This window comes from Lissotriton vulgaris, chromosome 6, assembly GCF_964263255.1.
Source record: "Lissotriton vulgaris chromosome 6, aLisVul1.2, whole genome shotgun sequence".
Classification (NCBI taxonomy): domain Eukaryota; kingdom Metazoa; phylum Chordata; class Amphibia; order Caudata; family Salamandridae; genus Lissotriton; species Lissotriton vulgaris.
The window spans coordinates 538,100,966-538,173,054 of record NC_141694.1 but is presented as its reverse complement, the minus strand read 5'-3'; positions in this window follow the sequence as shown (position 1 = coordinate 538,173,054).

The window sequence follows — 72,089 nt, the reverse complement described above, 5'->3', positions numbered from 1 at the left end:
ACCATCTTGAAGATGGCCGACCGGCCGTAGATATTAAGAGGCATGCGCGTCCATGTCTTGACGTCCAATTGGACCCGATCCCACACCGGCAGGATGTTCCGGTCCCACGCCACTGCAGGCGAGGCAGAGAGGAAGACACCCAGGTACTTCACACCCTCCACAGCCATCTGAAGGGATGCAGCCCAAGGGCAGGCCACCGCGGCACCCCCCAGCACCCACATGGTTGACTTGCGCGGGTTAAGGAAGAGCCCCGATGCCCGACCAAACTCCCGCATCAATTCCAGGACACGAGGACCCGTACGCTGCAGGTCAGTCATGAAAAATAGCACATCATCCGCATATAAAGCTATGCGGTCTGAGTGATCCGCACCCCAGACGAAGCCACGGTAGAGCTCATCGCGGCGCACCCTGGCGGCCAGCGGCTCCATGGCCAGCGCGAAAAGGTAAGGGGAGAGCGGACACCCCTGACGCGTGCCCCTGGACACCGGAAAACGAGCCGACGCCGTTCCCGAGATACGCACCGAGGCCGTGATCTCAGTGTAGAGCAGCCTGACATAGGAGAGGAAGATCGGGCCGAGGTTCAGCAGCGGCAACAGAGCAAAAAGAAAGGTCCAGCTGACCGAATCGAAGGCACTATCGATATCAGCCAGCAGGAGCGCCGCCGGGTCCTCCGAAGACTCAATCGCTTGTATCGCGGCCTGCGCCCGTCGTATATTGTGTCTCGTTGCCCTGCGCGGCATAAAACCCGCCTGATCTGGGTGGACAAGGGCTGAAATGTGTGGAAGTAAGCGGTTCGCCAGCGCCTTGGCCAGGAGCTTGGCCTCGAAGTTAATGAGGGATATGGGGCGATAAGAGTCATGGCGATCAGGGGGCCTACCTGGCTTCAAAAACACCACTATTTCGGCATGACGCCAGTCCGGTGGGAGGCGGCCAGGCTCTCGTGCCTGTTCCAGGCCCCGCAAGTAGTGCGGCCCGAGCTGCAGATGGAACTTCTTATAAAATTCGCTGGGGAATCCGCTCGGCCCCGGCGCCTTGCCCACATTTAGCTGACCCAGTGCGTCACCCAGCTCCTCAGCCGACAGGGGAAGGTCCAGGGCATCGCGCACCTCATCAGATACAGCAGATGGGGGAACCGATGCAATATAATCCGCGATAATGACGGGGGAGAGAGTCTCCCGGGAGGCATACTGGTGCCCATAATAGCGCGCAAAACTCGTTGCAAGAGTTGCCGGGTCCGTGATCGCCACTCCTGCACCATCAACAAGGCCCGGCAGTGTAAGAGGCTGTAGGTTCTGTTGGCACAGCCTATGGAGCATAGTGCAAGACTTGTCGCCCCACTGGTAAACCCGACTACGGGTGGCCAACCACGCCTGACGAGCCTCGTCCAATAGGACCGAGGAATAAGACTGTTGCGCCTGCAGGAGTAGCCGCAGTGCCATATCATCGGGTGCCTCGCTGTGTCGAGCCTCGAGCTCCTCCACCCGCTCTGCGGCCGCAGCAATGCTTCCCAGCCGAGTCCGGCGAGCAGACGCACACCAAGCAATATCTATGCCCCGCAGGGTGGGTTTCATAGCCTCCCAGACGGTCACCGCATCCATCCCTCCGGTAAGGTTGTCTTGCCAATAATGGGCGATCGCGCTACGCAGATGCTGGGAATAATCAGGGCGCTGCAGATGCCACTCGGACATTCGCCATCTGAAAGGGGAGCGTGCTTTGCACAAGTCAATTTGTACTGCCACCGGGGAATGATCAGAGAGCCCGCGAGGCCGAATCGCTGCCCCCTTCACTCTGTTAAGGAAAGCCCTCGGGACAAACACACAATCCAAGCGCGAAAGGGAGCCATGGACAGCCGATACATAGGTGTACTCTCGCCGCTCCGCATGCAGATGTCTCCACACATCCACCCAGCCCAGACCATCAACCATAGCCCCCAACCGTGTAGGGGAGGATACAAGTGCCACTCCAGGCCTCCTGTGCCGGTCCAAAGCCACATCCATCACATCATTCCAGTCCCCGCCAATCACAGCCATGGAGCGGGGGAACTCAGCCCATAAGGCAAACAAACGTTCAGCTAAGGCCCATTGCAAGGGGGGGGGGGCATACACACAGCCAAACACAACCGGCTCCACACCGACCTTCCCTTGCACAAAGACAAAACGTCCCTGGGGGTCAAGCCACTGACGCTCATGTACATATGCCAACCGTCTATGAATAAGAATGGCCGCTCCCCTGGAGCCCCTAGTAAATCCGGCATGGAACACTTGATGAAAGCCAAAGCGCTGCAAACTCAGGGCTTTCGTACCTAGCATGTGCGTCTCTTGAAGAAGGAGCACATCTGCCAAGTCCCTCTTAGCCCAGCGAAGCACCGCTCCCCGTTTAATCTTGTCCAATAGTCCTCGTACATTCCAGCTAAGAACACGCATGGAAGCGCCATTGGGCGCTGAGTGTGGAACATCAACCATTATCACAATGCTCCCAGCCCCACACTCCCCGACCCCCGGCCCACGCCCCAGACCCCACAGTTGCAAAATACACAGAGACCACGTGCACCCCCGAAACCAGAACCCCAAACCCCACAAACCCCGAAGCCCCGAACCCTACTACCCCTCCAACCCCGACCCAACCCACAAACAACCAAACACCCCAGTTCCCCCCACCCCCACCCCCATACCTCAATGAACAATGAAGTATCTGTTGCGGTATACGGTACTTCAGGCCCAAAACACAGCGCCCAAAGCCAGCCATACCAATGGATCCCAACTAGTCCCCCCCCGAACTAATCAGACACACTCCCAGAACCACCCCCCAGTCCCAACAGGAGGAGGCAGCCCATAGTACGTGCCCCGAACCCCAACAAACATACAGTAGAGTCATAAGCAAAGCACCACAAGAAAGTATCAGACCATGAAGGCCCCGGCATTCGCCAAAGAAGAAGTCAATACTGCACCAGCCAATGTATGTCCCACCGACCACAGCTCAGCCTCTGCAAGATATAGTCACATATAAAAGGCAACCAGCAGACAGTCCCCGTGAAGGGTGATCAGGAGCCTCTATCAGATTGATCCGTATCAGGCTGTGTGTCCCCCAAAAGGGGGTCTCGGGACAGGGACCTCCGCCGGGAGCGGGACTTGCGATGACGTTTCCCTTTGCCTGATGGGTTGCTCCTGTCCTGAGACGAGCCACGCGACGATCCAGAGTGCAGCCCCGGTTGGACGTGAGGTCGGATTCTGACTGCCTCATCGGTCCAGTTGAAGACGTCCTCCGGTGTATCGAAGAAGAGGGTCTTGGAGTTGAAGATCACCCGGAGGTGGGCCGGGTAGAGCAGCGAGTATTGAATTTTCAGGCCACGCAGCTTGGCCTTGGCAGCCAGGAAGGAGTGCCTCTGTTGGTGGACCAGTTTGGTATAGTCCGGGAATATCATAATTTTATGATTGTCATAGAGCAGGGTGTCCTTTAGCCGCGCTTCCCGGAGAATGACGTCCCTGTCGTGGAAGTTGAGGAGCCTGGCGATGATCGGGCGAGGCCGTTCCCCGGCCGGCGGCTTCTGTGTCAGGGCGCGGTGGGCACGCTCCACTACGAAGCATCGCGACAGGGAGTCCGGTGGTAGCCAGCTCTCCAGCCACCGGGACAGAAAAGCGTCCATGGGCCCATTCTCGCAGTCCTCCGGAAAGCCAACGAAGCGCAGGTTGTTCCGCCTCGCCCGCCCCTCGGCATCCTCCACACGAAGCGCCAGGCCCCGTTGGGTCTGTTCCATGTCGGCAATCTTCTTCTTAAGGGCACCAACATCCCCCTCCACTGCCGTGACCCTGGTCTCAGTTTCAGTAATGCGGGCGACTGCATTGCGAAGATCTTGACGCAGCAGCATCACGTCGGCACCCACCGCGCCAATCTTCGCATCCAGCATGTCGCGGGACTGTGTAATGGCTGTCATCAACGCCGCGTTGTCTGGTCCAGCAGGTTGGCCCCCACCAGCCGCCCCCGCTCCTCCACCATGGCCAGTGAACTTGTCAATGGGTCCTGTCTTAGTGGCGGCCGAGCCCCTCGTCATGGCGGCCGCTCAGATGGCAGAGCAGTGACACGCACCTGTATCAGGGCCGCTTCTCGCGACAGTCCACCAACTAGGCCCCGGCCGAGGCGTCCTGAACACACCAAGCCGCCCGGGAGTCCCTCGCCACCGGCCCACAGATCGGGTGCACCCCAGGCAATGCAGCCTCGCCAAGGTGTATGAAATCGTCTTCGCGCCCACTGGCACTCTTGGCACGGTGCAGATATGAGCCCCTCTAGTTCAGGCCACAAGTTCTCCAGCCACCGCCCCAGGTACCACAGGAGCAGGATAAGGCAATTATCCGGGCCAGGCGCCTGTTTGACCCCTCAGTTCCCGGGGGCCCCGCTGTGTCCACTCACCAGGGCAATGGATCCGGGCCAGTGACTCCGGGCGGGGACCACCAAACCAGAGGTCCCGGCTTCACCAAGGCCAGGTAGGCCGCAGATCTTCTGACACCCCCTCCAGTCGCAGGCCCCACCGCAAATATGATGAGGAAAGGCAGGGGATCCCACGGTAGGTCGTCAGGAGCAGGCAGCCCCGGATCGTGGCCAGCACAGGCACTGGCCGCCCCAGTCCAAGCCACCTCTGTCCGCGAGGGCGGAGGGCACAGTGCCCGCCAACAGCAGGGCACAGCGGTCAGCTGTAGTTAAGGGTGCCGCGCCAGCCGGCAGCGGAAGGCGCCGTGTCCCCCAGAAGCGGAGGGCGCCACAGCCAGCAAGAGCGGAGGGTCACAGGATCGGCTAGTATAGCCTCAGGCGGGGCCGCCAAACTCGAGGCCCTCCGCCGCCGTCGGCCCCGACCGGACACTGGGCTGCGAAAATCGAGGTCCCGGCTGCGCCCGGGCCACCAGGCCGCGCCTGCCGCTCCGGTCCCTTCGCCGCGTCCACACCTCCTGCAGGTCCAGCCAGGCCCCGGAAGGATAGTCACCAGCCAATAGTCCAATGTCTGCAGAGACCCCCTCGGGCACAGCTCTTCGCAACAGCCCCCACAGCACTATGCAACAAGAATGGAGGATGCAGCTCCCACCGGCAGTGGAGCGCCGCCGCCAGTCCCAGTGGAGGGTAATGCGCCTGTCAGCGGTGGGGGGCGCCGCGCCCCCGGAAGGCGGAGGGCGCCGCAGACAGCAGCAGCAGAGTGTCCGAGGACCAGCGTGGATGACCTCGGGCGGGGGCCGCCAAACTCGAGGCCCCGGCTCCGGCAAGGCCAGGTAGGCCGCAGCTCCTCCGAGGCCCCCCACCGGCCCAGGCCCCCACCGCCGGCAAGACAATAATGGGTAGGGCACTCCGCAGCGGGCCGCCGACAGCAGGCAGCCCCGGGACGCGGCCAAGGAGCGACCGCGCCGGCTCCGGGTCAAGTCCTCCGGTCGGGGATGCCAAAACTGAGGCCCCGGCTCGTCCGGCGGGCACCAGGCCGCCCGCTGCACTCACTCGCCCCACAGCCGCAGATGGTCTCGGCGCGTTGTCTCCGGCACCGGACGATTCCCGGTGTCCTCCGCCACGACCACCCTGGACGCGGTACACTTTTCGGGGTTCAGGGTCCAGGATAATTCCAGGATAATCGTCGGGCCGGCGGGAGCTCTTAGGCAGCCACGTCCGCCATGATCGCCCGCTAAGCCACGCCCCCGTGCTTGTGCTTTCTTGGCTGTAAATGTAGCCCATGTGCAGGAAAAATTGTTTAATTGTTTGCCTTTCTGTGCTGTGATATAATTTGCTATTTTGGTACTTCTGCCTGAAAATAGTTTAATAATCTAGATTAAAAAAAATGTAATTATTGAACTTTTGCTTTGCAAGTGTAAATAAAATATTACAGCAACTGTTTTAGGTTTTATACTTACATATGTGTTGTTGATTATAATCTTCAGTTATCCGTTAAAGGTCTTACAATGTGTTATTTTAAATGCATTTTTTATGATTAATTCTATTTATTAATGTACATTTTTATATTACATTAATTGTAGTAAGTACTGTTTGTTTGATACTTATTTGATGTTTTGTGATGTAGTTTAATTTTTGAATGTGTTTATAGTGTATTTTGTAGTTATTAAATGTGAATAATATAGTTAGACGATTTATTAATTCATGTGGAGTTTAGTTTTATTTGTTATTTATAGTAAACTATACTTATATTATTTCATATTATATGGCTTTATTTTTGTCATATTAGTGTAATCTATATGATATGTTTCCATATTTTTGATACTTGGTATATTTATCTAAAGGTGATATTTTTGTTTCAGATATTTGTGGTTTCCATATTAGTAGAAGTAGATATTTTTTAGTGCAATATTTTGGTCATTGATTTTTGTGTTAATTGAGTATAGGATGGCAATATTTTTGTAAACAATATTTTTGTAGCAAAATGTTTCTGTGAATCAATATTGCTTTCAACTGCATGATGTCATTAATCTGGTAAAAGCTGAATAGCATTGAAAAGGTTGTTCTGGTGCAGAAAGTAAGGTTTGGTTATATCTAAAGCACATAAGAAGGAGAAAAGTTTATAAATGGGTAGAGGATGTGGCCTAACGGCTAGAGCAGTCGTCTTCAAAGCTGGGGGACTAGGTTTGAGTCTTGGTGGGGCGCTTCACATTCTGTGATTCTGGGCAACTCACTTAATCTCCCTGTGCATAACAAAAAGAATGTGTCCGTCTGTAATGCAACTGGTGGTCATGTAAAGCGCTCTGAAACCTTTGGGACAAGTTCGCCCTATGAAAAAAATGTTTTTTAAAAAAAGTGTGGGGTGTTGAGGTATGTTTGTCAAAATGTGGATTACAGATTAAGACTAAATGTCAAAACGGAAAAATATCAAAAGCCCTGTCCATAATAATGAAATCTTCACTACAGGCCGGTGCAGGGTATAAGGCAAGTGGCTCACTCACATATAAAACAGCTGAAGATGTATTTTCATAGATACGACAGTTAAACTGGGAGCTATACGATTTTCACATTATTCTTTGAGCTGATTAAAGGGAAAAGATTAACCCAGACAGATAAGAAGGAAATAAAGGAAAATATAGAAGGACCTAAGTGTAAGGTGAAGAATAGATGTATAGACTTGGCCCTGGTGCTGGCCAAAAGAAGAATTGCGGTGACGTGGAAGCTAAACATAGGGCTTCAGATTAACACCTGGATGCTAGAGGTATCTAAGTGGGCCGGATCCGAGGGTAGAGGCCTCTAGGGAAGAGTTAAGGGGTCTACACCAACACCCAATTGCAGACTTTTGGAATGACACCCGTTTCGCTTGAGAACTACCTGAGCCACTCCAATAGCGCAGATGACGACAGTGAGTCCTCCACGGACTGAGCTGTTGCAAATATTGGAGCTAAGATGAGATGCCTCACTGTAGACGTGTGAGGTGAAGATAATTACCCTACTGCCGTCCCCATGTGCTATGGTAGGGAATGTATAACTACATCGACAATCCAGCAGGTCGGACCTGTCCTGACATGAAAATACTCCATAATCCTCCCTGCCTTTAAACCCCCTTTACTATAAGTCCTAGGTCTCCCAACCTGTGTTAGTTGAGTTTCTCTAGTTCAAGCTTATTTGGTTGTATACCTGTGATGCTTTTGTAGACAGGTCCTTTAAATGGCAATATAGCATTTCCCACCTGATCGAAATGACCCCAGAGTGTCAGGGACACTACCTCTATTTTGGTCCCTAATAATGTGGGATATGCAATATCTTTTGGGTTAAGTGGGTAGGAATCACTGGCCTTTGAATGTGGCTCCTTGTATCTTTCAGGGATGAGGAAATCCTATAGCCCTACGCCCGGGACATATTGTTTTGGGTCAAAGGCAACAAGTTTTCATGTGTATTTTGTCCTTGGGACAAGTAGGCCCACACCCCTACAGCACAAATCCTTTGGCTGCCAGTTTAGAGTACTGCATTATGGATCAGGGAGAGACATTGCCTCCAGTTAATATAATATTTGTGTCCATGTGTTAATACAGTTCAAACTTGTATGTATGGTTCATTAATGCAAAGCCTTTATTAGTAGGGTGAGCGCTCTAAGTTTATGTTGTAAGCTCAGACTGCAGTACTGAGAGTGGTTCCAGTATAAAAGTGTATACGTTTTCAATGTTTAGCAATATGAGGCTATGTATAATGCTCCCAGAATGCTCTCTTAGATGCAAATATTTGTAGAAGCTTCAAAGCTTGTTTGATGATTCTTTGCTTTCGAAATAAAAACATTTCGCTAAACTACTGTAATATTTTAGGTAACATTTCTTTGCAGCATCATTTAGTAAAATGTGTTGATGTATGCTAGTATTTCTGAAAAATATTCATAATGCAAAATCAGTGTAACCAGTTTTTAAAAAAAAACTGTTTTATTGATTTCAGTCATAACATCGGCATGAATCACATAATACACATAGCTATATGACATGAGTTTGATACAATACTTTTCCCATAATTCCACAGTAGTACCCTTATGAAATTGGCTTAAAGTACTTAAAGCATTGGACAGTCTCCTCAGCTGTATTCCCCTATTCATCCCCGGGTTCATCATCCGAACTGTCTTCATCAGGCTCTGGCACTGGCTCACAGATATCCCCTCTATAGGTGTTCCATGCCGCCCATATCTTAGTCCATTTCTGGGGGCACCTCCGGGTGACATAGACTGTTCTCTCAGTCGATATGAGGTCCATGTCTGTGCACCAGGACGTCGGTGACGGTGAGTCTACAGTCCCCCACTTTTGCGCTATATTCCTTTTTGCCATCATGAGGCCCAATGTGACCCATATTTGCCCATGTCTCGTAAGGTCGTTGGGTTCCCATATGTTCAGGATGCACCTACGCTGCTCCGGCAGAAGTGACACTCCCATTGCCTGCGATATCGTACGTAGTACCTGTCTCCAATAATCAGCTATCAGTGAGCAGTCCCATATCGTGTGGAAGAATGATCCCTCTTCCCCACACCCTCTAAGACAATAGGGGTGTTGCGCCCTACCCATTTTGAATAGCGTGTTTCTAGTGTGGTATGCGTGATGGTATATCTTGAGTTGTATGAGTCTGAACCGTGAGGGTATGCCTATCTCCTTGGGTGAGACCGAGGCCTCCTGCTGTTCTGTGTCATCCATGCCGCCCACATCAGCAGCCCATTTTTCTCTCAGTGCACCCGTTGGGTCTGGTAAATTATTGATTAATTTGCGATAGGTGAAGGATGTAGCGCTCTTCGGCATGTAATCTGTAAGTAACCGACCTTCTAGCGGGGAGGATTCAGGGACTTCAGAGGCCAGTAGTAATGTCGCTAGCAGGGCGTGCCGTATTTGTGCATATCGAAAAGCCGGAGCAAGATCGTATTGCTGCCGGAGTCGCTCAAACAGCAGTACATTCCCCTTGTCCCACAAGTCTCCCACCGTGGAAATGCCAATATTATCCCACTGACCAAAGCCCTTGCTCTTTCTCAAATGCCCTAATTGCTTTGTGTCCCAGAGAGGGGTTAGTCGCGTAATCCCATCTTTCCATCCCAGCCGCGCCTGTGCTGTGTGCCACATCATTGCAGTGTGTTTTGTTGGGCCCTTAAGTTTCATGGCTTGCCCTCTATTGTACAAGGCCCCAAGCATGCTTCCCTCGCCCAACTGCGCACTATCCGCCCTGTATGTCGGGTCATTTTGTGAGGCATGTAGCCATTGATTAACGACCTTGAGCTGCGCTACCCAGTAGTACATTTGTATGTTGGGGAGCGCTATGCCTCCATCGTAACACCTGCGGTTCAGTTTCGCTTGGGCAATGCGAGCTGGCTTGTTGCCCCATAACAGTGTAGATACCTGCGCTGCTATTTGTTTAAAGTATTTTAACAGTGTAACCAGTTTTAATAAGATTATGGGAAACATAAAAATAAACAAGCATTGTTAACGCCAGTAGGTCTGAAATTGTTGGTCAGCCTTTTGGTTTTGTCAATGTGTGACTTGTTTTGCCTTGGTTTTTGTACAACCTTATTTGTGTGGGTGCTGTCGGGCCCTCACCATTATAACAAATATTGACAAAAGCAAAAATAGTTTTTGGTCTAAAAAAAGGACACATTGCCACAGTAGTTTCTGGTACTGAACAAAACAACTGTGTCAATATGCTTCTTGTGAAAGAATAGAATGCTGTCACTCGCAGTGAAGCTAGTCTATAGACGGAGAGAGAGAGACAAAACACAAAAGGTCATGGTTTACACCAGACCTAATTAGGGGCCCAATTATTAAATAAAGACTCAAAAGTGCACCCATGTCCTTGCATTAAGTGCAGGTATACGGTTTTCATGAGTTCACAATACTTTACAGAAGTAGGCCAAGGAATAGTACTCCTAGAAAATATTTGTGAACTGCATTTTAGCATGAGCAAATCTGCAGGTGTAGATTTGCTCATGCAAAAATGTGAGTGTTTGGTAGTTCACTTTCCCTCCACCACTTTTTTCCCAACCCTGGAAGAAGTTTTTTGTCTGCCATTGCCAGGAGTACATTTCCAACCTTTCTCAGTTTGGTACTCTAAGTTTAGGAAAGAATTGGTGAAAACCCTTACAACATGCAAGTTAGTAGGTTTGCACAGACTCAAAGGGGCATTCCAACCCTGGAAATGTTGCTTACCCTTACCTTCAGCTCCAGTATGTAGACCTGCAGAAACGCGGGTACATAAGAGAACTGCTAGTATTCAAACCCTACTATGGTATGAGCCCTGGCATATTCAGAGAGGATATTTCAGAGTACTTATATAATGAGATTGCTGCCATAATTTGTCGCTGCATTACATTGCACAAAACAGTGGATTTTGTTATAGGACAATTAGATTTATGAGGCAACCTGCCCCATGGGCAAGTATATATTTTAAATAAATTCCACACCCCTGATTTTCATACCGACAAACCTCTCCAAATCTCATTTCTATTAACATACATTAGTCCAGCACTCCATTCGAGTAAATGTTTACGAACAAAATATATCAGAAATTATGATCCAGTCAGCAGATCTTTATGTAAATATTCTTTATTCAAATTTCTTCTTAGGAATCACACGACCGTAGCCAACGCGTTTCGTCCAAAAGGACTACCTCAGGGTTACAAATAAGTATACAAAATATACATTATATTTACAAAACTATATACAAACAAAAAATGTAAAAACGTCATAAACCTGAATAAGCACAGAACATAAAGAATGAAAATGTAGTTTTTCGACTCTATGCAATGTTCACAGTCACCATGTCTATAATATTCTACGCAAAAATTGGCATCTCTTAACACAGCAAAATTGCTGGAGGGTACCATCTCTGAAAAACCTAAAATTGTATATAAGAGGGGCAAGTCTTTAAAAAATATGCTCTGCTCCAAATATGTAAGAGATCAGAAAAAGACCACAATGACATGGTTGCCTGACAAACCCAATGGGTTTTTTGTCTGTGGGTCTTGTAATATGTGCCATTTGGCACTACATAAGAAATCTAAATTCAAACACAACACAGAAAGATAATTTACAATTAATTTATAAATTGTAATACCGTCTTTACTTTGTACATTATTGGATGAAGGATGAAAAATACCCCGTTTCTACCCATATTCATGAAAAACATCCGGAGGAACCAAAAATATGGTTCTATGGTATTGAACAGGTGAAACCTTAGGAGAGGGGTGGTGACCGAGTCAAAGTGTTAAGACAGGCAGAGGCGAGTTGGGTTTGTCATCTTCGAACATGAAATGTTTCATTTTCTGTGAGGATTGTTTCCCTCCCCTTCCATTATAGTGATGTATTTCTGTTTTAGGCTTTATAAATTGTACTATTGATTGTTTGAAATATTTTGAAAGACTTTGACAAATTCACGAAGCGAAATGTTGTTGGGCCACTCTATCTTTAAGATATGTTACATGAAATGAATTATTTATTGCTGCATTAAAAAATGTTAGTTGAAAATCTTTATAAAAAAAAGGGGGCAAAATTACCTATGAATACATGTATATTCATATAATCGATGTAGTCCCCCTGTGCATTTTAAGTACGCTGTGAGAATTAAAACATTGTAGATACCATTGCAATATAACATCATAGGCACAAGGGCCAACAAATATACAATCTCTAAAGGACTGATTAAGCCATATCTACTATGAACTCTAATTAATAAGAACTTAGATTTGCTGAAAATAATTTTTTGATTCACAAATATCAAGCCCATTGAAAGATGCCCCCCACAGCTTTATGTAGGAATAAGCGGATATTCTTCAGGTTTCTAATACGCAGGATTTCCAATCTAAAATGATATTAGTTATAAATAACATGCACCTAAGCTATATATCACTGAGATCGTAATGACCAGTGCAGGAGTGTTAATTGCAAATGACTTTTGGTAAAATATAAAAAATGAAAAATAGTTTGTACCGAAACAATATTTTGCTACGGTTGCAATTCTCTAGGTATACCGGTTTGTTAAAATTATTATAAAAGCAGCACTTAGCTGTGTTGTAATGAGAAATTTCCTAGTTACCACAAAGGAAAGTTTCAATTCTATTAAGGAGGCGGAGGCGAGGATTTTGCTAGTCCTTTCTCCATTTTATTGGACAGCAAGTTAGTAGTAAAGAAAAAACAATACACCATGGACTACCCAAACCAACATGGCAGCGGTAGTCCTGGTAACATAACAACCAATCAGAGTCCAACAGTTCGTATATATGGAGTCCCAGCTGTTAGTCCTTCCTCTTTCTTGGGAGCTGCCGCAGGAAAGAGGTCATCCAACCACTAGTCCGTTTTTTGATCGGAGCCTAGGGAAGAGAAACAATAATAATAATATCTTGTCCAGAACAATGTCGAAGAATTCAAGAACATTGCAATGGAGTAAACAGAACGAATTGCAAAGAGAACTTAATCAGCATTGCACAGCTTATCAATGAGAACATTAAAACACAGAAAAGAGATACTTCCCTTAGACGAAGTAAAATCCTCATAGTCCAGTCACGGGAGGGGAGGCTCGATAAAGCCTGGGTGGGAAAATCCTCGCCTCCGCCTCCTTAATAGAATTGAAACTTTCCTTTGTGGTAACTAGGAAATTTCTCATTCTATGTCAGGAAGCGGAGGCGAGGATTTTGCTTGTTCAAAGCCTACTCACCACCAACGAAGCAGCCTCATGGATTGGCTTAAAGTAGAACTTTTTGAAAGTCGAATCTGAGGACCAATCCGCTGCATTCATGATATCTTCCAGGCGTCCACCTACCTGAATAGCCTTGGAAGCCATTGCACCTCTAGTGGAATGAGCCCCAAAGTCAGTGACGCTAATTCCAGCTTCAGACATTATCCACCTGACCCATCTGGCAATGGTGGGAGAGGAAACTGCCTTGAAAGGCTTCTTAACCGCAATAAGTAATTGTCTCTCGCCCGGAGGGCGGAGCTCAAGAGTAACATCCTCATATGTCTTAAGGCAACGAACAACACAGAGCTTTGGCGAATCTGGGAAAGCCGGGTAAGTTACTGACCTGGTATTACATTTAGTTCTTCTTGAAACAGTAAATGTAACCCCTTCTGGGGTAAAAACCCTGGCTGATATATCCAGTGCACGAACATCTGAAGCACGTTTACATGAAATCAGGCAGAGGAGAATCGCTAATTTGGCCGAAAGCTCCTTGCGGGAAAGGTACTGATTATCCTGCCAGGACTTTAGAAAATTCAAGACCACATTAACATCCCACAAACCTGAATAACGAGGTTCTGGGGGGCGCGAAAGGCGAATACCTTTAAGGAGTTTACAAACCCAAGGGTGCTCACCAACCGGAGAGCCATCAACGAGGGCATGTCCAGCAGAAATTGCCGACCTGAAAGAATTAATGGTGCTATACGCCAATTTCTTTTTGAAAAGATCAGCGAGGAAGTTAATCACGTCGGTGACAGAGGAGCCCATGGGATCCAGGTGTTTTCCCACACACCAACGAACCCATCTGTTCCATGCTGATCTATAACGTTTAGTGGTGTTAGGAGCCCAGGCTCCTCGAATGAGGAGCTCAGCGTCTCTCGAAAGCGAGTCACAAGACCAACGTCCCCTGAAATCCTCCATGCCATGAGACGTAGATGGCCCTGGAGAACCAGCGGATGCGGGTGACCCAATGGATCCGTTAGAATGTGGTCGAACGACGGAAGCCGAAGAGGCTTGTCCCAGGATAGTTCCAAAAGAGAAGGGAACCAGCATTGAGCTCTCCAGATTGGCGTGATTAGAATCAGAGAAGCTCTCTGCCTGCGGACTTGAGCCGCCACCCTTTGAATGAAAAGGAAGGGGGGAAACGCATAAGCTGGAAACAGGGACCAGTCCTGTAGGAAGGCATCCACTGCTTCCGCCCCCGGATCCGGTTTCCAGCTGTAGAAGCGGGGTAGATGGGCGTTCCACCTGGACGCAAATAAGTCCATCACTGGAAGACCCCAAAGGTCCGAAATTCTCTGAAATACTGAAGGATCCAGTCTCCAGTCGCTGGCATCCCGGAAATTCCTGGATTGCCAATCCGCTACAGTGTTCAGATCGCCTGGGAGATACTCCGCCGTGACAGAGATCTGGCGAAGAAGGCAATAGTTCCAAAAGTCTTTCGCAAGGTCCGCTAGGACCTTGGAGTGCGTGCCTCCCAACCGATTGATGTACCTGACCGCAGTCGTGTTGTCCATCCGAAGAAGAACACAACACGAAACCTTGGTCGAGGTGAAGGAGCGGATCGCGAATGAGCCCGCAATGAGCTCCAGGCAGTTGATATGGAGGTGTAGTTCCTCCTCCGTCCATCTGCCGCCCACCGAGAGAGAGCCGCAACGGGCGCCCCAACCCTGGCGACTGGCATCTGACTCGATCACCAGATCCGGACGGGAACCGAAAATCGCCTTCCCGTTCCAGGCATCCATGTGATCTAACCACCAAAGAAGCTCCGATCGGGCTTCCAGATTCAAGGAAATCAGTTCCCAGTAAGTTAGACCCTTGCGGAGGTGAAATGCCTTCAGTCTCTGAAGAGCCCTGTAATGAAGAGGGCCTGGAAAAATGGCCTGGATCGATGAAGACAGTAAGCCCACAATCCTGGCCAGTTGGCGGAGGGATACTCGATCCCGCCGAAGAACCTTGCGAATCTCCTTCTTGATCTTGGAGATCTTTTCGGAAGGAAGGTGAAGAGTCGCATCCGTAGTTATGATCAGAAAGCCAAGGAAAGTCATTTCCTGACGGGGAAAGAGATCCGACTTCTGGGCATTGATGATGAATCCCAGAGACTGAAGAAGGGTTATAGTAACCTGAAGATGGTGAAGAAGGAGGTCTTTGGACTGACACATTGAAAGAATGTCGTCCAGGTAAACAATCAGACGAATCCCCAGGGTACGGAGATGCTCTACCACTGGGCGCAGGAGTTTGGTAAAGCACCAAGGTGCTGAGGAAAGACCAAAGGGAAGCGTACGAAATTCGTAAACCTGATTCCTCCACAGAAACTGGAGGAATCGACGATGAGGAGGAAAGATTGGAACCGAAAGATAAGCATCTTTCAGGTCCAAGCGAACCAACCAATCGTTCTGTAACAGAAGGTCTCTCAGAAGATGGATGCCCTCCATCTTGAAGTGTCTGTAAATTAGCCACTCGTTGAAGGAGCGGAGGTTGATTACTGGTCTGAACCCTTTGCCTTTCTTTTCCACCAGGAAGATGTTGCTGAGGAAACCGTTTGGGTGAAGCGCCGAGGGGATAATGGCGCCTTTTTGTAACATCGCCCGAACCTCTAAATCTACAAGTTCTTGGTCTGTGACAGAAAACACTAGAGGACGAGGACGAGAAAGTTGAACAGGGGAACCGTAAAATTCGATGTGAAACCCCTGAACCGTCTCTAGCACCCAAGGATCTGAAGTTATTGATGCCCAGGCCTGGGGAAACAACGCTAACCTTCCCCCCATTTGAACCAGAGAGATGATTCGAAATCTTACCATTAAATCCTCTGGAGTTGGACTGGAATCCACCACGTCCTTTGCCTTGGCCTCTGCCTCCTCTGGAGGGGTAAAAGGTACCCTGTCGTCCATCATTCCAGCCGTTATTTCTTTTGTACTGGCCTCTATTGGGGCCTTGCTGGACTTGACGGCCGGAAGAGCGACCCCTGCCTCTGCCGGCCCCGCCAAAAACCTTTTTGGGAAAAATCTTTTCATCGAAGCCTGAGCCTTGTCCAGAGCCGAAAAGGTTGCCACAAACTTCCCCAACTCCTTCACAAAGGGGTCACCAAACAAAGCACACTGTGCAGTTGGGCCTGCCTCAGAAGACGACAACTCCCCTAGTTTCGGGTCAATCTTAAGCAGCAAGGAACGTCGCCGTTCCGCAGAAAGCGCGCAATTGGCATTGCCAAGAAGGCACATTGCCCGTTGCGACCAACCAGCAACGTCATCAACAGACATCGGTAAGCCCGACTCCTTAGAACGTTGGGCCGTCTCAATAATTTTAGTGAGAGGGCCCACAACATCTAAGAGTTTATCTTGACAGGCTTTCCATGACCTATCTATACCCTTTTTAGGGTCCTTGATATATTTGGCGAAGAAGGTACACAACTTGGGATCAATTTCAGGGGTGCATGCCACTCTAAAGGGAAGGGAAGGGCGAGGGCACTCAGAACGCAGACGGAGTCGAACATCCTGAGGTAAAGGCTGTCGAAGCTTAGCTGCGACATAATCAGCTGTAGACTGCTCAGGAAACCACTCCGATGACCTAGGTCTTACAATAGTAGATGGGTCAAACATATTAGGAGGCGCAAGATCACCCTCCGTAAGACTAGGAGCGCTGGGCTTAGGGCGCCAAGACCTGCTCACATCAGAAAAATCCTCTGAGGAAGCGTCCTCATCCTCATCTACGTATTCGTCCTCCTCATCATCTCCCTCAATGGGGAACCCTTCTTCCGGGTCAAGGTCCTGGGTGGCAAAACCACCAGTCTCTCCGGGTGAGTCGTCCCCCCGGTAGGGTGCGCTTCTAAGCGTGCGCGCACTCTTACGGAACACTTCAGATAGTTTACTGAAGCCCTCCAGGTGCCCCGCGTCACGCTTCCTGGCCGTACGTGGTAGAGCACACGGAACACCACTGGGCCCTGCCCCACTGTCCCCAAAAACACCAGTATCATTCTTAAAAACATGGGCTGACAGTCTGTTTACACTGTCCTGCAGAGGTGCCAGAGCTTGGGCTATCGCCGAAGAGAGAAGCCTGTCAACCTCTGCAGGAGGGTGCAAAGGGGTCAGTTGTGGCTGATCATTAGGAGCCACCACCTCAACAGTTGAAGGACCGGACTGCATATTAGCAGAAAAACTGGTACCCATACACAAACACCCCAACTATATACAAGGGGAAAACCCTTCACACAGGTACCAGACAGGCCAACACAAGTGAAAACCTGAAACACCAAAGTTCTGACTGAGATTAAAATAAAATTTAATAAATTCCAGTCAGAAATACTTCTTGCCGTCGAAAACGGCGTCAGTGTGAGGGAAGAGGCCAAAAAATGAAAGAAGCGCAGTGCCTCAGCGCGTTTCTACTCAAGCGCGAAGAGCGCTGAGGAGAACAGCTGATCGGCGTCAGAAGCCGACACCAAGATCGCGCACGCGCGAAGAAGAAACGCTCGGGCTGAAAGCCTACCGCGTTATAAACACAGCCTACAACAAAGGCAAAGTCAATTACTAACAAGCGATATCAAAGTAAAGCTGTCTACAATCACAACAAAAACTGCCACGACAAAGATATGAGAAGCGTGACTTATCTTGCCGAGGCAGCAATGGAGAAAGAGGAAGGACTAACAGCTGGGACTCCATATATACGAACTGTTGGACTCTGATTGGTTGTTATGTTACCAGGACTACCGCTGCCATGTTGGTTTGGGTAGTCCATGGTGTATTGTTTTTTCTTTACTACTAACTTGCTGTCCAATAAAATGGAGAAAGGACTAGCAAAATCCTCGCCTCCGCTTCCTGACATAGAATTGCTTGGGTAGGAAACGGTCGTCTTTGGGTGCTTGTTTGAAATATCAGGTTACTCAAAGATGGCGGCCATGAATCGATAGTTTTGAGGGTATATATTGTGGAAAGTTATATTGATGGTTCACCAATATTAATGCATTAACTAAATAAGATAGCGATATGGGATCCGCGTTCTATAATTTTGATAGAAATTGAGAGCAATGAGACGTTATTTATCGTTTTTCTGGTTATGTGGGATCCACTAAAAGATGGCGGCCATGGATTTTTCACAAATCGGGCATCATCGAATAACGAGATGCAGCTGATAGCCAAAGCGGGGTATTTAAACTCCGATATCCATTGACGTTTGTATCGCCTGATTTTCGGGGACAGCACGCGGCGTGATGCTGCGGTAGCGAATATACTAGTAAGTAGCTGTGTGGGATTGCTGTATGATAATTTAGAGATTGTGGTTACCTCCATCTAAAAAAGCTAATGTTTGAAAGGAGTGAATATGTATGCTATGGGGACAGGGCGCTGATAAATAACATAACACTTATTCCTCGTTAGGGGTCTCTCCTTTTCTCGTTTTTTTGGTTACATAGAAGTAAGCCTTAGAATTTACAAAGAGCAAACTGTTTATCGCTATAGACAATGTATTATATGCCTGATTTCTAAAATGTGTATGATATGGGTTATGCTCCCCTAGGGCAGTGAGCATTATAGTTTGACTTGTGCTTAACTTTTCAAACCGGCACTTGTGTGATATTTGTACGTGGGCTGTCCTTCTAGTATTTCGAACATGACTATAAATACGAGATTATAAATTGGATTCTACTATATTATAGGACACCACTGTTAATAATGATGTGATGTCTTTTTTCATGTTTTTTAAACCTTAGATAGCTTGTGTACTGACATAAGTGTAGAAGAAGGAGCATGTACTTTTAGCGATAAATGAGCATACACACAAAATGAGCATATACACCACCCAATATTTGTAAAAGGGATGTTGGGTGTTATAATGATTTACAAAAAGGGGGTGGTGATGAACAGAGTGTCTGAGTTAAACAGACCACTCTTACCCAGTCCAAAGATCAGGGCTTGATCCATCACCGTTATTTATCTCACTGCCCCATCCCAGCTCAGAACCTGGCTATATGCAAATCAGTCTGTCCCTGGCCCAGTGCATCATGGGAACAGGGCAGACTAAACTACCAAGCCAATTCTTCACCAGAAAGGAGACAAGCTACCGGGGACCGGTTTCTGGCATTTCAGCCTTCTTCGGCCCGGCTTGCTTGAATCCTGATGGAGCAGTGAGAAAGGGACTCATGTCTGAGTATACCCTGCCACACCTATAGTGGCCAAAAACGATTTACAAAAAGGGGGTGGTGATGAACAGAGTGTCTGAGTTAAACAGACCACTCTTACCCAGTCCAAAGATCAGGGCTTGATCCATCACCGTTATTTATCTCACTGCCCCATCCCAGCTCAGAACCTGGCTATATGCAAATCAGTCTGTCCCTGGCCCAGTGCATCATGGGAACAGGGCAGACTAAACTACCAAGCCAATTCTTCACCAGAAAGGAGACAAGCTACCGGGGACCGGTTTCTGGCATTTCAGCCTTCTTCGGCCCGGCTTGCTTGAATCCTGATGGAGCAGTGAGAAAGGGACTCATGTCTGAGTATACCCTGCCACACCTATAGTGGCCAAAAACGATTTACAAAAAGGGGGTGGTTGCTTGTTTCCTTCCCAGTGTAAGAATTGGCTTTTGTAGTTTGGTTTGCCCTGTTCCCATCATGCACTGGGACAGGAACAGACTAATTTGCATACAGCCAGGTTCTGAAACTGGGATGGTGCAGTGAGCTAAAAAACGGTGTTGGATCTAGCCCTGATCTCTTGACTGGGTGAGAGTATTCTGTTTAATTCAGAGACTCTGTCCCTCACCACCCCTTGTTGTAAATATTTTTGTCCACCCTAAGCGTGGAAGGGTATACTCAGATGTGAGTCCCTTGCTCATTGCACCATCAGGATTCAAGCAAGCCGGGCCGAAGACGGCTGAAATGCCAGAAACCGGTCCCCGGTAGCTTGTTTCCTTCCCAGTGTAAGAATTGGCTTTTGTAGTTTGGTTTGCCCTGTTCCCATCATGCACTGGGACAGGAACAGACTAATTTGCATACAGCCAGGTTCTGAAACTGGGATGGTGCAGTGAGCTAAAAAACGGTGTTGGATCTAGCCCTGATCTCTTGACTGGGTGAGAGTATTCTGTTTAATTCAGAGACTCTGTCCCTCACCACCCCTTGTTGTAAATATTTTTGTCCACCCTAAGCGTGGAAGGGTATACTCAGATGTGAGTCCCTTGCTCATTGCACCATCAGGATTCAAGCAAGCCGGGCCGAAGACGGCTGAAATGCCAGAAACCGGTCCCCGGTAGCTTGTTTCCTTCCCAGTGTAAGAATTGGCTTTTGTAGTTTGGTTTGCCCTGTTCCCATCATGCACTGGGACAGGAACAGACTAATTTGCATACAGCCAGGTTCTGAAACTGGGATGGTGCAGTGAGCTAAAAAACGGTGTTGGATCTAGCCCTGATCTCTTGACTGGGTGAGAGTATTCTGTTTAATTCAGAGACTCTGTCCCTCACCACCCCTTGTTGTAAATATTTTTGTCCACCCTAAGCGTGGAAGGGTATACTCAGATGTGAGTCCCTTGCTCATTGCACCATCAGGATTCAAGCAAGCCGGGCCGAAGACGGCTGAAATGCCAGAAACCGGTCCCCGGTAGCTTGTTTCCTTCCCAGTGTAAGAATTGGCTTTTGTAGTTTGGTTTGCCCTGTTCCCATCATGCACTGGGACAGGAACAGACTAATTTGCATACAGCCAGGTTCTGAAACTGGGATGGTGCAGTGAGCTAAAAAACGGTGTTGGATCTAGCCCTGATCTCTTGACTGGGTGAGAGTATTCTGTTTAATTCAGAGACTCTGTCCCTCACCACCCCTTGTTGTAAATATTTTTGTCCACCCTAAGCGTGGAAGGGTATACTCAGATGTGAGTCCCTTGCTCATTGCACCATCAGGATTCAAGCAAGCCGGGCCGAAGACGGCTGAAATGCCAGAAACCGGTCCCCGGTAGCTTGTTTCCTTCCCAGTGTAAGAATTGGCTTTTGTAGTTTGGTTTGCCCTGTTCCCATCATGCACTGGGACAGGAACAGACTAATTTGCATACAGCCAGGTTCTGAAACTGGGATGGTGCAGTGAGCTAAAAAACGGTGTTGGATCTAGCCCTGATCTCTTGACTGGGTGAGAGTATTCTGTTTAATTCAGAGACTCTGTCCCTCACCACCCCTTGTTGTAAATATTTTTGTCCACCCTAAGCGTGGAAGGGTATACTCAGATGTGAGTCCCTTGCTCATTGCACCATCAGGATTCAAGCAAGCCGGGCCGAAGACGGCTGAAATGCCAGAAACCGGTCCCCGGTAGCTTGTTTCCTTCCCAGTGTAAGAATTGGCTTTTGTAGTTTGGTTTGCCCTGTTCCCATCATGCACTGGGACAGGAACAGACTAATTTGCATACAGCCAGGGCCTGAAACTGGGATGGTGCAGTGAGCTAAAAAACGGTGTTGAATCTAGCCCTGATCTCTTGACTGGGTGAGAGTATTCTGTTTAATTCAGAGACTCTGTCCCTCACCACCCCTTGTTGTAAATATAGTTGGGTGTTATAATGGCACTATGAAAATAAATGGGTCAGGTTCAGGCTATCTATGGGGTCGGGTTTCTTGACCTTTGATGACAATATAACAGGAGAAGTAGGCACTATACAGCTCAATAGCTCGTTATATATAGGCTCTCCTGTTTGATCTTTACTTCTGGAGATTAAGATGGGCTGACGCCAGAAATATTTTATTTGGAGCATACACCATATTTTGAATTCCCCGAATACAGGGAGAGGAAGTTTCGGATAAAATTGAGGTACGTGTGAATGTAAAATATACCCACTATATTAAGTTAATATGTTTGTTGTATCCTAACTTTACAGGTCATAAGTGACTGCACTTTAAAAAAAAAAGGTTCGGAGGATCGGTTAGAATAACATCATGAAGAGTGTCTATTAAGCTTAGACTACTTGCTCCCAGAAAGGACAACTGAAAGGACAACTGACGAGGTATGTCAATAATAGAGAAAATGTGATCATATAAAGACTTTGTGATCGGCAGGGACTAGAAACTAATAGTGTATTCTTGTCCTGCTGACAGTTTTTTAGATGGCAACGTAAGAAAGAAAAATGTATACAACGAGAAGAGGTTAAAAGAACAATCAATAATACACAATACTCATCTTTTCGGTAAGCAATTAATGGTATGGCTTAGGATAAACAAAGTAGTGTCTTTTAATTGTCTGGTTAAGTCCCTTGCAGGCTATAAGCTCATTTGTATAGAGTGTAGAACTGATATATTGGTGAATAGAATAAGTAATATCCCTCCTTGGTATCCCTTCTATGACAACAACTTTTGTTCTTGATAATGCTCATTCAGCAGGTGATTTTAATAAATTGTATAAAACAAGAATGTACTGTATATAAGTAATATTCACGGTCAGGAACTGCCAGCAGAGGCTTCACTATTGTATACAGGAACTATATATTGAGATTGTATATAAAATAATGTGTATGTTTTTAATTGTCTGCTTGTCAATAGTTTTGTAAATATAATGTATATTTTGTATGCTTATTTGTAGCCCTGAAGGAGTCCTTTTGGACGAAACGCTTTGGCTACGGTCGTGTGATTCCTAAGATGGCTTTTCATCCAATTTTTATAAAACTTACACTGATCTTTTAGCCCCTCAGCTGCACCGGGTTTACACAAAGGCATTACAGGATGCCTCCTTTACTGAAGCCATGTTGATTACTCTCCCAAAACCAGACGGGGATCCCACGGAACTAGGCTTTTACCGCCCGCTAGCGCTACTTAACGTAGATTAACACATTCTGGCAGCGGTTTTGGCAGGTGGGTTGGCATTACTCACATCACACCTCATTCACGAGGATCAGAATGGGTTTTACCCAGCGCGCAACACCTTCTTTAAGATACGTAGGCTGTCTTGGATCATGAGGTACGCCCCGCGGAATCGGGTTGCCTGGTGCTGAACTTGGAGAGAGCCTTTGATACTGTTGAGTGGCCGTTCCAGTTCGCTGTGCTCCCAAGGTACGGAGTCGGACCTTACTTCTTAAGGCTCGTCAAACTACTATATGTAAATGTAAATGTAGTGCTTTTATATAGCGCAGGAATTACCCCCAAAGGGGTCTCAAGGCGCTGTGCACATACTGCTGTGGAACCCTTCCTGGCTTTCCCTGTGAAGTTAATAATAAATGGTTGGTGGTAATGCACTCTGTTAATCAAGACTACTGGAGTTCTGTTTACACAACAGCTACTTTGTATGGCAAACTGAGTTCTTCACACAATTAAGCGGTACAGCCATGGGTTTTCCAGGGGCGTGCATTTACGCAAATATCTTCATGGCAAAATTTGAACTGGAGTACATCTTAGAAGATATAACATGGCAAACTGGCCTTTTGTACTACAAAAGATACATTGACGATATCTTCCTGGTTTGGAAGAAACCAACAGAAGATCTTAAGCGCAACATACAGAGTCTAAATCTAATCAATCCAAGGATCAAATTCACAAGCCAAATTAGCACCACCACTCTTCCTTTCTTGGATGTGCAAGTAAAAATTGAAGGGAATAAGATGAGTACAGAACTTTACAAGAAACCAACTGATAGAAACACAGCACTTCAGTATGGAAGCTTTCATCCTACTACTTTAAAGAATAACCTCCCAGTGTCTCAGTTCATGAGAATAAAAAGGATAGCATCGGACGATGCTCAATGTGCCAAGAGTCTTGAAAAACAGAAACAATGCTACCTTAACAGAGGGTATCCGGAAAAGCTAATAGACATGCAAATGGAAAGGGTAAAAACAATTTCTAGAACTGAATTACTTCAAAAAAAGACTAAAGAGACGAAAAAGAGAATGGTATTCGTATCAAAGTATTCGACAGCAACCAGAGAAATTAAAAAGACGATACTCAAAAGATGGGACATTTTGCAAATGGAGAGTGATTTTGACCACCTTTACGCACAGAAACCGCTCTTTGCATACTCAAGGTCAGGAAACATAAAAGAATTACTGAGTAGACCAGATGATATGATATTAGAAACATCCAGTCCTAGAGGCACAACTAAGTGCTATAACTGCAAAAACTGTAATAACGTAATCACTGGTAACAAACTATCCCATCCCAAAACAGGAGAACAGATAGGGCTTAGACACTCAGCAAATTGCAATGCGGAACACGTAGTATACTCGATAAAATGCCCATGTGGACTATTGTATGTCGGCAAAACCGACAGGAAGATGAAAATACGTTTAGCAGAGCACAAGAGCAGAATCCGCAACAAAAATACAACTTCGCCCCTCGCCAGACACTGGATCGAGAAAAACCACACAATAGCGCAAGTTCGTTTTCAGATTATTGAGCAAATTCCACAACGCCTAGGGTTGGACAATGCAAAAATTTTACTCAGGAGAGAAATATATTGGATTTGGAAACTACAAACCATAGTCCCTGATGGGCTTAATGATAAATTGGATATGATATGTTTTCTTTAAATTATAGGCCAGTAGCAATAACTGAGGATTCAATGAGGGTTGTCATTAGCATAGTGGCACTCAACATTAGTGAGATTATATGTGTTACATTCATCATAATTCAGATATTATTCATCGATTTGCAATTATAACTTATTTACAGACACTAAAATACAAAAATATGAAATGTATGTAATCATGTTGACATTTATAATGTTTTCCTCTTTTTTTGCTCCTTTTTCTGTCACTGTCTCACTGCGTTGTCATTAGTTTCTTAAACACTGAATTCGTTTTTTCACCTCAGATTATGTATCTAAGTGTGGCTTTTAATACCACAGGACTTTTTGACACTACGCACTCGGCATAAACTAGCCACAAATAACCCCCTTTTAATAGGGCGTCCACACGCTTGTCCTTACTCCATCACGCGATTGGTTTCGCTGTATTATTCATATAAACACAGCATTAAAGGTTCTCTAGCATTATATCAGGTAAAACGTCCCTATAGCGTTATTTCTTTCTTATAAGCCAGACTATCAGGGAGGTATTTTTTCACCAATATAGTTCGGTAAGTTTTGCAATCAGCGCAAACAAGTTACACATAACCCCCTTTCAACATGGCGCCCGCGCGCGTGAAAATCAGTCCGTTTTCGATAACGTGACCGGTCCGCTACACTAACATAAGAGAAGGACCAAAGGTTCCCGAGTATCCAACGAGGGAAGACGCCGGTACAACGCTACTTCTTTACAGTCTCCGGTAAGCGTTATTAACAGGGAGATTCCTTCATTTAGATGAGCGCTGGTTCTAACAGCATAATACTAAACGCGTTACGCGTTTATTTGTTTCTTATAGTGCGGGAGAATGTGGAATACTAGCGAGGCACTGCGAATCTGGATTAAAGCTCGCAGGTAAATCAGTTTCAGCCTATATTCAGTAAGGACGGTAATTCATTACATATAAGACAGGCCATTCATGGTCTTGATTTTCATATTTATTTCCACTAGATTCCTCCAACGCCACAGTTAATACGTCCCTAAATACACAGGTGAGCGTTTGTTGATTTAAATGGTAAACAACCCGTCGTGGTTTATTTGAGATAAACACCGTGATAGCCTCTTTTTTGATCAGATTTTCTTTACAATTACCCACAGATAGTTTTTTCAACTACTGGAAGCCAAGGTAATGATACATAAGTACATTGATCTAATACCGTGCTAGTTGCAAGCTTTCAGTATATACAACCAAGCAATTTGTATATATTTTTTCAGACTCTACAGGAACTTCTTAAAACACGTTTTCTCGTCTCCAACCAGTTAGTTAGGTAAGGTAATTTAACAACAGTCGCCTTCGCACAGAATACTTTTTCAAACGCATCGAAACTAATTTAGGTTTCCTTTTTCTTTCTTCTTTTATAGGCCCCTGACGAAGGGGTGTAAACCCCGAAATGCATTGGGTTGTAAATATAACTGTGTTGTGTAGCAATTGATCAGTGCAAAAAAATATGTGTGAAAAGACAATAATTGTATATGTATTGCAATGAACTGTGCTTTATTCATTTGAACTGAAAATGACTTAAGTTACAAAAAAATTTTTTTGAATTAAAAATACGACAAATGAAAAATTGAAAAATATATCTTTCAGTTAGTGCGCACTTGAGTCCTTGTGATCTCGCGATCCCTGGCTACATACATTGATTTTCCCTGTGAAGTGCCCACTTCTGGGCACCCCCAAGGTGAAGCCAGGCATCCTAGCGCTGTTGGGGCCGTTGTGGAGATTAAGCAAGCTATTGCCCAGAGTTGCAGAGTGGGACCCATGATTAGAATAGGCACTGAGGCGAGAATTATCAGGTCCAGGGAAATTGAGCCCAAGACCCGCCGAGGCGGGAATTGAACCCTGGTCCGGGCCAGACCTCTGCATCAGGGTCTGCCGCTCTAACCATTGAGCCACACTTCTCCATGGAACACAAACGCTGCAAGTCTGAATTGGCACCTTGTTCAAGCAGCCTATAAAGATCTGCCGGGGAACCAGACAGGGGTGCTACCATTCGCCACTAATTTTCTCCCTTGCCATTGAACCACTAGCACTAGCTATAAGGGCCTCTGAGAGAGGAAGGGGTATCCTGATGGGAGTGGACATTCATGCCATATCGCTATATGCCAATGATATCCTACTATATATCAGAGATATCCGATCTGTGCCGCCTATTATCCCTAACACCCTCAACCTCTTTGCGTTGCTATCAGGGCTAAGAGTAAATTGGGGTAAATCATGTTTGTTTCTCTCTGTCCCCTACACAGCGGACCCTCATCTCACCGTCGGTGGCGCCTTAGTGCCATAGCAGCCAATCATGTTCCGCTATCTGAGGATATGGATATACCACGCAGACCTAGACTTAATAGATGTTAACCACACTAGAATGATTTCTGCACTGAAGTTGCAGATAGAATTTTGGAGAAAAAACCCTTAATATCTCAGTGGCGGGGAGAGTGGTGCTCATCAAGATGGTAGTGCTCCCACGCCTTCTGTACCATTTTGCTAACCTACCACTCTATTTACCACCCCCTTTTTCAGCGAGCTGGAGCGCATACTCCATGACCTAATATAGAGCAAAACACGTAGTTGCACTTGCAAAATTGTATCTGCCTTCAAATCAGGAGGGCTTGGCCGTCTGTAACGACCGGATTTTCGGACCAGATAGGATCAGCTCACCAAGACACCACCAACCCGGCCGAAACGTAACCACCTCCCTCCTCAGGACCTACTTACCTCGGTACCTAGATACCTTCCCTGGGGATGGGGAATTAGCAATATACAAGCTTATACTATTAACAACACCCCTGAATTCATAGGGATTACTAGAAACAATCACTTATGGCTACGGAATTCCAAATTCTACATCACACTCATACCTTATAGTCTCGCGGCAACTCAGGCCCAGACTATGGTACCTTCCTCCTCATAGTGAAGGGGGCAGTTCTGATCCCTTACCATTACACACCGACCTCAATCAGTGCTCACGCAAGCCGCAATCCTGCGGGTATACACATCGTTTCCTCCTGATGCTCTCACTACTGCCACAATCGGGTAGCGTTAAACACCGTATCCTCCCGGTGCTCGCCCCGCCGCCACAATCGTGTGACGATAAACTCCGTATCCCTCCGGTGCCCTCACTAACGCCGCTACACAACGGCGATCACTGTCCTATTGATACCTTCAACTTTCTCTCTCTGTTGGGAAGTTTCTCTATATATCTAATATCTACTGGGGATGTCTCATACACAATATTATCCCTTATGTGGCAGATAGGCAGTCCAATCCTCTCACACGAGAATGGTCAAATTACAATATGCAAAGGTTATTCTCTGATTTAGGCGCTCCTTCTTCCCTTTATTTGGTTACCACTTACCCGGACGGGAAACGCATCCGTCCATATAGACGCATCCGGCTAGAAGAAAGGTTAGTCTTATCATGACAAACAACACCTGCACAGTGGTTCACTAAGAACTGGGGTCCCTTTATTACACAATAGCAAATTATAATAACGATATAACACTGCAATATGACATATAGCCTAAAAAGCAAAGGAAAGAATTAAGATATGTATGTGCGCGCTAATAAGAAAGGGTCGACGTCACCTTATGAGTACGAAGTCTGGACTTAGTTGTCATCTGGGTTCCCTTCTCGTCTGTGCCTAGGCTCATCTTAGGATCACCCCTGCAATCACGGACACACGTCTGCACCGCTATGCTCTGTCTCCTCTGCTCCCCTCCAAGTCACTGGAACCTCTCTTGTTCTCTGTTTCGTCTGTTTCACTCTCATCGTTCTGCACTACTCCTCTCTCCTCTCTGTCACGGACTATCTTCATCTTTCAACTTCGATCTTATAATTCAGTTTCTGCCGCTCTAGTATTCGTCCGCTCCACTGACTTCTTCACTCTGCATGCTCTGATCTCAGTATCAAAGCTCACCAACTGCTCCAATTAAAGTAACTTCAATCTTTCTGAGTGATCATCAGCCTTCGGTCTTTTCAGACTTCAAAATGGCGACTGTCTGCTCCAAGTTGATTAACTGCAAGATGCTAACGACTAGCTGCCGTCTACTAACTGACTGAATGACCGCGCCTCCTCTCTATACTTTCGCTAATATAGAACCCTCTGCATGCATGGAAATTTCCAGCCAGTAACCTGCCGCCCACCAAATTCTTGTACCACCCCGTGCCAAGGACACGCTCTCAGCCGGCCGGCCTGATGTTGCGTCTTCGACACAGAGAAAAATACAATCTTTCGATAAGGGCCAGCTCGAGCCGGTTCTCTCCAAGCGAATAACACCTTATAACTAAAACATCACATTTGACCTACAAGCATCTCAAGCAGCCGAGGCAGAAAGAAAGATGGGCCTACAAGGCCCGAAGTAAGCAGAAAGATGAATAACTCTATCAGAATATACTAATAACCTTACAAAAGGACGATATAATACCAATACTAAGGAATCTATCCCCTAACATAAGCTACAGGCCCTAAAATAGAGAAAAGAATAAGGAATTATGTCAAGATCAATGGATCAATCTTGTAAATAGGCCAAATCTAAGGCTCTAATCACTCTATTAGAATGATAGTAGGCTAAAGTCACTATCACTCAAAAATAGAACAAAAACCCGGTCACAACATTTCACTCTTGCCTTTAGGCTACTAATATTCGCTAAATGGAACTAACGACAGATCTGGATCTAGTTCGCCATCTGCAGGTTTGAATTAAGGAAGGAATACACTGAATGCAACAACAAATAGCAACTGAGATACAAACAGCAAGTAGGGTACCCCCTAATATTTGACGTAAAGAATGTAAATCTGGTAACCAACTAAAAAGCCAGTCAAACCAACCCTGGTCTATGTGTTTTCTAACTTCTTTGGTCAAATCGTGGAGTTTGTCAATGTGAACTTGAATCGACCTAGTGTGGTCTGATAGATTGAAACAGCAAAGGCCCTCAAAGTCAGAACAGTCATGACCATGTTTGAGTAAAAGGTAAGCTATAGCAGCTCTATTTTGTAGAATTGCCCTACGCTCACCTTGGGCATCTAATAGCAAGTCCGATAGAACCATGGAAGTGTGATTGATGGATTTAACCATCCAGCAGGCCATTTTTCCAATAGATTTAGCATTATACACTGACAAGGAAGGAACACCTACAATAGAGAAAGCCAAACTAAGATATTCAGATTCAGAAAATAAATGTAGTGAAGAGTCACAATTGTCGTCCAATATTACAGCATCACGGGCTATTCGGGAATTCACATTAGGATGTGAAGAGAACATTAGCAAGCTTAATCTAGTAATAGCACAGGGTCCTCCGGTAATATTTGCAGGAATATAGGGCCAAGATGTATTGCCACAAGAGAAAAGCCATCCAGAAGGTAATAACATTGTACGATAGTGGCTCGGGGTGACTACAAGACTTTTACAGGTCATATTATTCTTGACTGAAGTACAGAATTTGGGTAGTCTTTGAAAACATAAAGCTCTTTCGTGATCTGTAAATATAGTGGCACCTTTCAATTTTAGACGAACACATTCAGTTATGGCACTTGGATCACATGTAAGGAAGAAACATAGATCGCCCTGTGTGATATTATATGTAGTTATCTGGGAATGAATTGGGGGTACTGGGTCAGACAGCACCGTACATAAAGGACAGTACTCATGGGTTGCAAAGTCACCTAGAATAATGTTAGGACGGGCATTTGATATATTGAAAATATGGGCAAGGGTCTCCATGGAAGCTGGAACGGCAACCAAACAGGTCGCTAATATGTCCGTTACCGAACGCATCAGTGTCAAACAGAAATGTGGGGAGTTTCACTCTTCGTGCTAGGGTTGTCCAAAAGCTAGATGATGAATCCCACGCAGCAAAGGAACGATGTCTCCTGGTTAGCGAATCATCCAAAGTCTGGGGGTTCTTTCCTCTCCCGGCGTAGCAGGCCAAAAGGAGTCCAGCGCCGGCACATCCTACAACAGCAGTCCAGAAGATGATCTGAAAAGATAAAATCAAATACAGGCATTATTCATTCTCGTAAGTAACATTTATCAGCTGGGATTGCTTCCCAGCTATCTTTCCCTGGTCTCATGACAAGTACCGTATTATCATGACCGGTTGCAATAATTTCAGCTTGCTCAGGGGAATTTTTAGGCGACTGCACCCATACTCTCGCTCCTGGATTATCGGTGGAGCCAAAACCTTTTTGTCCTCGAACAGTTAATAGAGTTGGGGAGGTGCCTTTCTGAATCTCGCCACTGAAAACAGGCATGATTAGCAACTGAGCAACTCGGTCTGGCTTGTGTATTGGTAAATCAACATCACTGCTATTCAGCAGGAGTACTTTGATCTCTCCCTGATAATCACTGTCAATTACACCTCCAAGCACTTGGATGCCTTTTAAGGCCAGGCCCGATCTCGGGGCAATTAATCCAAAACTTCCTATCAGTATTCTGACACCAATGCCAGTTTCAATGACAGCTCGATCTCTTCCTTTTATAGTAATTTCATTCATGGCATGCAGGTCTAAGCCTGCGGAACCTGGGGTTGCTCTGCATGGAGCTAGGGCTCCAGGGGAAATTTCCCAATACATTACAGTGTTCTCAACTGTATTTGGTCTAGCATCAACAGCTGGAGGAAATAAACGCATTAATGGGGAGTCAGCATTTAAATACTGGCGATTATTGAAAATCAACAGTGCATGAAACAAATGATCTCTCCAATTCTTATATTTGTCATCAGATAATTTACGCAATTGATCTTTTAGCAAACCATTCATTCTCTCCACAAGGCCTGCTGCCTGTGGGTAGTACGGTATGTGAAACACCCATTCAATGTTTTCCACACAAAATTCCTGTACCAGTCTTCCTTTGAAATGGGATGCATTGTCAGATTGTATTTGAAATGGGACACCATAATACAGCATAATTAATTCCAACGTTTTGATGGTATTTACCTGAGTAGCTCGTTTACAGGGAAAGGCCACTAAAAGACCACTAGAAGTGTCTACAATGGTGCATATGTATTGACAATTTTTACTCCTGGGGAGGGGGCCGCTGTAATCAATCTGCCAAATTTGAGCGGGTAATTTACCTCGATATAATTGTCCTCTAACAATTTGGGGTACTTTTCGTTGTCTAGAATGTTGACAGATAGGACAATGCATTATAGTATCTTTAATTAAATTTAGAGGAATATAAATTCCTCGGTCAGCAGCCCACCTGCTAGTGGCTCTTTCTCCAAAATGTCCTGCTTTCTGATGGGCCCATTTCGCCAATCCCGCCAAATCAGAATTCTGCATGTCCACCACTGCCTCAGCAATTTTAGATTTCTCATCTGCAATATTGTGTGAGAATTTGTCAAGGGAGTCTATTGGTGTATGGGCATCCACATGAAAGATGGTAACTGTACTTTGCGGAAGCAATTACCAAATTTCTTGCCATAATTCTTTACCCCAAAGTTCTTTAGAATGTAATTCCCAATTGCGAGCATACCATGTGGGTAACCAGACCGCCAATCCATTAGCAGTGGACCAGGAGTCAGTAAAACTGTGACACGTACCAGGCAGTTCCTGTTTTAAAACTTGGTAAACAGCATACAGTTCAGCAAATTGACTACTTTTTCCTTCACCAGTTGTACTCAGCAATTTTTGTGTGAAAGGATTATAGGACACTGCCTTCCAATGCCTCTTCTCTCCTATGTACCTCGCTGAACCATCCGTAAACCACACATGGTTTCTGTCCTCTGGACAAATCATCAAATGGCTTACCCCACTTAACAGGGGATTCCTGTGCTATAGGTACGGAGCAATCCCTCTCGGTCTCTTTCAATGGCGCCAGCGCCACTTGCTCATGTAACATCGCAACACCTTTCGGTCCCACACTTGCTCTGTCTTGTATGTACCATTTCCACTTAATCACACTCGCCTCTTGAGCATGTCCAATTCGATGAGTTTTCGGCGAACTCAAAACCCATTGCATAATAGGAATTTCAGGTCTCAATCACATCATGTCCCAAGGTCAATTGCTCGGTATCCACCAGAGCCCAATAACATGCAAGTAACTGTTTTTCAAAGGGTGTGTAACGCTCACCAGCATCGGGTAACTTTTTAGTCCAGAAACCTAGCGGTACTTTATTTCTGCCTTGTTTTTGCCACAAACTCCAATTCGCGTAAGGACCTTGCACAGACACATTCAGATCCACATCACCATCACGTACAGGCCACAGATCCAAAGCATGCTGGATCGCTTCTTTTGCCAAATCAAACGCATCTTGCTGCGGTTTATTCCATTCAAACGCATTCTTTTTACGAGTGACTCTATACAAAGGGGCTAATATCTGAGTATTCTTTTCGGGGAATTCTACCTAGATTTCATTTCAACATTTGTTTGTACTGCAGGAGTTTCCTTTCCACCTAAACCAGTAATTGTGAAAAATTGTCCTTTGGGTTTCCATAAATTAAAGTGGCCTCCGCTCCTGTATCTACCAATGCTCGGGCCCTCTGTATGTTACGATGTCTCCAAAAAATTTCGATATCTACATAGGGTCTATTGTCTTTGTGAGCCCAACTGCGTACTGGAGCTTGACCTATTTCCTAGTCATTTTTATTGCGTTCTGACAACCAAGACAGATCAGGGTAAAGACTCTCAAATTTTTTAGGCAATGTAACTTCTTGTTCGTACCCTTTCCCGTCACGAAACGGGTTCTTGTCATCTACATTGTATTGTGAATTACGTTCAGAAAACCTGTGTCGTTCCTCTCTTCTCCTTATTTCGGGGGACTGATCCCTTTCATCTCTGTATCTGTTTTCAACACGCTCATCTCTCCCCCTCTTTCTCACCCTCTCTCTCTCACGCCGAGGGGACACATCTCTCTCATTCCGTCGTCTATCACGCCGATCTGAATCATCACGACGTCTGTCATCCCCACCGTCATCAGAATATTCACGATCACAATCATGCTTCCGTACACGTCTAACACCCTCCTTTCTGTCCAAACCACGTTTGCGAAACATAGCCCACAAACGATTATTAGGTTCACCATCAATCTCTTCTCTCTTCACGCCATCATCCAACAGGGCAAGAAACATATCACGTCTAGTAAACTGATAATTTCCACCAGTACGACCCTCAGGTCTGGATTGCCTTTCAGGTTTAAGCCATTCGCCCAATTCACCAAGCTGCCGTACAGCTTCAAGCACTAAGGACAAAGGGTTACCAGTTTGATTGATCAACAATGTCATCATAACTTGCTTATATGCAACAGGGGAAGAACGGATAATACGGTTCCGCACAGAAGACGTCAAGAAACCATCCAATAATCTGTCAGATGTACTCAGAAAAATCGCAGTCTTCATCACCTCCTCTTTCAGTCTTTGTGCTGCATCTCTCAAAGTATACCATGGCTTATCATTCAGAGGCCAGTCAGATTCAGTAGGGTACTTGTGATTACAGCGATCAGTCGCTAATTGAAGCAAACTTATTTGACCATTGACATTATAGTTCCGGAAATGATCCTGTACAGTAGAATCAGAACTCAAAGAACAAAACTTCAAAGCATCTCCCATATCCAACATGATGCCAGCAGCACCCAATTCAAAGAGACGCACCATCCACGTAAGCAAAGCCTCACCGGGCCGTTGTCGAAATCGTTCCAAAATATCACTAACTTCTTGTTGCGTAAAGTCTTCTAAGCTATCCAAAGGAATACCATTAGGATTACCAGGAGCCTGCTGTAACTTTTGTCGAAAAAACGGATGTGCAGAAACCTCAGTACGAGGATCACAAGGAACTCGATCAGATTTACAATACCGACCACGCTCGCCGGAATAGTCACGTTTGTCAGAAGTATTAATTTTACAGTCACGTCCATTGCGAGAACACTCGCGTCTGTCAGACTCCTCAGCCGAGGAGCCAGAATCATTTGAGTCCCAGATATTACCGTCCCACTCATCAGGGTTCCAGTCCAGTCTGGCTTTCGCCACGACCAGACGCACTTTTCATTTGCTAACTCGACCACGTCGATTCTTATATTTGTATTTAGCAATACGAATAGCAGCTCTTTCAGCAATAGTTTGATAAGTGTCAAGTTTGTCGGTAAGCAATTTGTTTTGACATCTCAAGAGTGTCAGCATTTTGCACTTCAACAAACTTGTCTTCAAGATCAGTACATTGACGTTGCATTTTCACATATATCTCATGTACAATCCTGTATGTATACAACACAATCCAACCTCTGCGTCCTAACATAGGAAGCTCCTCGCCCTTCACAATCGGCGCCTTCTGCAAGCAAGCAATCACATGAGCCGGATCCGCTGCTTCCAAACAAGAACTCCAAGTCTCACTCAAACCAGTACAATCAGCCCACTCATGAGCCAATGCCTCGTACGGCGTTGATTCCTATCTGGGAATTTCAACGGGCAAATTAAAAGTAGATTTTGACCTTCTCAAAAACATCGCGCCAACAACAAAAAGATATATACAATTATAAACAAATAATATACAAAATGTACTCCGAAAGCGCCGAGCGCAAACCAACAAGATAAAAACAAAACCGCGCTACCAGGCTTATGTAAGCGGTTCGTGACGCCAGATGTAACGACCGGATTTTCGGACCAGAAAGGATCAGCTCACCAAGACACCACCAACCCGGCCGAAACGTAACCACCTCCCTCGTCAGGACCTACTTACCTCGGTACCTAGATACCTTCCCTGTGGATGGGGAATTCGCATATATACAAGCTTTTACTATTAACACCCCTGAATTCATAGGGATTACTAGAAACAATCACTAATGGCTAGGGAATTCCAAATTCTACATCACACTCATACCTTATAGTCTCGAGGCAACTCAGGCCCAGACTATGCTACCTTCCTCCTCATAGTGAAGGGGGCAGTTCTGATCACTTACCATTACACACTGACCTCAATCAGTGCTCACGCAAACCGCAATCCTGCGGGTATACACATAGTTTCCTCCCGATGCTCTCACTACTGCCACAATCAGGTGGCGTTAAACACCGTATCCTCCCGGTGCTCGCGCTGCCGCCACAATCGTGTGACGATAAACACTGTATCCCTCCGGTGCCCTCACTAACGCCGCTACACAACGGCGATCACTGTCCTATTGATACCTTCAACTTTCTCTCTCTTTTGGGAAGTTTCTCTTCACTCTGCATGCTCTGATCTCAGTATCAAAGCTCACCAACTGCTCCAATTTAAGTAACTTCAATCTTTCAGAGAGCTCATCAGCCTTCGGTCTTTTCAGACTTCAAAATGGCGACTGTCTGCTCCAAGTTGATTAACTGCAAGATGCTAACGACTAGCTGCCGTCTACTAACTGACTGAATGACCGCGCCTCCTCTCTATACTTTCGCTAATATAGAACCCTCTTCATGCATGGAAATTTCCAGCCAGTAACCTGCCGCCCACCAAATTCTTGTACCACCCCGTGCCAAGGACACGCTCTCAGCCGGCCGGCGTGATGTTGCGTCTTCGACAGAGGAAAAATACAATCTTTCGATAAGGGCCAGCTCGAGCCGGTTCTCTCCAAGCGAATAACACCTTATAACTAAAACATCACATTTGACCTACAAGCATCTCAAGCAGCCGAGGCAGAAAGAAGGATGGGCCTACAAGGCCAGAAGTAAGCAGAAAGATGAATAACTCTATCAGAATATACTAATAACCTTACAAAAGGACGATATAATACCAATACTAAGGAATCTATCCCCTAACATAAGCTTATAGGCCCTAAAATAGAGAAAAGAATAGGGAATTATGTCAAGATCAATGGATTCGTCTTGTAAATAGGCCAAATCTAAGGCTCTAATCCCTCTATTAGAATGATAGTAGGCTAAAGTCACCATCACTCAAAAATAGAACAAAAACCCGGTCAGAACACCGTCCCAAATATGGAACACTATTTTTTGGCATCTCAACTGCAATGGGTGGCCAGGTGGGTGTCCGAGTCATGCTTGACGGAGTATGGTCCTCTATAAGCATTGGACATGATACTTCACATTTTCCATCCATGCTCTCGCCCGCCCAGTCCCTCCCACTGTTGGTACAGGTGGCTTATAGATGTTTACGTCATAGCTTGTTTCTCATGAAGCAGACCACGCCATATACGCCTGCCCTTCCAATACTAGGCATGCCTAGGGGGGCTGGGAAGTCGGAACTCGCAGCTTGGCACGAGGCAGGCATTCACATGGTGGTGGACCTATATAGCAACAGTGTGTGAAGAGGGAGTCCAACCCGGGCTCTTTCTTAGTCATGCCTACTGGACCGGCATGAAGTCATTGGAAATACATCAGAGAAAAAAATCCAGAAGAAATTCCATCCATATATGAAATTAGTTAAAAGAGTTCCATTTAAAATATGTTCTTTCTTTTTGGTCAGGTCACAACCTCCGTCTTTCAGAGGTTGCACCTCTTACTGCAATACATACACGAGTTAGGCAGAGAGAGGCATCTCACTAAATAGTTTGTGGAGGCACTTCGTATACACATCTCTGTTTGGTTAACATCCTTGAGGAACCTCTGGGAGTCGGACCTGGCTCGCCCATGCACATCCAAAGACTGGAACATGACTTGAGCATGATGTTGTCCAGCCCCACGTCAGTCCCCAGGAATACAAGGTTCCTTCTCATCCAGTTCTATATACTACACAGAGCATACCTCTCCCCTGATAAAATCAACAGATATTTCCACAGGCAAGACGCATGCTTCCTGAGCTGAAAGCTTACTGGTGCCGATTTCTACACATGATGTGGATGTGTCCTGCACTACACATCTACTGGGAGGGAGCGATACAACTCTTGAAGTCCTGCACTGATAGAACACTGCCAAATAACTGGGAGGCCAGCATACTGGGTGTGTTCACCAGGGACAAAGCACACAGAGCCACTACCCAATTCCTGGAACTGACTGAAAGAAATATTACCAAATGCTGGAAGTCGGAAGACCCCCCCCCCCCACTGACCCCACAGGCTTGGTCTCACTCCATACTGAAGTAGGCCAACACAGAGAGTGCTGCCCTACAGAGGGAGGACACCCTTTGCCTAGATAAATAACCAATCTCATCTCAGTGGAATATAATACTATTGTCACTCCAGGTAGCTCTGACTCAGAGGAGTGCTTCTGACAGCCCTTACACAGGACCTCCTGAATTAAGCCCGTAATCGGGATGTCATACATGAACAACTGGCTCAAATACACAATACATACACTAGAGGGATCACTGACAGAATATCGAGGAGGAAAATATCGACCTACCAAAATATCGTGGACAAAATATAGAATGCCAAAATATTGAATTCCTATCTACAAACAGGTAAGTACAAAAATATTGAATCCAAAATATTGTTGTAAATAATAGTTTGTTAAAATATCGAATTATTTAAATGTATTAAAAGTGATGTAAAATTAATAAAATAATAACTATAATTAAATAAATAACCTTAAAATTAATAAATAATTAATGTTAGTAAAAGAAAAAAACATGTATTTTTTAATACATATATCCATTAACTTAATAATAAATAAAAATATTCAATATTTTTAGCATAGGATAGTGGGAGGGTAAAATTTACTATTCCCACTCCAGAGAGTGCAACAGTAGGGAAAGAGTTGGATAGTGTAGGGGTAAAAATTACTATTCCCACTCCAGAGAGTGCAATAGTAGGGAATGCGTTGGATAGCGTAGGGGTAAAAACTACTATTCCCACTCCAGAGAGTGCAACAGTAGGGAAAGCGTTGGATAGCGGGAGGGTAAAAATTACTATTCCCACTCCAGAGAGTGCAATAGTAGGAAAAGCATTGGATAGCGTAGGGGTAAAAATTACTACTTCCACTCCAGTGAGTGTAACAGTAGGGAAAGCGTTAGATAGCGTAGGGGTAAAAATGACTATTCCCACTCCAGTGAGTGCAATAGTAGGGAAAGTAATGATTTAATATTTAAAATCAAATACATTCATTATCAATACCAATACAAACTATAATTAAAATTAATTACCAATTACAACATATTTAATAAATAATTATGAATACTAATAAATATTATTTATTAAAAATGTATTACCTATTCATAATTAATTAACAACAAATTAAGTTTTACTACCAGAAATGTAATAAGTCATAAAAAAGTACCAATTAATTAATTAACAGTAAATTAATCAACACACAAAAATAATTTCAATAATTACAATTAAATTACTTCCCACCTTATAAACTCACAACCCGCTCTGAATAATAAAATACAATTTACATAATTATCAATTAATACAAATTAATTATGAATTAATAAAAATGAATGACAATTAATAATTCACAATAAATTATCAATACAAATAAATAAAAATACATATTTACTCAATTACAATTAAATTACTTCCCACCCTATTCCCTTATAAACCCATAACCCGCTACAGAACTAAAACGCAAAATTAAATGAAAAAATAATTAATAATTCCTAAAAAGTATTATTTAAGTTACTATAATTAATTTACTTCCCACCCTATTCCCCTATAAACACTCAACCCGCTACGGAATTAAATTATGCAAAAATTAAATAACGTAAAATTCATACTTTAAAAAAATTAAACATACATTACAAAAATAATCTACACTTTTCACACATATACTAACATACATAACACTTTAAAAAAATTCAATATTATAAAAAATTCGATATATTTTAATGCCTATATTATATAAGCCACTGACAGCTCCTGAGGCGGAAGCAGGGAGACACGAGCAAAACCTAAGCACTGTAACTTTTAAAACTGTTTTTACCTGTGTGAATCACCTTTGCCCAGAGCACTCCCCCTCCTCTAATAATCGCCGAATTTGCACCGCGCAGCCTACTTGAACGCTGCTGCGGCGCGCTGAAAACTTTCTGCCGCCATCACAGAGGGACGAGAGGCCACGCCCACATTCCTGAGGCCACGCCCCCTTCTCCCTTACAACATGTGCTTGAACCGGACGCGCAGCGGACGCGCACAGCGGGCGCGCCAAAGGTAAGCCCGTCTGTGCCCGTCCGGGCCCAGCCGGCCCTAGGCCCAGAACCTCTGCCCGACCCCACAAGTGACCGCTACAGCTACACACAAAGAGACTTTCTGTCCCTCAAACCCACGAAAAACGCTAACTGCCACTATACAAAGGGGAAAAAACCTTCATCAACTGCGACCTATGCAGCCCACTCCACACCACGGTTGAACACTACGCCCTGCAATTGGGCCTCCTGAACTGTAGATCCCTCCCGAAACACTCTCTAGAGTTAAACCTCCTCATACAGGACCACAAGACAGACATTCTGTTCCTTACGGATACGTGGCTAACCCTTAATTCGGAAGCCGACATCGTAAGTGCCCTCCCTCAAGGATTCCTAGTCTATTTCCAGAACAGACCCCTCGGTAGAGGAGGTGGCCTTGCAATAATATATAGGGAAAAATTTGTTTGCAGAGCAAAAAATGGTGGCATCGAAGACTGTGAGAGCTGCCATTTCGCTATACAAATTTCACCCACAGTCTCCCTCTCCGGCCTACTCGTATACCGCCCACCCGGAGTCCCGACTCGGTTCTCCAGTGCCCTAATAGAAACAGTTACTACACTGGCAGCCTCCACCCCCAACTTCATGATCCTGGGAGATCTCAATCTCCACTTCAATGACCCCCAGGACTCGGTTGCGTCCGATCTCCTCCTCGACCTCACTTCATACGAACTGAAACTAGTCAATTCAGAGGTGACGCACAACAAAGGTCACCTACTTGACCCCATTTTTACCAACATCCACGAGCTGAGAATCGTGGACGGACCACTTCTTGGTACCACTATCCTGGCAAATCAGTGCCCTGCCACCCCAACCTCTTAAGACGCAGTGTCGTAATTTGACGGTGATCAGGTTAGCGTTAAGCTTTGCTACACGAATTTCCCCTTATCTTGACTATGGTGTTCGGAAGCCATTTTGAACACACTGGCGGCCATTTCATATGAATGCGCTGCCTCGTGGTCAGCATGCCCTTTTGTCCTTCCTCTGTACCACTGACCACCTAACTTGCCCAGCAACAGGCTATTTTTAGTACTGGTCAAGCTTGCACATGCGTAGTCAAACCCTCTGTACTAGTGGACAGTCATCACTTAGGAATGTCCCTCTAAACTGACCAGTGGTGTTGTAACTCCTCCCATGAGTTGGCTGTGTTCCAAAAATGACCATATATGTACCTAAACTGAGCAAATGTGTTCCGCCTACTCTTTTTATTACTGTAAAACTGTATAAAAGATGTCTCGCACCGATGTTCGGTGTGATACTTCTTGCATTACCGAAGGGTGCTGTAGGAATGTACCACCACCCCATGGGGTCCTAATAAACTTGTCTTTTGCATTTTCCAGTTTCCGTGCCAACATCTGTTTTATGGTGTAGCGGGTTTTGCGGAATATGTAGGCCTGGAGAACCCAATACCACAAATTGGCGACCACGAAGGGACTCATTGGCGACTCGGATGCCCGAAGGAGAGGTCGTGACGAAGGATTGGAAATTCGCCATGGACGCGTACGCTGCCACTGAGTGACCCGAGTCTTGGCACCCACGGTGTTTTCTTCCTTTCCTTCTGATCTGACCTTCCAGGTGGCGCCGGTCCCCGACTGAGATCCTGCTCGTTCGAGTTGTCGTACAGTGCCGGTTTGGCTGATTCGATTAAAGAACTTGGCAGTTGGAACCTGGATATTTGAGAATTTGGTAAGCTTGTGATTGGTAAGATTGTCTACGGACGCTTACTGTGGCTCTTTGAATATGTTTTGAGTTAGCTAACATTTGGTTCTATGATTTGAATTATATGTGCAGTGCACTTCACATAGGCGGGCAGTGTGGAGATATTTCTCTAACTTTGTATTTGTTTGAACGGCACACCTTGTGTGAAGTATATTAAGTGCCATTTTGTAATATCGCGTTTCCGTGATATTTTGACATGCCCGTTTTAAGCACACTCCGAGGGATGTGCTGTCTTGGAAAAGGTACCAATTATCGATTAAATGAATCTCAGCCGGCTCCCCCAGAGGGGACCCCTAATCGCGAAATGTACGTTAAATTTGGCATTCCCCCTATTTTATACAGCACATTGTGGCACAAGTACACCAAAACTGATCCCGAATTACAATGGCCACTACATGGGTCGTTTGATTTACGAAAGGTTCAGTATGTGGAGCAATGTTTGTTTCAGCGCAGGTCTAGACAAGATATGTTTGATTGTGTACGTATGTGGGAGAAAGCGGTGCGTGAGCGAATGAAGCGTGAATTAGCCTTGGCGGACAAAGAGCAGCGGAAGGCTGCTCGGGATAAGGCTTTACAGCTGGAGGAGAAGGAGTTGCAGGAGAAGAAAGAGAGGGAGGCACGGGAACGTAATTTGCAAACGAAGGGTCAATTCCCTATTCGACGTCCTCTTTATCCTGTCCTTACTAATGAAGTTGATGATTTGTCATTATTAGATCGTTGCCCGCCTCCGTATGTTCTACCTACGGCCCCAGATGAGGATTCGGACGGAGACGATCAAGGGGGTAGTCGTGTGAGGTTAAGTGCCAGTGAGACTGCGGAACTGCGTAGTTTTGCCCGCAAACTTAATTTGAACAAAATAACTATATCGGAGATTAATGACCAAATGAGTAGGTGGTCTGAACGAGAACGGTTGTATTTTTTGAGTACATTTGGAGATGAAGTTGTAGAACGATTTAGAAAGTATTCAGATGATTTGGAACCTAAGGATGTATCAGTTGGTCGTGAGAATATGAGTAACGGTCTTTTTGTTATTGCAGATGCAGATCGTTTTTTTCAGCAGTTGGTCAAGCTACGGGATGAGGCGTCAAGATTACGGGAAGCGAGAAAAGCATCAGAGGCGCCTGCGCCGGGATCGACGGAGCAATCCAAAGAGTGTTCTATCTTTGGAGCAGATAAGAGTTCTACAGTTCATGTTATGCCTATGCGCGAAGCTGCACCTTTGTATGTCCCTCCTAAAGGGCAAGGTACAAGTGATGACAAATTGTCTGGGGATGCGAAGGGTTATTTTATATATAATTGGGTTTATACACCTTGGAATAGAGCAGATGTTATGGCACTGAAAAATGCTTTGCCTGACCCCCGTAAGAATCCGGCAGCTTTCTATGAAGGAGTGGAAGGGGCTATTTCTTCGTGTTTTATGACGCTAGTTGATATTGACCTTTTCTTTGGGTTAATATTGCCTCCTGATATGTGGAGAGCAATTCGTAAGTTCGATGATGGAGCGGTCCTGGGGGCGTATTGGAAAACTCTATCCCAAGCTGATTTAGACAGGGAACCTGCATGTAAGCCATGTCAATTAATCTTAGATCTCCCGACGGCTACTTTGAACAAATTAAAAACGCTCGTTCCCCCTAAAAAGATTGATTGGACCATGCTAGCTTCTTGTAAACAGAAGGCGGATGAGTCGGTTTCTGACTTCTTCTCACGTTTTGAAGAAGCATTTCATGACTACAGTGGGCAGTTACTAACAGACGATACGGGTAGGCATTTGTTCGTTGACAAGTATGTAGCGAATCTCCTACCGGAGATTGCAAAACGTTTAAAGACTAGTGAAAGTTCCTGGACCACGGCGACCCCTGCTTCTTTATTGACTATGGCTCAGTATTATGAACGACAGGAATTAGAGGCTAAAGAAAGTACTGATAAGAAAGCGAAGGAATTGAAGACGAAAGTGATGTTGGCTCAGGTTTATGCTACACAGCCGAGAGGGAATGATAGAGGAAGGCGTGGATCATATGGTACGTCTTCTGGTCGTACCGACATTGCTGAGGATCAGTGTGCATATTGTAAAGAGTTTGGACATTGGGCCTCAGACTGTCCGGTGCTTCGAGAACAACGTAATCAGCGTGGTCGAGGAGGTGGAAGGACAGGGAATAGTTATTCAGGAGCGAGGGGTGGAGCAAGTGATCGCGGCAGGTTTGAAGCGAGGGGTCGTGGTCAGGCCGATAATAATAATACTTTTGATCGACGGAATCAGTATCAGATATCGGAGGGTGAGAATGTGGAGTCTCAGGATTATGTACATGCATAGGATTGCGTAGGGTGGTGTGTGGAATCGGTTGAAGTACCAGTAGATCAAAGAGGTCCATATGTATCAGCGGGCGTTTTGGGTTCTACTGATCAGTTCCTGGTTGATACGGGAGCTACTCGTAGTGGTCTGTCTAAAAACTTGGTTCCAAGGGCTCCCCTGTCTGGCGAAACGATTACATCAATAGGGTTCGATGGAACACCCTCTCTTAGCCCATTGTCACAACCCCTTACATTTTACATTGACAGATTCTTTGGTCCGTGCCCGTTCTTATTGTCACCAAACACTCCAGACAATATTATGGGAATAGATTTGCTTAAATACTTCCGAGCAACAATAGGCTGCGCTCCTGAAGGAGTGCGGGTTATTTTGAATGACAATTACCCAGATGTAGAGAGATTGTGCACTATGCAAGAAATTGAAGCGCTGGCCTCTCTCCTAAAAACGTTATGGGCTACTTCAGACACGGATGTGGGACAGATGCTTATTCCCCCTATTCGAATAACTGTCAAGGAGGGAGTGCCTCTGCCTCGTGTACCGCAGTATTAAATACCCAGGGAGGGTGAGGTTGCTTTAACTCTTATTGTACACGACTTGATCATTGCGGGCGTTGTGGAGGAAGTTCCCTATAATGTCTGTAACAGCCCTATTTTACCGATTTTAAAGAAAGATACTGATGACAAAATCTATCGATTTATTATTGATTTAAGAGAAATTAACAAGATAGTAGTGCCCCAGTACCCAGTGGTGTCCGATATAACCACCTTACTTACTCTGATTCCGCCCACGGCCACCACGTTTACCGTGATTGACCTAAAAAATGCCTTCTTTTCCATTCCCATCCATCCTGATAGCAGATATCTGTTTGGTTTCACGTTGAATAATAAATCGTATAGATTTTGTTGAGTTCCTCAAGGCTATACAGAAAGTCCTAGCATTTATAGCCAGGCTTTAAAAAGACAGCTCGATTCTTTTGATTTGCAGTCTGGAGTGACTCTTATCCAGTATGTCGATGACATTCTACTTGCAGCAGATACGCAAGAACAGTGTGAGGAGAGTACTCTTACTTTGCTCTCCTTTCTTGCTCAGAATAATCACAAAGTTTCTAGGAAAAAGCTTCAATATTGTAGACCAAACGTGACCTACCTCGGTCATCTTTTGTCTAAGGAGGGACGTGCATTGACATCTGATCGAATCCAAGCGATTTTAGATACACCAGTCCCCCGTACTCAGAGATGTGCGCGCTTTTATAGGCTTAATGACTTTTTGTAGACAGTGGATAATGGGATTTTCACATATTATAAAGCCCTTGTTAGTACTATTGTCTAAGACCACACCAATGCCCCTTGAATGGACAGATGAATGTCAGAATGCTTTTGAACAATTGAGACAAGCTCTTTGTTCTGCACCAGTGTTAGGTACACCAGATTATACGAAGATTTTCACATTATATGTACACGAGAAGGATGGGTGTGCATTGTCAGTCCTAGTGCAGACACACGGGGATAAACAGAGACCTTGCACGTATTTTTCGGCACTACTTGACCCCGTATCACGAGGATTACCTGGGTGTTTTTGAGCAGTTGCAGCAACAGCAGTGGCCATACGACAGAGTGAGGGAATAGTTTTGTCACATAAATTGCTGGTGTTAGTTCCCCATGCGGTAGATGCTCTGTTAAATCAAACAAAGACCCAGTACTTAACGAGTGCACGTTTAACAGGATATGAGCTAACGCTGTTGGCGCCACATATCACACTAAAGAGATGTGCTACTCTGAACCCTGCTACTTTATTGCCATATCCAGTTGCTGAGGGCCAGGAGTAAGAACACCATGATTGTGTTTTCCTGACTGAAGAACAAACAAAGGGTCGTGTCGACTTACAGGATACGCCACTTCCAGATGTGGATGGGGAACTGTGGGTTGATGGATCGTGTTTAAGGCTGCCAGATGGTACAACTTCCGCAGCATATGTGATCACGACACTTAAGACAGTGGTAGAAACAGCACGAATACCACAGAAATCGGCCCAAGCAGCGGAACTGATAGCCTTAACAAGAGCATGTGAATTGAGTGCTGGCTTGTGTGTGAACATCTACACTGATAGCCGGTACGCCTTTGGAGTAGCGCATGATTTCACACGGAGTGCACATCATGCACGGAGAACTAGTGCGTGATCTTCTGAATGCGCTACTTTGTCCAAAGAAAGTGGCGATAATCAAATGCAGTACACATAAGAAAGTGACAGACAAAGTAGGACAGGGAAACGCCTTTGCAGATTGCATAGCGAGGGAAACTGCTATGTTACGAAATGCCTCGCCAATGTATGTAGTGAAATCACAGGCTGAGCGATGGCATGATGCTAGAGAGGAGATATTAGACATTCAGAAATCAGCGTCTGAAGCAGAACTTGCAACCTGGGCAGCGGAGGGAGTGCTAGATGATGAGGGTTGTTGGAGAAGCAAAGATATGGAAAGATGGAAATTGCCTGCAGCTTACTTGCAAGCAATGGTCCAAATGATACATGGATTGGCACATGTTGGAGCTCTCGCAATTACTAGATTGCTTACGTTAGTCTGGGAGCATCCTGAGATACGGCCAAAAGAGTAGTGCAGACCTGTCTGATATGCTTGCAGCACAATCCTGCTAAAGAGACGTATACTCCGAAAGGAGGGTTTGTTCCACCTACTGCACCATTCGAAGTACTACAAATGGATTACATCCAGCTTGAGCATTGCAATAACCTTAAATATGTCTTAGTGGTGGTGTGTGCTTTCAGTAAATGGATTGAGGCTTTCCCCACGAAGGATAATACAGCGCTGACAACAGCTAAGGTTTTGCTCAAAGAGTACTTCCCTCGCTATGGTGTTTGTAAATGTTTGTGGAGCGATAATGGTCCTCATTTTGTTGGGAAAATTGTGGAGTATGTGATGAAGGGATTGGGAATTCAGCAGAAATTTCATGCTGTATTCCATCCGCAGTCAGCAGGTCTTGTGGAAAGATATAATGCTACTTTGAAATTGAAGCTAGCAAAGATCGTGGCATCCACATCTTTGAAATGGCCGGATGCTCTGCCTCTGGCATTGCTATCTATCAGATCAGTGCCCCATTCCCGAACTGGCCTCACACCTTAAGAAGCGGTGTTTGGAAGGCCTATGAATATATGGGGAGTTCCTAAGCCTCGATTGTTACATGATGTGCCTTGTATAATGATGAGCGATTATTTGGCACGATTAACAAATGATTTACTTTCCATTCATCAACAGGTTCGAGAAGCGCTCCCCGACAATTCCATTGGAGAAGCTCACAATCTTCGTCCTGGCGACCATGTAATGGTCAGGTCCTTTGAGAGAACAAGCAGCTTGGAGCCGAGGTGGCGTGGGCCCGAGCAAGTGCTACTAGCGACTCGAACGGCTGTGCGAGTTACTAACAGGAAACGATGGGTCCATTCAACTCATTGTCGTCGTGTCTCTCCGGACCTGGTGAGCCCAACTGTGCTGTCTGATTATCAAGACATCTTGGACAAGGAGAAGAGCCCAGCTGTTACGTCTACTGAATCGGAGGGAGCCTTCCCGGACCACACTGTCCCTGGTAAAGAGAGATACAATCTACGATCAAGAAATGCAGCTGTTTTGTGCGAGACTGGTTGAGTTACCGCTCCAGGTTTGTGAAACGGAAGCCGGGAATATCAAGGGGGGGGGGGGGGATCTGTTCTGCCAAGTGTAGCGACACCCGTCTTGAATCTTGGAGAAGAAACCAAAGGCTACCTCGGAGCTCAGCACTCATATTTTTATTTTTTAGTTACTTTTTGAGACATTTTGAACTTTGAACTATGAACTATGGCATCTTCTACAATGCGAATTAAGAGAATTCTTGGTGCTGTACTTTTTGTTATAACAATTGTGGTGATAGCAGTGATAGCTTGGGTAGTAGAACTCCTGGTGCCGGCAAGAGAACATTTATTGCCAACTACCTCAATTCCATCCGAACATTTTCATTTCACTTTGCCTTATCATGAAGAACGACACAGACAGACTTATTTGAATAATAGTTTCATCCAGATTTTGCATCACACCCATAATATGATGAACACTTCGAACTGTTGGGTATGTGGGATGTTGCATGAACATCAAAAGAAAGGAGGCACTCCGCTTATCCCACTCCCATTCTCTCACAATGGTTCTTGTAATGCTTGGTATACCCTTTTATTCACTTTGCAATGGCCGACAAAAGGTGGACTACTTTTCCGACTCAACAAGGTCTGCTTTAATGACCGAGATGGTTATCCACAAGCTGAAGGAACTAAATTTGAATGGGAAGAATATCGACCCGATAATGTATCCTCGCCTCGAATTTATAGTAACCAACGAAATGTAAATATGTCTAGTCTGCATGTAATCACAGTCATTGATACGAAAGCCGATCTGTGTGTCCGAAATAAAGGTACAATCCCAGTAGGAAGAAGTGAATGTAACACTACTCTCACCTTTGACACTCCAAATGGTATCACCTTCGTGGCTTCACGAAACACTTACTTTATCTGTGGAAATAAAGGTTATCACTGTCTCCCTATAGGATGGTTAGGAACATGCTATATATCCTTTGTATTACCCCCCGTGTTCATTGCCCCACCTATGTACCATAATGACTTTGTTTTGTTCCACGATTTTATACTGAATAGAGTGAAGAGAGCATTAGGTCTCGATGAAATAGACCAAACTGACACTTCTTTGCAACAGTATGTTGATTTCAATTTAGGTCTTTTCTCATTTGTTGGGGGCCGCCTTAAACAGCCGAAAAATAAGACGACTGACACGTGTTGTAGAAGCTGTTGCTAATGAGACAGTTTTTGCTTTAGGAAACTTGACTGAGGAACTTCAAATTACCAGAATTGTAACGCTCCAGAATAGAATGGTTCTAGATGTGGTATTAGCTGATCGTGGGGGTGCATGTCGCATTATCGGAAGTAGTTGCTGTGTGTACGTGCCAGATAATTCACCCTCTGTATATGATGCAATTTCTAAGTTACATACGATAGCTGCTGAGATACATCCTGATAATGGTACTTGGACACTTTCGGGGTGGTTTTGGACGTTACTTAGTACTTGGGGTTGGAAGTTGCTGACAATCCTATGTGTAATAATTGGGATATTATTCTTCCTATGTCTCTGCATTCAATGTGGCCCTATGTTATGTTCCATGTGCCTTTCTGCTTGTATCCCATCCAAACGAGCTATTGTCAAGAATGAATAAATGATTCATAGAGAAGTAGCAAAAATTATGTCTATTGATATTGATGATGAATACCCTGATTATGTCCACTATGAGGTAGCTTCAGCTAAATGCTAAAAGGGTCGTCTGTCGTAATTTGACGGTGATCAGGTTAGCGTTAAGCTTTGCTACACGAATTTCCCCTTATCTTGACTATGGTGTTCGGAAGCCATTTTGAACACACTGGCAGCCATTTCATAGGAATGCGCTGCCTCGTGGTCAGCATGCCCTTTTGTCCTTCCTCTGTACCACTGACCACCTAACTTGCCCAGCAACAGGCTATTTTTAGTACTGGTCAAGCTTGCACATGCGTAGTCAAACCCTCTGTACTAGTGGACAGTCATCACTTAGGAATGTCCCTCTAAACTGACCAGTGGTGTTGTAACTCCTCCCATGAGTTGGCTGTGTTCCAAAAATGACCATATATGTACCTAAACTGAGCAAATGTGTTCCGCCTACTCTTTTTATTACTGTAAAACTGTATAAAAGATGTCTCGCACCGATGTTCGGTGTGATACTTCTTGCATTACCGAAGGGTGCTGTAAGAAAGTACAACCCCCCCATGGGGTCCTAATAAACTTGTCTTTTGCATTTTCCAGTTTCCGTGCCAACATCTGTTTTATGGTGTAGCGGGTTTTACGGAATATGTAGGCCTGGAGAACCCAATACCACAGCGGGTCATGGATAGAGCTTGGTCCAAACTTTCGGTTGAAGACTGGTCCTCCATGCTTAAACAGTCCTACCCCCCCTGCACTCGACCTAGTAATTGCAGACACGCGATTTGAAAACTGGCTCTCCCACTCACTCCACTCTATTCTTCCCAAAAAAAGCACCCTGAAAAAGGAAAAGAGAGCTAACCCCGCCCCTTGGTATACACCCGAGCTAAAACTACTACGGAAAGCAAGCAAAAAACTGGAGCATTCGTGGAGGAAAGACGGAACAAGATCCAGAAAAGATGAATATCGCACCGCCATGAGAACATACAAAACGGCCCTGCGTAACACCAAGAGGCAGTTCTTCAATGAAAGAATCAAAAAGTCCTCCAACTCGGCTAGAGAAACCTTCCTCATTAAGAAGGAACTGCTCAAAGTGCCGGACCCTCCTCCAGCTCAAGTCACCACTGAGGACAAATGCAACAAATTGGCGAACTATTTTGATGAGAAAATTCAAAACATACTTGCCACCCTGCCTCAAGCCAATCTAAGAGCAGACACTAACCCTCAGCCGGCCAAACCAGCCATCCACCTGGATACCTTTGGACCTGTGACAGTAGAAGAAGTTCTTAAAACACTGGCCATCATTAAAAGTGGCTCTCCTAGCGACCCGGTACCCATGCGCATCCTAAAGATGGTTGCACCCACAATCGCCACACCTGTCACTGACCTCATTAACTCCTCGCTGCTTCAGGGAACGGTTCCTCCCGGATGGAAGAGAGCCATCGTTAAAGCCCTTCTTAAAAAGCCGCTCCTAGACCCCTCGGATCTGGCCAACTACAGGCCAATCTCCCTTCTCCCTGGAATCAGCAAGGTTACGGAAAAGCTAGTCAACAAAAAACTCCCAATTCCTGGAATCGAATGGCCTTCTCTGGAATTCGCAGACTGGCTTTCGCCCTCGACAGGGTACGGACACCGCCCTCCTGGCAGTAGTTGAGGAGGTCAGATGCATTCTGGACTCCGGAGGATCAGTGGCAGTGATCCTCCTGGACCTCAGCGCAGCCTTCGACACCGTTAACCACCAGGTCCTCATCCAGCGACTAACTGACATAGGGGTGGTAGGAACTGCCTTGTCCTGGCTCACGTCATTTCTAAGCAATCGCACCTTCCAGGTTTGGGAGAGTAACACCCGATCAGCGGCGATTCCCCTCCAGTGCGGGGTACCACAGGGCTCCTCCCTTAGCCCAACTCTATTCAACGTGTACATGTCCCCACTGGAGGAGGTGGTCGCCCCGTTCGGAGTTAAAATCGTGAGCTACGCCGACGACACTCAACTTGTCGTCTCCCTATCCCAACCCGACCAAGGACCACCCACCCTCCACACCTGCCTATCTAAAATATTCACTTGGATGGGTGAATCGTCCCTAAAACTTAATGGGTCCAAAACCGAGATCATGCTACTAGGGCATAAAGGATCCACCCTACCCCCCGAACATCTGGCCCACCTGTCTGGGGAGGCCCCCATCTCCTAAAGAAGAGATCATAAGTCTGGGGGTCTGGATGGAAAAAGACCTATCCTTTAAGACCCAAGCCAAAAATACAGCGGGAGTCTGCTTCAGTCTCCTCAGATCAGCTCGGAAAGTCCTGCCCCTCCTCCCGCAGACCTCCCGCAAGTTGCTCATCCAAGGATTGATCCTGTCTAGACTGGATCACAGCAACGCCATCTTCCTTGGAGCGCCGGAATCCACCCTCAACAAGCTCCAACAAATCCAGAACGCCGCAGCACGGCTTCTTACGGACACCCCGGCCAGAACATCAGCCAAACCAGCGCTGAAACAGCTGCACTGGCTCCCTATACGAGAAAGGATAAAGTTTAAATCCCTTTGTCTGGCACATAAACTACTACAGGACAAGGGTCCCCCCATCCTCAAAATCCTAGTTGTGCCCTACAAAGCTAACAGACCACTCCGCTCAGATCATGAACGTCTAATCACAGTGCCCAGAGTAAAAAAGGCACGCACAGGAGGACGGCGATTCTCGGTTAACACAGCCAAACTGTGGAACGCCCTTCCCCTCAAACTCAGGAGCGAACCTTGCCATCTCCGATTCCGGAAACCCCTGAAAACCCACCTTTTCCCCTGACCCCCCCCTATCTTCCCTGTCACCCCCTCTGACTCTGCTGTCTTGGTTCTAGCGCTAGGATGCTTCCGGGTTACTACGCGCTCTATAAACCGACATTCAATTCATGTACATCAATATTTTGACAATCGATATTACTTACCTGCATTTCGATATTAACCACTATATTATGTCCATTCGATATGTCCATTCTATGTTTTGAATTCAATATTTGGTCCATGCTATATATTTTTTTCGATATTTTGTCTAGTTACCACACCAGAGGCACCATGATACGAAAATAACCCAAGGTCATGTAGGTTATTAACACAGGACTTCAGGACACCATAAGAGGTGCAGATTCATACCCTCACTGTTGGATAGGCCCAAACTAACCCCCCCCCGTGTTCCAATAGTTTTCTGATTTCGTTGTCAGATCTGTAATTCCCTGAGATGCAATTCTGGTTAGGGATCTTGCAGGTGCATCTGCATCTATCACACGCTCACGCAGTCCAGCAACTATTACACACTGCAAAACGGCAACCTGAGAAATCGAACCCTTTTTTTTAATATTTGAAATTATGTGTCTACGCCATATCCCTGTAATGTAACATTCTTTAACATGGGCACCCAACACTGAAAAGCAACTCTTCATCCGGCCGCCCCGGTGATATCCAAGGAGAACTGTTGGTGGTGCCTTGCACCTTGCCGCATACTTACCTTAAGTCCAGGAGATTGGTCCAGTTAGTCTCTGTGAAGTATACATATGCAGTGTATGTCTTTGCTCCATAGGATAACATTAAAGCTTCAGAAATTGCAGTGTTCAGTTTTAAAAACTGTAGATAAAATGTCATAACTCAAAAAGTACTTACCTGGTTCCGATGATCTTGGTATCTAAATTTATATAAAAGTATGTGTTATTTTTATAAATTGGAGTCCAATTTCTTTATTGAGTGTGGTCTCCCTTACCTGCCTTTGTGTATACAATAAATGCTTAGCACTTCCCTCTGATAGGCCTAACTGCTTGCCCACACTACCGCATAAGAGAGCAATTAGGGTGTAGTTTGTGCCTCTGTCATCCCCTTGGGGGTTTCCTGGACAATTTACAGTGTACCTCTTGTTGGGCCATTGTATAAAGAGCCAAGTTCCCACAGGGGGTCCCTTCCTCCTTGGTCAAATATTAAAACAATGCCTTTTGGGGGGATTACTTGGATCCGCAGATCCACCACGACATCCAAAGTGACACTTCTGGGTATTTAATCAAGATCAACGGTTCCAGAGCAAAACCCCAGAAGTGTCACATTAAAGGGGATATTTTTCCTTGCAGGTCTTTAAACTTCCTCCCTTGGACCCTCTCCTCCTGTTCTTTGTTTTACTACCTGTCACATTACATGTCATGATGCATTTGCAGATCCACAAAACTAAAAAAAAGAAAATGTGGGTTGTGCGCGGGTGGGGGTTTGGCCCATGCGAGAGGAGGGGTGTATGGCCAGTCCACAGACCAGGCCCTGTGCCCAATCCCATGCTGCAAATGGTGATTAACAGTTTACATTAAAAAACATAGAAATTCACACACAAAAAAGGTTCAAGTGCCATTATAGTTAGAAATTATAATATCTCACGATATAATTAAATAAAATACTAGAAATTCACAGGAAAAAAAACAGTGAAAGGAAAGTTATAGTTAAGTGAAAATGTCAATTAAAACAGTTTTAAACTAACAAAACCACAGATATTAATTATAGTTATGTCAAATAACTATAACCCTTGCCCTAAAGTAACTATAACTTGCGCCCTTACTGTACACTGCTCACTGCTAATTAGATCACTTATTACATCACTCATGACATGTTCTACAACATTATTGATAACAACACTGCAAAATCAGAAATTATATAATTGATGACAACACACACTGTTCATGACAGTTGGAGTTATAGTTGAGATAACTAAAACTGGTTAATTTCTGTTTGACATATACATGTATATATTCACTGAAAAAAACATAGGTTTCAGGGGCGTTATAGTTAGTTGAACATTTCACTCGTACAAAACCATAGAAATTCCCCCGTTATAGTTAGTTCAGCTAACTATAACTCGCGCGCCCGCAATGCACTGCTGATGATGTCACATATTACATCACTCATGCCATGGTCCGTGACATCACTGATGACATCTCAAATGACATCATCCTTGCACTAGAGTGGCAGACCTCCTCTCACCCTAATATAACCTCAAAAATACAAACTAACATTTTCAAAATTATGGCCATACCAATACCAGTTTCAACACACCTATTCAGTAATTCCGAGATCTGCACACACATCCCCTGATTCACCAACAGTCCCTATACAGTCACTCATACATATACTCACTCATCGTATGTACTCATACACCTATACATCCTGTTACACACCGCCACTCATCCATAGAGTTACTCACACACAGTCACAAATGCCAACAAAGGGGTACATTTTTATTTGTTCGCCCGCCATCTTGTCGTAACAAGGGACCGCCCACCATAATGGCGGGGGGGTCCCGTATGTGCCATTAGGATGCGCCCGCCACAGTAGCGAGCGCATCCTGCATCCCTAACATTGTGGTGGGCAGTGTACTCAGCACCGCCCGCCACAATGCCAGGGAGGCATGTTGTGCACTTCCATGCACAACATGGCAGGCACCGCGCGGTGCCTGCCATATTTTGCATGGAACTGCATGTGCACCCCCCGGAGTCCGTGGGGGCCCGCAACGGGCCCCCCCGAGCAGACCCTGCATGCCTTTCCGTGGTGGCAATGCCGCCACGGAAAGGCATCTGTAATGACACATTCTAATATGGCTGGCGGTGACTATTAGACACCGCCACCATATAGAACCGACATGTCGACCGGGCGGAAAAGCGGCGGACGGTCTTTCCGTCCGCCGCGGACCCCCCAGCCATAATAATATGGCGGGGTCTTTTGTACAGGGATTTTTTTTGTTTGAAATTTGTTTATTGAGGTTTTTTCATAAGAGATTTCATAGGTCGCAACACATTTGCGGTACACATTTTTACAATTATATTGAGGTGTGTATCTGGCGCAGGTTAACACTTATTTGTTTCGCAATATTCAGTCCATAAAAATCGCCCAACAGTAGGGGGTGTCGTTTAGGAATTGGGCACACCTGCTGTTACGCAACAGTGACAATTGCGGTATTGATTTCAGGTGTGTGTGCTGTTGGTGGTCGTGTGCTATCCCACTGCTTTTTTGCGCCTGCTCTCAGTGCGTAATGTGTCCGTTCTGGATTGAATAAGTTCCCAACAAACTAACCTTAGAACCATAACTGCTATTGCAGAACTTCGAACCTGTAACTATTTGGGTGAGCTATGGGTGGGGTTGGCAGAGCGTCACCAGATTTCGGTTTGGAATGGTCAACTGTGTGGGTGGTGGTATTACCCCCTTAAAGTGTGGGTGTACAATGACATATGTTCCTTCACGCGGGGGGGAGGGGAATCGGAGTGTGAAACAGTTCTCATAGGGTATTTTTACTCCGATCGGGGGACGTGCAAGCATGACTCCAATGTTGGTGGAAACCTAATTGCGCTGCTCTGACCCTGGAGTGTCTACGTTGGATCCCGTAGGGGGTGCGGTGGGGCCTGGGGTTGGGAGTTCTCTGGCGTTTCCTCAAGGGTGTTTTCATGTGTAAAGGTATGTAGCAATTGTGCCCACTCGAGAGAGATGGGATGGGATGTTTGCGATGCCTTTCACTTCCTCATCTTGCAACACCTCCTCTTCCGCCTTCCCCCAATTTTTCGAGGCACCTATCCAGGCTGCTATCGGGGGCCTGTCGGGGCTCGCCAGTGCATAGCTATTCCCGTTTTCGCTAAGAGGAAAGCAAGGGACAGAAAGCGACACTGCACTTTTTCAGTCTTCCGTCTACGGAATATTCCAAGGGCGCATGCCTCCCTAGAGGAAATGGTCGTGATGTTGGTCGTTGCTCTGAGTGTTTGGTGGACTCGGTCCCAATATTCCTGAAGGTTAGGCCAATCCCAGAACATGTGTTTAAAGTTCGCTTCTGGCACTCGACAGCGGGGGCAAGCGAAACTCGTGTCAGGGTAAAATCTATGGAGCTGGTGGGGTGTGAGGTATGCTCTGTGAAGGTTATTGAATTGTATATTTCGAAAGTGTACATCCCTGGAGACCTTTTTAGGATATTCCTGGGCCACCTCCCATTCTTTGTCATTCAACACCCTTCCTATCTCTGCCTCCCACTTCTGACGTAATGGATGCAGTGAGGGGAGAATGAGTTCCCGGATAGCTTTATAAAGCCATGTACCTAGGTGGCGCCCTATCTCCATGTGCAGGATAGTGTGAATCACTGGGTGTGTCAGGGGCTCCCCCGCTGTTGGGTACCAATATTGACGGCTGCTGTCAATCAGTTGCCTGTGTGTTAAAAATTGCCCAGGTGGGAAATCGTACTGTTCAGTCATTTGGGCATGCATTTGAAGTTGGGCATCCTCTAATAGGGATTCCATCTCAGTGACAGGGGGTGTAGTATGAGTCTTCCCTGGGGAAACCTACCAGGGTGAGCAGTAGTGAGTATGGGGGTTTCTCCTTGGACATGCGATGGATGCCCAACATACAGGTGCGGGCTATGGACATCTGTAAGGGCCGTGTATGCATGGGTTTAGTGCCCGGTAATAGCATCCGGTGGATTACTGGCAATGGCGTGCGGCCTTCCATGGTGACAGTTTCCCCTGTGTGAGGCTCCGCCGTCCAGTATGATGGCCATTGCAGCTGGGCTGCGAGGAAGTATGCCTCAAAGGAGGGCGCTCCGAACCCCCCACCCGTCGTGGGAATGTGTAGTGTAGACAAAGCTACCCTGTGACGACTCCATCCCTAGATAAGCTCGGTAAGTAGGGAGTCCAGTTCCTTTAAGAATGACCGCAGTGGTATAACTGGGAGGTTGGCAAAGTGATAGAGCATTCGTGGGACCATGATCATTTTGGCTAGCGCCACACGTCCTATGGGGGCTAGGGGTAGTGTTTTCCAGAACTCCACCGCTGACCGTAGCCCTGCGGGGTATACAACGTTTACAACAAAGTTTTTACAACGCACTACCATTACAACGCAGGCAGTACCACGCATACCATTACAACGTATTGCGCTGGGGGGCGCTCTAGGATAGGGAATAAGTTTAATTTTCTATCCAACACCTTCCCTGGAGTTGGAATAGAAAATTATACTTACCACTATCCAGCACCTCTAAGCGCTATGCGTTGTAACGGTATTCGTTGTAAATACCGCATTGTAAAGGTATGCGTGGTGAAAGTATGCGTGGTAACGTCATACATCCCCCTGCGGTGATTCCCTTTGTATAGGTCCTTAGGGGAGTGGTATAGTCTCACTCCCAGATATCTGGGCGCCTCGGTATTCCAAATGAGTGTTTGTAGTCCTAACTGTATTTTAAATGGGGCTATGTGAGCACTAAGTGGATAAATACTGGATTTTCCCCAGTTAACCCCGAGACCTGAAGCTGCTGTGAAGTCTTGTAGTGTCTGCCATATGGATGTCAGGTCTTGAGTAGCATCACGGACGAATATCAGAAGGTCCTCCGCTTAGAAGGAGACACAGTGCGTCGTGCCTGCCAATGGGATACCCAATTCCTCACCCTCTTGGCGCAGTCGTATGGCCAGGGGTTCCACTGCCAGAGTGAATAGGAGGGGGGACAAGGGGCATCCCTGCCTTGTTCCTCTTTCCTCGGCGAACGCTGAGGAGATATACTTGCCTATCCTTACTCTCGAGGTGAGGCCGGTGTAAAGGAGTTGTGTAGGCCATTAGAGTGGGTCCTATGTTTATCCTACCAAGGACCTCGAATAAATAGGGCCATAGTAGCATGTTGAATGCCTTTTCAAGGTCTAGTATGAGACATGCTGCTTTAGGGAAGTGCGTGCTTGTCACATCCTGTATATGGAACACTCTACGTAGGTTTTGCGCGGTAGTGCGCCTTGGGATGAATCCGCATTGGTCTGGGTGAATTAATGGTGTCAGAATTTGGGTGTATCGTTCCGCTAAGATTTTCCCCAGTATCTTATAATCTGCATTGAGGAGGGTTAATGGTCTATAGGAAGAGGGCAGGGTTGGGTCTCTATGTGGTTTGGGGAATGTGACTATGACTGATTCCCTGAGGGAGCCTGGGAGCTCCCCCTCTGTCACAAGCATTATTATATACTACTGCGATGTGTGGGGTCAGTCGGGCTGAGTAAGTGCTGTAATATTTTACTGGGAAGCCGTCCATTCCCAGAGCCTTATTTCGCGCTAGCGTTCTAATCGCCTGGGGGACATCTAACTGTTTTCTATCCTCCGGCGGATCCTGGGACAGGGGTAGTGGGTCTAAGAAGTCGGCGCTCGCTTGGTGACCATCTCGCTCTGGAGTCCTGTAAATGCCAGAGTAATAGTCATGAAAGACACTCAGAATATCCTGTTGCGAATGCTGAAGAGCCCCGGAGCTATCCACTATTTCTGTGATTGGCTTGATCTCCGTATCTTGCTTGGCTAACCAGGCTAGGAGCGCTCCCCCTCTGTTTCCCTCCCGGTGGACCCTAGCTGCATACAGACGAAAATTGTATTTATGGAGATCGGTAAGCACTCCACATAAAGTGCTTTTGCCGCTTCCATTTGCTCCGGAGTGGCCTCATCCCTATCCGCCCATTTCGAGAGGCTCGCCAGGGTGTGTTCTGCCTTTTCTAACGATTCTTCTAAGGTTCTGTGTATCCCCACTATTTGCTGGATACAATGCCCTCTTGCCACCACTTTGTCCCACTCGATCAGCCGAGACGGCGCTGTACCGGCATTTAATGTGGTGTTCCTGATTATGTTTCCCATGGTCATGTTTAAATGCTTGATCAGTGAGGCAGTCTCTTGGCAACTTCCATGTGGGGATGGGGGTGTGGTGGCCTCCATCTTAGGGTCAGTTCATGTGTATCTAGGGAGGGTGCTTTCAGACCATGACAATCTGTATAGGTTGCACTTTGGGGAGCAGTGTGGCTGAGCAGAGAAATCTCTCAAAGCGTACCCGTAGGTTATGGGGACTTGAATGGAAGGAGTATATTCTTGTGTCCGGGTTGCGCGCTTGCCAAACGTCGGTCAAAGCCCAGTGTTTTACCCATATGTTGAACATTTCAGTCCGTTTGAACGCTGGCGAATGCACCGGGGGTGAGGTCTATCTAAGGATGTGTCTAGGGCGCAATTATAGTCGCCATCAAGTATCCACTGGGCGTGTGTGTGCTGTGTTAGCAATCTAGTGGGGCGATTCCAAAAGGGGGGCTGTTCTACATTTGGGGCATAAATACTACCTAGCAGTATAGGTTGTCTCTCTAATAGGCCTTCCACCACAGTGTATTGCCCTTCCTTGTCTATCTCTCTCATCATTTCCTTAAATGGGGTACCGGGTTGGATCCAGATTAGGGCCTCCCTGGCAAACGACGAGTACGCTGTGGCGCAGATAATGCCCTGCCATTGTTTACGCAAGCACTCTACTTCAGTCGCATTCAGATGTATTTCCTGCAAAAGGGCTATCTGAGCCTGCTGCCGCTTTATGTAAGAGTACACTGCATATCGCTTGCTCGCAGTGTGCATTCCTCGAATATTTAATGTGATGAGTTTGATATCTGTGTTAGGAATGCGTGTAGTCTTCTGAGTGGGGGCTGGTTGTGTGTCTTAGTGCTGGGCTCTGGGGAACCCCACCCATCTGCGTGACCACCCTCTGAAGGACTGACTCATGGCCATCCATGTGTTCCTGTAAGGGATCTGAAGGACTGCTCGAAAAGGGGGGAGGGAGGGGAACTGTAACTAGAACTGTGAGAAACTATTTCTACTCAAAGGACTTATCACACTAGGCAATACGTCCAAACTGCACATAGCGTGCTAACTATAATTTGTTATATAAGGGGGTTTACTGTATGTGTTCATGGGCTGTCCCCGCCTTAGCTGCCCGCTGCTTTGTGGTGAGTTCAAGGAGCTTGGGAATGGCTTTACAGCTTATTCTACTCATGGCCCACCAGTCTATGTCGCCGCAGGTGCGGGGTGTTCTGGATAGCGTCCCAATGCACCTCCACCGTGGAGGGGTACGCAGGTCGGGTGGCATGAACCCATAGGGGGGGTGAGGGAAGAGCCATCCCCCCTGTCAGTCGTCTTCTTCGAAGGTCGCACTCATATTAGTGTGTCCGCCGTCTGAGGTGTCACTAGTGGTGGCATAACTGATCTGTCGCGAGAGGTTTGGGCGTCACTGATTTCCTCGTCTAATGATAACAGGTGAGGGCCTCTCTCTCTATCTGAGCTTGTTCCCGTCTGCCCCATCACCGCTACAGTTTCCCGTAAAGCTCTCCTGCGTTCCGCGATAATTTGCTCAAGATCAGGGGAGCTTTTTGTATCAGTGCTTGTCTGTCGAGTTAATTGCATCAGGGTGACTCGCTTATGTTGACGCCGCCGTCTGTTAGATGATCGCCGATCCTGCGAGTTGCTGTGACCGTCTAGATCTCCCAGGTGCTGTTCCACCCAATCGTTCGCCTCCGCAGGGTCCGTAAAGAAATGTGTGGCACCATCTTGGATGATCTTAAGGCGGGCGAGGAATTGGAGTGCATATTGTAAATTTTTCTGGTGTAAGTTGCTTTTCACTGCCAGAAAAGAGGCTTGTTGGCGCTGAACAGCTTGAGAGTAGTCCGGGAACAGCATGACTTGTTTGTCCTCCACTCAAAGTGGACCTGCTTGCCTGGCCGCTCGAAGCACTGTGTCCCTGTCCCGATAGTGTAGCAGTTTCAACAGGAACGGCCATGGTGGCGCACCTGGAAGTGGTTTTCGCGCTGGGACCCTGTGAGCTCTCCACAGAAAAGTACGGAGTTAAGTCCTGCTCTTCTCGGGTGAAGTGTTTTGATCCATGACTCTATGTAGTGAACAGGGTGCGCCCCCTCTGCCCCCTCCGGTAGGTTTAGGACAGGAATATTGCTCCTGTGTGACCTTCCTTCCAAATCGTCAGTTTTGCTTTCCAGGGCCTTAACTCTAGTTTGTAGTTCTTTCAGGGTCTCCTGGTGCGCTTTCAGTTGGTGTTCCACTGTTTGGAGTGTCTTCTCTCCTTGTTTTACTATGTCCGCTAGTTTTCTGTGGTCGTCTCGCAACAGACTGAGATCTGTGACTAGTTTCCCGAATTTATTCTCCTTAGTCACACAAGAGCATTCGATCGCGGCTAGGACTTGGTCCAACTTGGCTGACGTGGTATCTGCATCGGGAAGCACCCCTACTGGTCGCAGGGACATCGGTCTGGGGAGGGTCTACGTGGCGGCATCGGAGTAGCTGCTGCGTTGTTCGCTCGCTGCCGCCCCATGGCGCTCAGAGTTCCCTGTATGCTGCAACAGGGGACCCTCTGGGTCAGCCTCCAGTTGTCAGCGTGACTCACTCTCGTGATACAGTTTCCCCACAGGTGTCTCGGCTAGAGGCGATAACCGTTGCCGGTCTCAGTTGTGGTTCCTCTACTTTGTGCTGCAAAGAGGTTCCCAGATCTGGCGAACTCAGGTTACGATTGGTCCTCGCAGTGGGAGAGGCGGTATGCGAGTTCCACGTCCGTGGCCCCTCTCCGACAGGGGCGGCGCAGCTGACTGTCACCTCTGAAGATTGGTTCACCGGTAGTTCGCATGTACGCTATGTTGTCTGGGCATGTGTTTTAAAGTTGCGTTCTCACTTCTTCTCGATATTCTCCTGGCGTGGGTAACCACATGGAGCAGCAATCCCCTTACTGGGCATCCCAACACCAAAGGGGAGACTCACAAGGCAGACACTCGACCACTGGACAGAGAATGGGGTTGAGGAGATAGGGAGCTTTTTCGGAGATGACATACTTCTGAATCATGACACCTTTGTACAAGTTACGGGGACCTCTGACGGACAATACTTGTTGCATGCCACGGTATCCCACTATATCCGGATGACTTGGGCACCACAATGGACCCAACCACCTAGACACGAGCTAGTACACCTGATGCATTACATGGGGACTGGAGGTCACTTGGTATGTTGGTTATATACTGGGATCAGAACACACGCAGCGATATCCCTTACCTCCTTACGGGACACTTGGGCACAGGATACCGGGGAAGAACTACCAGATAATATATGGCAGACTATGCTCGAACACCCTAAAAGTCTCACGGAATGTGAAATTTAAATTTATTCAGTCCATGGTTCTTCATAGGGCGTATCTAACCCCTGAGAGGATCCACCGGATGTTTCCAGACTCTCCCCACTGTTGCTCTCGGTGTAGAGCGGAAGAGGCAGGCCTCCTTCATATGCTTTGGGCATGCCCACAACTGAGAAGCTACTGGGGGGAGGTATGTCAGACACTAAGAGGTTACGCACATGAGGATACAGGAGACTGCCTTATACTGCCTAGTGGGAGGCTGCCACTGCCCTAAACCACTGAAAGCCAAACTGAGATTTGTGGATCAAGCGCTTCTCTTGGCTATCAGAGCGATCACCATGAGATGCAAATCCCCCAGAGCGCCCAGTGCGGAGAGATGGCGAGGGGACGTTGTAAAATGGGGCCAGATAGAGAGCGCCTCCCATAAGAGGGCAGAGGACACTGGGAGGAGGAAAAATCCCATAGCTATGGATTGGGAGGTCATGCTATTGGAACTGGATAGACGGGACCCGGCATCATCCCAGGGAGACGGACCACAGGATACACACTGAATAGAGAGGTCTGGGGACAAACATACCAATGTCAGATTTGGAGTTTAGGTTTCAGTATGAACACAGTGATAAAGTAGTAGATAAACTGTCGACCGGATAATCATACCTATGAGAGACTCTTGCGCCCAGGAGAAAGGGCCGTTGGGGGCGGGATAGTTGGGGTGGGAGTGGGAGGGGATGGGTCTTCTTCAGACATATGTATGGATATAGATGCTCTATATCAACCTCCCCGTAGATAGGTGTGCAGCGTCACACGCCGAGGGGCCATGTTGAAGGTATGGACATTACATAGATTCGTAACTATTGAGGGGGATTACCACTGTATTACCTACTGTTGGGGTGAAAATAGAAAACCGTGAATGTTAACAATATGACGATTATAGGTATGTTCTGCCTTGTTTGTACATTCATGAATAAAGAATTATAAAAAAAAACACAAAAAAACACATGGAGCAGCAGCCCATTCCGGTTAGGCCGTTGACTCCTGAGGAACCCACCTCTCCGTGGTCCAGCCTTGCAGGTCTCTGTGACGGGTTGGTATCCCAGCGGGTTGCAGTGCGGGCGCCGCTATCACCCTTCAGGCATGATATCCGTGAGGGTCCAGTGTCAGGGGAAGGCCCGAAACGGGGCACCTACTGAGTATGTCCTGTGCCCACACTGTTCTGTTGTGGGGCACTCCTTCCTCTCCCTGCCCAACCTGCCTCTGGTCCGGGTCTCCTGGGCCGGGGGTCTTTGGTCCTCCTTCACCACTCCTGAGCAGAGTACAAATTTGGGGGGGAAATCCCCCTCCCCCGGCAAGTGACACGACGTTCTCTTGGGGCAGGCGGCCTCCCGGTGTGGCAGTCCGTCTCAGTGAGGCCTCCAGATGTTGGGCCCTCTCTGGAAAGGATCACGCCATAAGTAAGGCGGGCGGGTCCTCCCGTCATCCACCCTGCCAATTTCTCGGTAGCCCCACGCGTCCCGAGGTCGGACACCGGTGGGGGGGCTCTCAGCTCCAGACTCAGGGTACCACTGTATCCCCTTGCGGGGGTATGGAGCCAGCCACTGTGGAGTAGCGCCGCCGTGGGGGTTCAACAGCACGATTCTCCCTTTGGGGATGTCCTTGAGGCCCCCGCGCTTGCAGCGAGGTAGGTCGCACGTCGGCTGGGTTCTGCCGGTCCTGGGCCTCTATGCTCCCGTGGTGTAGTGGTTCACCCCTGCAGGGGCCCGACTAGCCCAACACTGCTTGGAGTGGATCCTGCCGTTCGCGAGGCGGGCAGAGTTCCCACGTCGCACTCCCTGCCGGCGTCCCTGTGTCCTCAAGCGCCTCGACTGCCGGCGCCGATCGGAGGACACATCGTCCCTATCTCCAAGCACAGTACCACTCACGCAGGGGCCAGGGGCCTTTCAGTGACGGGAGACATCCGCTGCGGGGCCTCCGAGTCCCGGCTCTCCCCAGGGGGGACGCTCCCTGGCGGCAGAGCAGGCTCCCCCCCCCAGTGCTCAGCGCACGTTTCAGGCATCCGGTGTCTCACGGTCCAGCGTTGCGCCCACACCGCAGCGGCAGATCCAGGGGTCGTTTACAGGACGGGGGGCCTCCCTCCTTGTCACCTCCGGCCATTAAGGCTCAGTGGGTGCCGCCATTTTAATCCGAACTCTGGATCGTCAGGACGGTGTCAACGTCCTCAAAAGGCGCCCCCGCCGGAGCCAGATTTCGGGGCATCACGGGTCTTCCTGTGGTCCGCAGTGCTTCCAGAGCCGTTTTTCCGGTATTCCCTGGGCTTTATGACAGTGTAGTGATCATTTTGCGCAGGCGGCCCTGCGGAGCTGTAGAGGAGTGCGTCCGCTATCTTAGTCAGCTCAACCACGCCCCTCTCTTTTGTACAGGGATGGCGGGCGGATTGCCCCCACCGGGCCGGCGGTGACTACCACCGGCTTGGCGGGGGCAACCCGGCCGCCATCCTAATGGGGCCCAAAGTATCAAACATCCATTTACTTGCATATACAGTTATACACACAGAACACAATTACTTCTACAGAAACTTACACATACTTACTCTCTTAAACAAGCACTTATAGAAACACCTACGTATTTGTACAGGAACTCTTCCAATCTCTCACTCTCACATATATACACCAATACTTACATATACTAGTTTAAAACATATGTAGTTACTCAAAGACACTATTGAGACAGTCATTCACTCACTAACACACCCATACACATACTCATCCACCTATACAATCCTGCACACATGCTGTATTCAACACATACAAACAGTTAGTCACTCATTCATGCATCTATGCACTAAGTAATACCCCCCACCGAACAACACAGACACTCAGACACTCATACTGATACTCAAAAAACCAACTAATAACCCATATAGACACTCATGTAGCTACTTACCAACTCATGCAGCCACCTATACACGAAGTGAGAGACTGATACAGATATTTACATATTTAAACAATACTAACTAACCCTTGTATTCACTAAGATACACTTAGGGCCTGATTCTCATGCGGATTGGAAAGCTTCCCGACCGAATTGGTTTGGAAATGGTTTCCGACCAACTCTGATCAGGAGAGTCCGACCTACGGAGTAGGATGCATGCGGATGCTTCCAGGTACGATTCGGTTGGACTCCCATTCACTTCAATGGGAGCATATGTTCCTAACCGCATCATATTTGGGCCCCGGGTCGGGAAGACACGTTCCCAATCCGATTTGGAAGGAGCAAATGCCATTAGGAGGCCTTACTAACCGCATCAGAATCAGGCCCTAGAGGGAATGCTTTCCTAACCACATCAGAATCAGGCCCTTAATCAGTCAGTTATACAATAAAAAAAAATTTAAATCATCCATTTAGACACTTATATACCCATTTATACTTCCATCGACCTTGAGATATACATATATAAAACATATTTAATTTTCAGAAAAACACACGTTTATTGGATGATGTCATCAGTGATGTCATTTCAGATGTCATCAGTGATGTCACAGACCATGTCATGAGTGATGTAATATGTGACATCATCAGCAGTGCATTACGGGTGCGTGAGTTATAGTTAGCTGAACTAATTAGAACGGGGGAATTTCTATGGTTTCGTACGAGTGAAATGTCCAACTAACTATAACGCCCCTGAAACCTAAGGTTTTTCAGTGAATGTCTAAGGTTTTTAAATGCTAATTTCTAACTATAACGTGCCTGAAACCTATGTTTTATTCAGTGTATATAAATATTTATTATACTATGTATACATGTGAAAATGTCTTGGTCCGCCTGTTGCCTCGGTGGCACGGAAAAATTGGGTAGAACTGACGTCAGCACGCCGAAGAGGTCCTCTTATGGCTCCGATTAAGTCATACGGTGTCTCGAGTGGAGCCATGCTATTATGACGTCCTCGTCGACGTGAGAGAGCTAGGAAAGAATTTCTGTGGAATGCTGGTGCAGGGGATATTCACCTAAGTGTTCACCCTAGTCCTGTGGGAGCAACTGTTTATGTTGCCACTCCAGAAACCAAAACAAGTGATCCGAGGGCAGAGGCCCTGCAGATGACACACGAGGTGGGGTGCCCAGTCGTGTCCACTGGCGGGTCAGCGAAGTGACAAGGACCGCAACCCACAAAAAAGGTAACAAGGTTACTGAATAACACAGGATCTTCTCTCTGTACCTGGCAGGAACAACAACCTTAAAATGCCCTAGTACCAAAATGTAGAATTAGTGCTACAACTGTCTTCAAGAGGACCTGCGATGCTCCTTCTGCCTCCCGTACCATGGCGGCGGCACATTGGTCAAGCAGTACGGTCATACTGCGGTGTGACGCACACTCGTTGACCTCTCATGGCACTGCTCCACACTTCAGGGAGGACGCTTTCCATTAGCTATGTTTTCTGATGATGTGTCGCACTGGCAACGTCCAACAACATAACTCCTTTAGATCCAAACAGACTCTTCCACTCTCTCACCAGAATTGAAACCAGGCCACGCGGACACTTTCACAATACAACAGCCAGGAATGCACTTTTCAGTAAAAAAACACATTCCTTCTTCCTAATTGATCAAATAAACGTCCCTCTAAAGAACAGGTGCTAGCTACGATCCGTAAACAGCTGTTACTGCAACTTATTTACTTCGCAATACCATTACAACCAATGCATTACCACGCATGCGTTGTACATTACAAAGTCATTACTATGCATTTTTTTGGAACGCATGGTCCTTTACCACACATGCCTTTACAACTAATTTTGTTGTAAAGGTATGTATGGTAAATGACCATGCGTTCTAAAAAACATGTAGACGTTGTAAGGAAACAGAGGCTGTGCCATTTCCTCACAACGACGTGCACCGCCCCTCAGAAATGATGTGAAGCAGGAACAATGAGGAGAGAAGAACCACGAGGAATGAGAGGTAAGGGGATTGGGCATGGGGTGGGGGTTTCTTTTCTAGGGTTTAAGGTTGTGCAGTGGTGTTTGGGTAGTGTAGGCGGTCGTGCTGGGGGTAGTGTTTTAGGGTTTAGGGTAGTGCAGTGGTGTTTGGGTAGTGTAGGGGGTCGTGCTGGGGGTAGTGTTTTAGGGTTTAGGGAAGTGCAGTAGTGTAGGGGGTCGTGATGGGGGTAGTGTTTTAGGGTTTAGGGTAGTCCAGTTGTGTTTGTGTAGTGTAGGGAGTTGTGCTAGGGGTAGTGGTTTAGGGTTTAGAGTAGTGCAGTGGTTTTTTGTAGTGTAGGGGGTCATGCTGAGGGTAGTTTTAGGGTTTAGGATAGTGCAGTGGTGTGTAGGTAGTGTAGGGTGTACGGCTGGGGTAGTGTTTTGGGTTTACGGTAGTGGAGTGGTTTTTGCATAGTGTAGGGGGTCTTGCTGGGGGTAGTGTTTTAGGGTTTAGGGTAGTGCAGTTGTGTTTGTGTAGTGTAAGGGGTAGTGTTATAGGGTTTAGGGTTGTGCAGTGGTGTTTGGGAACTGTAGGGGTTCGTTCCTCCAATTGAATAATTTGGGTCAAGGGCCCCACCACGTCAAAGACCTATCAATTCCTTTCTTGGATCTCTCATATACTTGGAGAAAAAGGTACATAGTTTCTCATCAATTTCAGGAGTGTGTGCCACCTTCCCCTTCAGTGAGGGCCTGGGGCATTCTCCCCTCATCCTATTCTTGACCTCCCTTTCAAGGGGTTGATGGATTTTCCCCACCAAATACTCTGCCACTTTGGCGTCAGGGGTCCCTCGGCCGACCTAGGATAGTAAATTTGGGTAGGTTCGAACATGTCCAAGTTTACCCTGTCCCCAACCGGGGACTGAGAAGAGTGGGACTCTGGACGCCAGGGACGCCCCGAGCCCTTATCCTCATCGAAGGAGAAATCGTCCGCCGATACATCCTCTCCCTCTAAGGGAAACCCGCTGTGGGGGTCTACAATAGTTGTGACAGCGTCGCAATTTTCTCCGGGCTCCTCCTCCCAGCATGGTACATGTTTTAGAGTTTGTGCACTCTAGAGACAGGTCTCCGTAAGTTTATCAAATCCTTCCAAGTGCCCCGTGTTATGCTTAACGGTCCTTTTATTCCCCATCTCATCTGGGAGCTACTGGGACCCGCCACCACCAGATCTGGGTCATGGAACACCCCAGGGATGCTTTTCATCCGCTTATCAACCTGATCCCTAAGAGGAGCCAGCGCCCTAGAAATAGCCAGAGAGAAGGCTTGGTCCACTGCTGCAGGGAGAAGTTGGGGGGCAATTCCTCCTCCACTTCCTGGTAGGAGTAGTAAAAATGGTCTTCTGGAGAAGACATGATAGAGGAGGGTGTGAGCACAGAACAAATGCCCTAAAATCCTTAACGATTCAGAAAAGGGGGTGGTGATGAACAGAGTGTCTGAATTAAGCAGACCACTCTTACCCAGTCCAAAGATCAGGGCTTGATCCATCACCGTTATTTATCTCACTGCACCATCCCAGCTCAGAACCTGGCTATATGCAAATCAGTCCGTCCCTGGCCCAGTGCATCATGGGAACAGGGCAGACTAAACTACCAAGCCAATTATTCACCAGAAAGGAGACAAGCTACCGGGGACTGGTTTCTGGCATTTCAGCCGTCTTCGGCCCGGCTTGCTTGAATCCTGATGGTGCAGTGAGAAAGGGACTCATGTCTGAGTATACCCTGCCACACCTATAGTGGCCAAAAACGATTCAGAAAAGGGGGTGGTGATGAAAATCCTTAAGGCAGCCCCCTCACCGGTGATCCAACAGCTGGGCTTTCCAGGAAGCGGTTATAAGAATAGACTGAGGCGCAATACCAATTACTGGTCACTAACTTGGCCGTGTTGGGAAATCACCGCGTAGCTGTGTCAAAATTAGGCGAGGGTTGGTCGGGAATCAAGCGGACACTAAAGGAGTGACCGGATTCCCAAACATGTGTAAAGACCAGTGGGAGAGTTCAATGAAGCTGCCTCGCTCGGACCAGATGCGCCTGGCAGGATCTCACCACGCGCAGAGCGCACAGCAGGAAAAACTGCGAGGGGCAGAACGCGCTCGGGCAAGAGCCTACTGCGCAGGAAATATGAAACAATACCAAGGCAATAATGCTAATAACGTGCACAAGAAACGGCTATACAAACAGCAACAATGTCAGATTAAGCCAAGAATGTAAGGAATGCACTTAACTGACGAGCAGTGAAGAAAGAGGAAGCGGAACAGTCGTCACGATATTATATACGATGGACTGTGATATGATTGGACTATAGTAGCCTTGGAGACTACCCCCCTAATGGTTCATGGATTGTGTAGTCTTTTGTTTAATGATTGTTGTTACATTTTCTTTGAACTGCTATACAAATAAAGTGAGGAAAGATATGCATAATCCTCGCCTCTGTCCTACCATAGAATTCATTAAACTTTATTCGATCTGATTTAGAAACATAGATCATAAAAGTGTACATAAAAACAGTAAACGCTCCAATACCTGACCAGTCTGCACTATATAAAACTGCAGAAAAATAAAAAGTGTTTTGCACACTTCTGTCATTGGGCTATATGTGGGCTACATCTGAGTGATATTTGTGCTACATTTGGGCTCTTTTTTCTCTGATGGCCATCTTGGGTGACTTATGTGTTATGAAGTTTCCTAATTTCCTCGTTTACTGCAGTCTCCTCAGTAGGAAATGCTTTCAGTTTTTTACCTTGAATCCATCAAGAAGGCATTCAGATGTGTCACACATTTGCCATAATGCTGAATGTTAGCACTCTAGTTGTTCATTAGATCACTGTAGTATAGCTACTGCTCACCAGGGAGTTAACTGGAAGTCTACTGCTGGTATTGAAAGTGATTGTTTCAGTCTGCATGTCAGAATGTTCTAATGAAATAGAAGAGGATTTGAGATCTCATTTAAAACATGCCCTACATTTTCTTTCTGCAGCACTAACCATAATTCCTATGGCAATATGAATCCCTTCATTTTTTTCCTTTTTAAATTAAATGTTTTAAGTGTTACCAATGTATTCCTATCAAGATGGCTTCAGGTGTGCCATCATTTTGTCATAAGTAAGACTGTTAGCTCTCTAGTTGTTCTTTAGAACACTCTGGGAAGCTGCAGTAGAACACAAAGGCATCAACTGACAGGCTGTTCCTGTTGAAATATAACAGGAAGATATTTGAGATCTCAAACATGTCCTAATTTTTCTTTCTACAGCACTAACCATAATTTCTATGACAAAATGAAACCCATCATGTTGTTCCTTTTTAAATTAAATGTTTTAAGTGTTACCAGTTTATTCCAATCAAGATGGCTTCAGGTGTGCTGTACTTTTGTCATAAGTAAGGCTGTTAGCGCTCTAGTTGTTCTTTAGAACACTCTGGGAAGCTGCAGTAGAACACAAAGGAATCAACTGACAGTCTCTGGCCTTGTTGGATGTACATGGTTTACTGAGACTGTCAGACTTCATTCTCACATGACTGAGAAAGGTAATGTGAATTTACAGAAAATATGCTATCATTTTAGCTTCTGGAGCACCTTCCAAAACTCTATGGGACAAGCATGTGAAAATAGTTTTCTCTCAAACATGATTCATGATATCCCAGCAGAAGGTTTTTCACAGGGTAAAATCACCTTGGAACACACCACAATTCCTGGAATTAGTATGGTACCATCAACAAATGATTTATAATGTAACTAAAGTCTGTTATCCCCCTTTATAGTTCTCCTTTTGGTAACCCTCAAAATCTTCGATTCACTACAATACATATCAATGGGGTACTATCACGTATATTGGTCCCAAGATGGCTGCCAGCAATACAGGATGAAGTGCTGACAGCCAATCAGATCTCACGATGACATGTGTGGTTTGGCTCCACACAGATATCAATATTTTTTTCTTTTTCACATTTCTCAGGAACTACTGAACGGATTTACACCATTTAACAAAGAGTTCTTTCTAAACCAAGGGCTACCTTTTTGCCAAATTTGGTGTAATTCCGTTCAGCAGTTCGGGCTGTAGCCGTGTCTAAAGTTTCCTATGGGAATTAACATGGAGAAAACACGTTTTGGGACCTCCCTTTTTTCTCAGCCCCTGCTTGCCGAATCACCCTGATACTTTCAAGATAGGAGTGGACCGGGGGGGCCCACGAATTTTAAAAATTTCCCGAAGATTCGTCAATCGGCGCCAAAGGTATTGGGAGTAAAATGTTGCAATTTTCCTATAGTAACTAGGTCCTAACTATAACTACCTCTGGCGATATAGTGTATATATATATGTATATATATATATATGTATAATATATAGTAAATATTAAAGTGCATTAATACAGTAAATTGTACAAGCTAATAACTCATTTTACTCAAGATGAATATAAAAATTATTTCTCATTAAACACCATACAGTACAATAATAATATAGCAGCATAATACACTAATGGAATCCGACACATACGGGATAAAAGAGAATCAATCATGCTAAAATTCTAATTCTTGCTAAAATGCCTGCTTATATACTCCAAAAAATTATTGCTTTATTCCACTCAACACATCTTTTAAACAGCCCTCCCTACCTACATATTACCTGCACACAGTACCTCAATATTATAGCGCTGTGGTGAGGAGCTGCCTACGGACCCCTCCAGTCCATTGTCTGATCAAATGCCTCCTTACCTGTCACGTTGTCCCCTCCTCTATTTTCAACCTTCAACCGTGACAACCGAGATGCACTGGCCCTTTAAGACTCCACTGCCCTCTGCTTCCTGAGCCGATCACGTGCCTTGGTCAGATATTCTCCCCTTCAAAGAGGAGGATGCCGAAGGATTAGCGTTCTCATCACAGACTCGAACACTTGGAGTGCCGACATCGTGGAATACAGAACGAGGAGCAAGGAATTTCTTCATAGTTCCAGGACTGGGAGAGCCAGGAACCTCCATCGGGATCGAACCGGAAAGCCCAGCGGTCTGAATAGGTGCCATCCAGGAACGAGGAAAAGGGGGCTCCAAAAGGTACAGGGTCACCTGGGGGCCGTGTGGGACAAGGGGAAGGTGGGAGAGAAGGGCAGGCAGTCTGATTAGTTTAAAACCTAGCAGCGCATAATGTACTCCTGGGAAGGAAGCAGCACGCCTCACGGTGACGGTCAGATGCTCATTCCTTAACTCCCTTTTCATTGAGTGCGGTATCCCATAGAAACGTCCCCCTTAC